At 34.2% G+C, this 50708-nt stretch overlaps 2 protein-coding genes and 2 non-coding genes across 7 annotated transcripts; 3 read left to right on the forward strand and 1 right to left on the reverse strand.

Annotated features, from left to right (window-relative positions):
• Positions 1-1813: 1813 nt before the first annotated feature.
• Positions 1814-1886, forward strand: TRNAK-CUU. The gene has a single exon. It is a non-coding gene; the product is annotated as a tRNA-Lys (tRNA).
• Positions 1887-7086: 5200 nt separating this feature from the next.
• Positions 7087-12694, reverse strand: LOC120074450 (LIMR family protein At3g08930). Its single transcript, XM_039027577.1, has 14 exons — positions 12165-12694; positions 11992-12077; positions 11423-11538; positions 11178-11288; positions 10605-10703; positions 10376-10498; positions 10049-10111; positions 9879-9943; positions 9159-9268; positions 8958-9072; positions 8764-8829; positions 7803-7913; positions 7638-7704; positions 7087-7547 (listed from the first exon to the last, which is right to left on the reverse strand). Exons 1-14 carry the CDS (start codon positions 12512-12514, stop codon positions 7500-7502), a joined length of 1530 nt encoding a protein of 509 aa, XP_038883505.1. The 5' UTR covers positions 12515-12694; the 3' UTR covers positions 7087-7499.
• A 16887-nt stretch (positions 12695-29581) lies between these two features.
• Positions 29582-29664, forward strand: TRNAL-UAA. Its single transcript has one exon. It is a non-coding gene; the product is annotated as a tRNA-Leu (tRNA).
• A 4564-nt stretch (positions 29665-34228) lies between these two features.
• Positions 34229-50203, forward strand: LOC120073030. 4 transcript variants are annotated; one of them, XM_039025599.1, is made up of 27 exons: positions 34229-34571; positions 35517-35676; positions 35889-35981; positions 36054-36156; positions 36288-36456; positions 36721-36895; positions 37420-37548; positions 37946-38503; positions 38692-39285; positions 40022-40090; positions 40858-40974; positions 41048-41293; positions 41716-41763; positions 41833-41970; positions 42272-42430; positions 42546-42608; positions 42692-42799; positions 42904-42987; positions 43189-43236; positions 44714-44788; positions 45349-45453; positions 45529-45609; positions 45697-45768; positions 46240-46284; positions 46361-46444; positions 49384-49487; positions 49565-50203. In XM_039025599.1, exons 1-27 carry the CDS (start codon positions 34354-34356, stop codon positions 49707-49709), a joined length of 3990 nt encoding a protein of 1329 aa, XP_038881527.1. In that variant the 5' UTR covers positions 34229-34353; the 3' UTR covers positions 49710-50203. The 4 variants fall into 4 exon arrangements, 3 of the variants coding, with proteins under 3 accessions (XP_038881527.1, XP_038881528.1, XP_038881529.1); XM_039025600.1 differs by having other exon boundaries at positions 42275-42430; XM_039025601.1 differs by having other exon boundaries at positions 38701-39285.
• Positions 50204-50708: the final 505 nt, after the last annotated feature.

Below are 50708 nucleotides of genomic sequence, written 5' to 3' on the forward strand. Positions count from 1 at the left end.
ATTTTCAATATAATTTTTATTTAAAGAAAAAAGTTTTTGGATGTCCCAATAAATATAGTAATTTTTTTCACAGAAAATTCTTATAAATAAAAAATTTCTAAAAATATTTATACTTTATAGCAAAAAATTTCAAAACTGTTCTGTATCTNTATATATTAAATAGAATAAAGAGAGTTGAATTTTTAACTTTCCTCTTTGTTCTTAATATTTATGATAATTTCCATTTTTTCCTTAGACCTTTTCAAGTCAAAACCTCTCTAAGAAGACACCTACCTCATTAATGAAACAACATCAACTTGAACGAAGATTTTCATCCAAGAGATACAAATAGACACATATTTATTATTTCTTCCATTTTGAGTCCAAGGTTTGGTCATGGACATTCTAAAACTATTTTCTACCCACTTCACAACAAAACTTGAAAATCCTAATCTTGAGAGATGAATGAGATCAATATATCACTTATAAAAAAGGAAGAAATTTGGATTGTCAATCCAAACACCTAAATGATGAACAATACAAGAAATATTCTTAACCTGAGCATTTTGTATGTAGATAATAAATCTTTGGTCAGAGCGATTTAAAAAAATAGGAAAAAGAAATACGTAATTCTTTGACCAATAAAATTATATTAAGGATGTCACTGCTTCATCATTTTTAATATGAGTTATTTTTAAAAATTTATCATTTAATTTAGTTGTTAATGATTGATCTAAAAGATAATAAAATTATATATAAATCTATACAGGTAAAAAAGCAAGCTTAAATATGTGAAATAATAAGAATTAAAATTATATGGCAAATAATTGTGCACGTAATTCAAATGTTTTTTAAAAAAACAAAACACAAGAGTTTAAATTTGATTTGCACATTCATTTTATAGATGTATTTTACATTGTAATGATATCTAATTCATATTTTATATATAAAAAAATTAATTAATTAATTAATTATACATAGTTGAATGGATAAAAATATCAATAAATTTGTTTATAAACTAATTTGCGAGTTTGTTTATATGTTCTATTATTTTAAACATTATTAACCGCATACAATACACGTGTTACGGAACTAGTATAATTAAAATGTTTAACAATAACCTCTAAAAAGATTTTAATTTCAATATTACAGCACATATTCTTCAATTTAATATTACAAAATATATTTCTCAAATACACGTGATATTAATAAAAATAATAACAAAAAGGGGCAGAGACAAGGGTTGGGGAATATTTTGCTTAGCCAACTAAGACAAAAATCCTCCTTGTTCCTTATTCCATTTTTGTATCATTTGGTATGGGTCTCCCATCAATAAATGAACATCTCAAATTGGCTCGAGTATCATTTTCATTTAAAATTCATTAAACACGTATCCTACCCCCCCAAATCTCGACAATTGAAAAGTTTAGAATGAACATAGATACAAATTTGACAAGTTCAATTGTAAAAGAAAATTTTCATCTTTATTTTTTTTTTCAATATAACAATTACAAAGATGTAGGTTCAAATCTCTAATCTCAATAGATAGAATATATCGATTACAGTTGAACTAAACTTAATTTAACTTAGAATATATCGATCACGGTTGGACTAAATTTAGTTTAACTTCTCATTTTAACATAGGCATTAAGGTTGAGGAAAAAAAACATTAGAGATGAAAATTATTGCATCTCCGTATATTGTTTCGTGAATATAAATATATATACCTAAAAAAATTTGGACCAAATGACATATATTGCCACGAAGTACATTTTTGCAATTAAAATTTTAATAAATAACTAAATTAAAAATATTTGCTTTCAATCCCATGTGCGCCCGTCTAGCTCAGTTGGTAGAGCGCAAGGCTCTTAACCTTGTGGTCGTGGGTTCGAGCCCCACGGTGGGCGATTGTTTTCGACATTTTTGCTTTATTTATTATTCTCTTTTAATTATTTATTCTTTTTTCTTTTTTTATTTTTTTTTTATTTTGTCTTTGGCCCTTTTATGGCGGATATTGGGGCACATTAGTTGGTGCAGTGGAAGACATTTTATTTTATTGTCGTGGGTTCGAACTCCACCGTTTGTTTTTTACATCTTTTATTGAGTTTTTTTAATTTTAATAGAAAAATTTCATTCACTTGCCATTATTGTGATTATTAAGCATGTTGACAAAGTCGAAGATTTTTATAAACGATCTTATAACTTTGTCGTCCACTCTGTGATGTTAATTTCTTTTTATCCTCAAGTTCTTTTCTTAGAGGATAACGTGATGTCGGTTGAAAGACTGATTATCCTAGTTGGATGTCCTCTATTATTAATGAGAACTTTACTTGTAATTGTATTTTGCTTTGGTTAAGTTTTATTTTTTAAAATAAAAAATTAATTCATTTAAATATAATTACTTTTTTAAAAACAATATTTAATAGTAAATTCTTAATTTTTTTTTAAAGGTATAAACATGTGGAAGCAAAAGTGAGAGAGAATATTTCTTTAAAGTACATAACAATAACATAAAAGGTCTTTAATTACATGAATTTTAATTTGTATTTTAAAACTAAATACTTAGATTAAAACACGTGGAAGCAAAACTGAGAGAAAATCTTCTTTTAAACTGCGTAACATAAGGTTTTTTGTTTCATGAATTTATATTTTGTACTATTATGTATAACATATCAATCATTGAGTTACTCCAATCATTTCATTTTATTTCAAAACATGAAATTTCAAGTTGTAATTTATAAATCTCAATCATTGAGTTACTTCCCATTATTTCATTCAACTTCAAAATATGAATGCCTCAACTAAGTAAATTTGATCAATTTTAATTCAGTCATGGGATCATTAATATTCCTTTTTAACAAGAATTGACCCAATTCAAGATATTATGGGCAGTCAATTTATTTATTTATTTATTATTATTATTATTTTTAATGGGAAACATGACATTGGTACTTAAATTGAGGCAAAAGGATATAGTAAGTAGTCTATGATTTTTTTTTCTTTATCTCTAGATATGGAGTAAGAATTTAAATCTAGGTTAAAAATCACTCTAGCCTCTAAACTTTCACTTTCATAAAAGTAACAATTTAGTCCCTAAACTTTGGTCGATAACGATTTAGTCCCTCAGCTTCCATGAACTTTACTATGTAACAATTAGTCATTGTACTTTAAAATTTATAATAATTTAGTCCCAACTATAAAAGTTAATATTAAGATTTAGTAAAATTTGTTGCGTAAATAAATCAATAAATTAATTAGAGACTCAATATTTTTATAAAATATAAAGTTTACATCATAAGATATAAAAAAAAATAACATCTGGTTTTGATAAACTTTTGTATGTTAGGGACTAAATTATTATAAGTTTGAAAGTAAAATGACCAAAATTATTACATACTAAAGTTTGACAGAAAATTAAAAGTATAGAAAATCATTACAAACCAAAGTTCAATAACTAAAGTGTTACTTATGTAAAAGTTTAAGCCCTGTTTGGTAACCATTTTATTTTTTAAAATTAAGTTTATAGACACTCCCCTGTGAAACCCGGATTTTCATTTTCCCTACTTAAGCAGGTATTAAAATGAATTAACTAAGTGAAAGTTAAATATATGTTGAAGTGAAGGAAATTTATAAGTATTGAATAGATTTTCCTTGAGTAGTTTTGAGTTAAGGTTTAATTGATAAAATTTGGTTAAGTGTAAGGTCAAAAGGACCCATGCGTTAAAAGTTAGGAAACATTAACGCATAAGTTGAAAAGGCAACCATGCGTTTGTAAGGTTGGACGCATGATTGGTCGAAGTATTGGCAAGAGGCATTGCCAAGAGTAATCATGCATTGGAAGCCAAGGAGAAAAATGACTAAGTGTTTTACAATACGTTGGTGTGGTGCCATGCGTTAACCATGAAGTTTTGAGAGGTTACTTGAGCATTGAGAGAGGCTGAAGTATGGCCAAGAACAACGCATGCGACAGCCTTAAGTTATGCGGACATGGGCGCAAGACGCTGGAGAAATGCGCACGCATTGATCGGGTAAGTGGCAACTTCAAGTTGCGCATCCAAGGGCACTGGACGTTGGATGCGATGGATAGAGGCATGCGACGATGGATGGCATGCGGCGATGGGGGTATGCGTCGATGGTATACGGCAGCACTACGCGTTGGCATCATGTGATAGTGCTATGCGTTGTGCGGTCGATGGTATATGGCAGCACTATGTGTTGGTGTCACACGGTGATGTTATGCGTTGATGACATGAGGCAGTGCTATGCGTTGATGACATGCAGCGGTGCTATGTGTTGATGTCATGCGGCAGTGCTATGCATTGGTGACATGCGACGGCCTTGCTACGCGAGAGTGTGCGGCCGAGGGCATGCGGTGATGCGGCCTATAGTATGCATGTATGCGCCGAAGGAATGTGTTGGTAGTATGCGATGGCATGTAGCGATGGATGTGATGGCATGTAGCAATGGATGCGATGGCATGCAGTGATGTTGCACGATGGATGTGATGGCTTGCGACGATGGATGCAATGGATACGATGGATGCGGTAGCCTTGCTAAAGTATGAGCTAGGTGATGGAGTGAACTAAGGTGGACGCATAGTGATTTTGTCCTTGCGTTGTTAAGACTTGCGGTAACAAGGTTTATGAGGTTGGTTACGTTGGTCATAAGGGATGCATTAGCAAGAACCTAGGTGATGGTGAGCTATGCCTTAAGGTGTTGAGTTAAGAACCAAGTTGACCCAAAGGTTGCTATGCGTTGGTGATGTGCTATGCGTTGGACATCCGAGGGCATGTGGGCACATTTGTGGTTGGATGAACGCATATGAATGATGGGCACATTCAAGGACGTCATCTGGACATGTGGCTTGTTGGGAAGAAATCTTAAGCCTTAAGTAAATGAGGTGGATGCATAAGAAGACATGCAAAGTTGAGGGCTATGCATTGGTAAAAGGGGAGCAAGACACCTTGGGTTGCGCTGATGCAAGATTGTGGTAATAGTAAGGAAGAGATACTTGGACATGCGGCCAAGTAGGAAGTGTCGGCCTTAAAGCAATCTTGGACGCCTATAAATAGGGCCAAGGACTTCTGATGGGAACTCGAATTCTCTTCAAAGGACATAAGGAATAGTGTATTGGGAGGAAACTATGCATTGATAGTAAGACCATGCGTTGGTCAAGAGGTTCCAAGAGAAGAAGCTGCTGTCAGACAAGAAGGTCTGGAAGTAGCATCAACTTGGGATAAAGAGTTCTCCCAGAATACTCGTGCGTTTTGAGTGATTCCAAAGCCACCTGAAAGCTCTGAGAGTCTAGTTTTCAGGGTAGGGCTGCCGGAGAAAAAGCCCCAAGGAATCGGGCTGGAAAATGAGGACAAGACAAAGGAGTCGAGCTGTCGAATAAGCTGGGCCAGTCTTGATGATTTGATGTTTTCGGCCAAACCACGAGAAGTTATGAGCTAAGATTTTGAGGTAATCTTCCTAAGACATTTAGAACATATTTGTAGAAGGAAGTATCTCTAGATAAAGCCTAGAACTATGAGTAATCTGAGCTTTAAATTGAATCTGAAATTTAGGGTTCAAAAGAGGAGTCCGGGAAAATCAAGGAACTTCTAGAGAGAAAGGTTCCTAAATGACCAAGGTGAGTGGTACTTTCCTTTAAGTCTTAAAGTATATCTCTTAGAGTAAATTGTATATGCTTATGTTATGAATGAATATCTAGCATGAGAATGAGATTATGTGATCGGGATGGTCAGGTGGTCAATAGATCTAGTTCCTGAGCCCGTAAGCAAAACCTCACGGGATGGTCAGGGGACCGAGAGGCCTAGTTTTTGAGCCTGTGGGAGGATCCTCGTATGGGATGGTCAAAGGACCAACGGGTCTAGCTTCTAAACCCATGAGTGGGGAGCTATGTGCACATAGGAGACAAAGGAAACGTAAAGAGTAAGCATTGTATTTAGTAACAGTTATCTATCTACCGTGTGTGTAGGTAGACAACATACTCATTCTAAGTAGTTATCAATTTAGCTATCTACCGTGCGCGTAGATAGAGTTGAGACCAGAATCACTCAAGGCGAAGGTTTGAATGTAACCTCGTATTTATGATATGCTTGTCATTTATGAGTTAAAATAGACTTTAGAAGTTGCTTACCACTCACTGAGCTTTGTGAAGCTCATTCTGTTATTTCATGTTTTTCTTTCCAGGTAGCGAAAGGTGAAAAATTCAAGGGTGCTGCTAAGGTCAAGGTCTGCCACAAGCCATAGTTACACTTCCAGAAGGTTTTAAAGAGTTGTTGATTGTAAACTTTGTTTGATAACTGCTGCAATCATGTCCTTTCCTAGGCTCAGAGAGTAGTCTAAGACAGGGTGTGACACCCCCACCTCCAAATTTCTTACTTCATTATCTTCTTTATACCGATGGTTTAAAAAATTAAAACAAATTTTGAAAACTAAGGCCACATTTAATAACCATTTTGTTTTTTCTATTTTTTGTTTTAAACTTATTTCATTCACATTTCTTGTAATAATTTGCATCTTTATGTACAATGATTGAATTCTTAGCTAAATTACAAAAACAAAAATAAGTTTTTAAAAGCTATTTTTTTTAGTTCTCAAAATTTGACTTGATTTTTTAAACCATTGGTGAAAAGTAGATGACAATGGAAGAAATTTAGAGATGAAAGTATTGTTCATAAACTTAATTTTCAAAAACAATAACAAAAAAATAAAATGGTTACCAAATGAGTCCTAAAGTAGCTTTTCAAAAGTTTTTTGTTTTAGAATTTGACTAAAAATTCAAACATTATACTTAAGAAAGATACAAATCAATGTAAGAAATAGAAATAAAATAAGCTTAATTTCCAAAAATCAAAAACCAAAACTTTTCTGTTAAATTTAACTACCTACCACTGACTGTTAAAGTTAAGGTTGACTATAAAACTTTTCTGTTTAAATATGTAAATAAGAGGGGAAATTTTCAAATAAAAAAATTATGGAAAGGATGTGCATAGAAAAGGGATGTTATAAACAACTAAAACCAACCCTTGAGTACTTTTTAGGTTCCAAATTCTCTAGGTTTTTCTGTTTGATAGTCCAATGACACAAATAGAAGAGGGGAAAGAAAAAATAAAGGCATAAATATGAAGTGAAGAAGCGATACAACTATGCATCCTCAATTGGCTATATTACAAAGAAAGGCATTTCCTAAAAACCATATTCCAGTGTGCAAAGAACCAACCAAACCATCCTTCAATTTTACATGCCTAAGCCAATGTATAACACAAATCAAAGAAATAATACATACAAAAGCCTTTTGAAGTACAAACAGTCAAGAAGCAGCGGCACTCACTATGTCATTTGTATATTGAAGTCACTCAACTCTGGATGTTTTCTGCCAGCTTCACAAGATTCAACAACGAAAAACTCTGCCAAACACGACCTTCAAATCAAATTAATCTAAAATGGATGATGAACAAGAGAGAATTTGTTGGCCTCGTCAGTCTTTTGATTTTTCGAGTCATGACATACAATTACGAGGAAAGCTGGAACCTGCCAGAAGGCTTCTTTCTTCTCCATCCCTTGAATTTTACCAAAAGGAGATACCATGCCATTAGAACCAAAAACTGGGAGTTAAAGCACAATCAAGTAGATTAGTTTTGGAAGCTTACAAAGGCAGCATAATACACGAAAGTCAGACCCGCTAACGCAATGAATGCAATTTGAAACACATTATACCTGCAATGCAACAGACAAGTTTATTCAACAAAATAAAAACTGCAGATGGCAAAGGTGCAGGACCAGGAAAATGTATAGAGAAATTATTCATCACTCACTTGTACAAATACTTGATACCGCGAAGAGACTGCAATGTGTGTCCAAAGATTTCTTGTGCCGCAGTTGCTCGTGCATAGTATGCAAATGCCGTGGAACAAAACTGAATCACACTATAAAAAAAACATATATGATAAAATCAATCAATCCACTTGATTAAGATACAGAGGGAAACCTTCAAATTTCAGCCATATGTGACAAACAAATAACTGCTCAACCTTTAACAAAGATATATATCTTTGGGTTGGACAACTTTTTTTTTTCCCCCCTTTTAATGAAAAGAATGAGTTTCATTAAGAAGGAATGAATATTGAGTTTAAACTTTAGAAACATCTTATTAAATTAATCCACCAGCATCCCAAAAGAGACCCAGAATCAGTCTCGTGCTTGTCATGTGGAGAGCTCCATATCTTTGAAAAAAATTCAAGGCAAGAACGCCCTTCACACATAAACTAAAACTACGGCTATGAACCTACGACTTACACATAACACAATGTAAAAATGCACACTCAGCAATTACACTCCTAGAGAAGGATAAAGGCACTTGGAATAAAAGTCAATTACTTGGCACTCGTTTAAATTGTACTAATTAATCAGAACCTCAATATTTGTAGGGAGGAGCAAAAGGATTTGTAATGATAATAGACCAAGGGTGCTGTTTCTCAAACAGAGTTTTGTGAAATCATTCTCCCTTCTTTATTCAAGGCAATCGGCAACGTTTTCATAACTCCTTGACAAAGGAGAGAGATTAGAGACATCATGCCCCCATCCCTGTTTGTACGTTCTTTTGCATTATTAGTGATAGGTTCTTTTCTTATCCATAAGCACACAAATGTATCCCAGGTTTTCAGGTTTTTTCACCCCACATTGTGTCTTCATTCATGATAACTGTTGGCTAGTTTCCACCATAGAAGTTCTAATGCAAGTAGTATACCATAAGCAATAGTAACTGAAGATCCTAACCTGATAGAGCAGAGGAGGATAAGCCCCACATTAAACAGGAAAGAGTTCATCAGCGTGGCTCCCCACCTGTATACAAGGATAGATGAAAGAGCAAAAGAGGCCAACATCAATTTCGAGCAATCAACAGCTGGACAGACAAAAAAGGGAGAAGAAAATAAAAGGAACAAACTCAACACTAAGAAAAATGTAACTACTTCATCGGATGAATTGTGATAAAAACTAGTCTCAGGCCAAGCATCATGGCTCCAGCAATCACTGCTAGAAGAAGGTAGAAGCAGAAGAATGCAAATGCTGCAGTTCCAAGAAGTCCTGGTGACATAGGAAAATAATCTTCATATTGACAAATACCACATAAAAATAGACATGAAAGGAAAATGTGAGGAAAAGAAATGTACCCCAAACATCATCAAGCTTGATAAAAACTTCATTCAGAAAAGGAGACAATGGGGGATCAATTAGCAGATATATAACAATATGCACAACCCACGCCACTGAAACAATCAACCTGTCAAACAGAGAAAAAAAAGGGAAAAAAATCAGTAAACTAAACAATGTAACTGAATATGCCTCAAATATGTAGAGAGAGAGAGACTCGAGTCTAATCTACTTGCTCAAGAAACTTATTTCCCAAACCTGGAACATCACTACTTTAAGAAAAATGTGGCAACTGGGTCAACTACCTCTTGAGAAAAACGGAAAGGAAAAAAAAAAAGAGAGAGAGAAGTGGAGTGGACATTATCTATCTTTAGTAAAAGCACAAGAACCTGACTATGGAAGAGCATCAACACTTATAATTTTTTTTCCACCAAATATTTTTCATTTCACTCAATGAAACCTCAGCTTCTCACCAAAGAACAAAAAAAAAAAACAACAACAACAAAAGAAGGTATCCCTCTCCTCCAGATGATCTACCCTCTTAATCTAGCAACATGTATTAAAAATAGCAAGATGCCGTCTCCTTCACTCTTCAACAAATCATTGTGTACCAGTACCATGGTTACACACCTATTTTTCGAATAAAGTGTGGATGTGAAATAAATGCTAACAAGAAATGAACAAACAAGAATAGGTAATGCTTTAATATAAATATCTTGGGGGATCATAACTCCACTTACCCCAAAACTCCCAACACAAGTTTTGCCAAGTAGCCAAGAACAGTCAATGCCCATGCAGTCTCCGCCTGTATCCAGTTTGGCATATTAATACTTTCATAAAGAAGATAATAGAGGTTATTGCAATTGTACAATGGAAAAGATAAATAATAATAATAAATCCAGCAGTCCACCTTTTCTCCTTGCGGGTACATCTCTTCTAAAAGCTTTACATCTTCTTCCAATTGAAGCAACTCCTAAAAAATTAAACAAGTAGATGTCTCAATAACTGGCATTAAGAATTGCAAATGGACATCTAAAATCAAACTTCAGTTACGTATTGAAGTTCTCATCTGACAAAAAAGACACTCACAAGACTTCTAGCAAAAGCTGAGGTTCTTCAGAAATTATGTGATAATAGTGAAAAATGCATGTACACCAAACCAAAACCAGATTCTAAAAGAACCGGAAGAAGAAACCTGAAAGACATCAGCACCACCACTATCAAAGGTGAAACATACCTTCTCTACAGCCTTCACATTCTTTCGCCATTTTCTACCCTTGGAACCACTTCTTTCTTCCTGGTGGAGTCCATCAGCGGCTTTCTTCAGTTCTCTGGCCTTTTTTCCTAGTTCTGTTGCTTCCTGCAGGATATAAAACATAACTTATAAGTGATAGAAATTAGCAAGTCAATCCCATCTTTAAAATAATAACTAACGTACAATTACATAATGAAAGGCTAAAAGGCACCTTGATGTATTGTGAGCGAGTGATGACAGCCTTTGGACGCCTAACAAATGAGAAAATAAGGCCCAATGGCAGACAGGCAATACCAACACCTCCAAATATCTAGTGGAGACCAAAAAAAAAAAAAAAAAAAAAAAAACAGATCAGCATAATGTCTTTTGATTATTGTAAATTAAAAAGTAGGAAATTTTTTTCCATAGATTAGGAAGTAATAAATTTATTGACACAAAAAATCTTCCTTCGTGAAAATAACTTGCTGAGGTTCTTAATATGGCAAGACGGGCAGTACTAATTTCTCCATTCAATATTTGTCCGTAAATTCAATATCATACTTCATGGTGATTTCCAACTAATAGACAAACCAGTTGGCCATAAGACGTACACCTCCTATCCTATTATGTCCCTCTTTAGCGTATAAAGTAATTATATATCATAATATGTAAATAGACCATCTTCTGTTCTTGTTCTCTTTCTTATTTCCCAGAGAAGGGGCAGAGTACTTGCATTTAAATCATTCACTATTTCATAAAAGATGGAGATCCAGTGGTTTCCTCCAATCTCCATCAATTAACTTACAGAGAAGAGTACGGATCCAACAATAGTGGCAAGAGCAACGACATATTCCGGAAAAGTAGTGCGCATCGTCCATGTTTTCTCTGATGAAGCATTTGTTGTGAATGCTGAACACTACAACATGATGAATAAAAATAGTCATGTCGATGTTCATTTGATAAAATTATGCAAATCCATAATTAAGACTGTCAACTGAAGACCAAATAGAACCATATATGAGATATAAAGTTTCCACACAAAAGTAGAACCTGGCGGGCACCATTTCCAATGCACGGTTGGCTGCTAGAGAACTCCCACGAAGTCGGAAAAGAAGCCGTGTTTGAAGAGAGATGCATAACTGTGAAGTCAACTTCTCCAACGAGCCCTGATAAATGTACCAATAACGTTTATTGGTTAAAACGCATGGCAATTTTCCAACCGAAAACTAAGGCTTGATGGGAAAAGAGAAATTATTGCGATTTAAATACACATGGCCATCAATTAAAATGACATTTATATGCTACAATAGAAAAGCCATGCAATAATTAATTCATCACCTGGCGATTTTTGAGTTAAAACGAGAATGTAATTCTAAAAGAAACAAAAAATGCAAAGCACTGTGATCATATCTCAAGCTTCCGTTAGCTGGAATGTATAGAAGAAGTCAAAATTCCAATTAACTTGAGACAAGAAATAAGCGTAAAGCGAAGCAAGTCTAATGTTGCCTTCAACTTGAGAATCGACACAACTTATAAATAATTCTTATAGCCAAAATTAAAAACCAAATGGGAGACCAACAAAATCCAAAAAAACCACAAAAACGAGCATAAGAGCTGACCGTATAAAATTCCCAACAGAAGACCACAGACAATGGCCATTACCACGACCCATATCAAAGCGCTCTTGATCCGTTTGCCCATGCTCCTTCACAAAGATAACACAAAAAATAAATCCTCCACATAATGAAAATAATTCTTTTTAACAGAAAAAACGCAAATTATAAGCAATTACTTGTCCTGGTCTCCTTCATAATAGAACATGGCAAAAGGAATAACGAAGAAGACAAGCACCGCATCGGCAATATAGATAGCGAGCCATAGATCCTTCATCGGCAATGTGAGATTACAAGCGCCATTATACAAAGCATGCTTACAAGCCTGCCGGTTAGCGACGTCGGCTGGTAACATCAGAATGGAGATCAACGCAACAGACAAACCGAAAACAACGACAAATTTAGGAAAATACGCCTGATTTTTGTCATCAGGATGTTGGTAATTAACCAAAAGGTAAACATTGAAGATGAATACGATCACACAGACGACAATAGCTACAATTACAAGAGCGAGATTGAAATCGCCCATCGTTCGTTCACGAGCTCCCGATTCGAATTCGAAACCAGTACGAAATCGAATCGAAGAGATCGAAGAAGAAGAAAAAGTACAAACAATCTAGCGTCGTTCCTCTTCGCTTTTCGAAATTCGAAAATGGAGCTTCGTGGATCTGGCTCGGGGAAAAGAGGGGAAAGGGAAAATAGGGTTAGATTCCGAAATTCCGATGACATTGTTTGTTGAAAAAACGAGTCAAGGGATGGGAGGATGAAATTACGAGCTTGTCCTTTAGAGAAAAGATGAATTTAGAATCGGACAGAGTTGACAACGAGGAGGATAAGGGTATTACGGTAAAATGAAATATTTGCTCGGACAAAAATAAACGTTCCGTCAAAGTTTTTCTTTTTTTTTTTTTTATAAGGCAATGGTAATATGGGAAGGGAAGGGACATTGGGACGGTTTCTTTCTACTGCGGAAGCGGCTTTGTGTAATAAACTAATAATATGGCTTGTGAAGACGTGGCAATCCACGCGGCTGTTGGGAATATATTTAGTTTAATTATGTCATTAATTATATGGCTAACGAATCGCTCTATGTGTAAGGACTTATTACATGTTAAATTTCAAGGTTAGAGGGTTTTAGAGATTAATGGTAGGGAAATTTATCCCTTTAGTCTATGAGTTTTTAAGAATTTGGATATTTAGACTTGGTTGTTTTCAATTTATCAGTTTAATTTTCGAATTTTCAATAGTAGATTTAAAATGTCTCTCTCATCTTTCATCTTTCGCTTTTGGGAGGGGGTCGAGAATTATATTTGGTTGAGAGGTGAGATAGAAAGAGATGATGGAGGGGGGAGGGAGGAGAGAAAGAAATATTAAAAAATATAAATTTTTCCAAGTCATCAAGTCACGTCACTTATTCTAGTCAGCTCTCTTGTTTAAATTTTGGCCAAATGATTCATAATGAAAATTGATGTAATAGTAAGCTAATTTCATTGACAGATTAATCGCAAGTGTAATTAGATCACTTTTGATCGCATTTGCCTAAAATGAAGAATCTTGTCAAATTTACTATTATCGTTATAGTTACCTTTACTTCTGAGAGCCAAACCATAACGGTAACTGTAACAGTATGTCAAAATTCATAATTTTTCTCTAAAATAATAACAATAATGGTAATCATAACCATAACCATAACGGTAACAGTAACGGTACGTCGTATTTTTCATACGTAATTCAATTGATCACCTCACGCTCATCATTCATATTACATTACTTGATTACAAATTTTCAACTGGCACCCATCTGTCAGTACAAATGTGGAACATCGGTAAACACTAACAAATGTTATATATATATTTAAACCCACTTTTTAAATTACCTTTTATTTATTGTGATACATATTCTATAAATGTTAACTTAATTGAGTTTTTAGTAAAGAAACCTTTTAAACTCATCCTTGAAATTTCAGGAACTAAAATGGCCAATTTGAAATATCATGAACTAAATACACACATTCTTGAAAACTAAATACCAAGTTGACAAGCCGCTAACAATAACAAGTACACTCAGCTTTTCAGTGACAAATATTTGGCGCATCAGTCAGAGAATTAAAGTCATCCCATTTGTGCAATCATAAGAGAGAAACTGCCTTTCACCCCGAGGCTCTATAAATACCGAAGGCATCCTTCAGAAAAAGGGTTCAGCTGGTTCAGAAAGTTCGAAGAGTTAGAGAATTTTCCTTAGAATAGCCTTGTTCATAGTTTTCTTTTATTTTTAGAAGGCGGAGCGAGAGAAGGGAAGAGACGCTGGAAGATCGCTCAGGGCAACTCGAGAGAAAACCCGGAGGCGTGGACAGTAGAGAGCGGGTCGACTCTCGCGAGAGCGAGATTATCTTTTGAACAGGGTAGAAAAGACAGTGAAAGCCTGAGAAACAAGAGATTGCTATTAGGCTGTTTATTATCTTCTTGCATTGTTATTTTGTATTTCAACTTTATATTTATACAATGGAAGTTCTTATTCTACATTTGTTCACTCTCTTGAAAGCACGCATGAGTAGCTAAACTTATCAAATGGGTTGAGAATAACTAAGCTAACATGACCTAGGACCTTCATTGCATGCGATTATCTTTTTTTATGCTGTGCCCAATACCCCTTTGAAGCTACTCGAGAGAAAGTATAAAGAAATAACCTAAGACTTTAGAGAGCTAGGTTAGAATCTAGACTCGAGAGAGCAAGATTATATCTGCATAAGCAAGAGATAGGGACTTAGAGATAAGCTCTGTTTGTCAACATGCATCGCATGCACCCTAGAGATAGGTTATGATATTATGTGGTCACTTTATTTGTGTGTGTTATTTTGTCGTCGCATGGATAAGAATAAAGGCTTATGTGTAGGTCCTATAGACTCATTGCATATATCGCATGCATTCTAGTATTAGAAGCTGTAGCATTCGCGTCGAAAGATGGTTTACTATTGTATGTGTGTTGCATGGTCGCATAGCATGAACATATCTTAGGGTGTGTTAGCCGAACCCTTCTCAACCCGTTCACCGCATACTCATCGCATCTTCCGTTTTATCAACTCTTTTCGAAACTACGCCGCATTTGTTTATTTTTATTACCGCAAACAACAATCCAAACAACTATTTGATTATTTGGTTACCGCAAAGTTTTCTTGAAAATTACCACCGCAAAACTGTTTTCCAAGTCCCTGAGTTCGACCCTGGACTTACAAGGAAACTCAGTGGGGTTTATACTTGGATTCCACTGAGAAAGCTTGTTGCTCAACGTATTTCCATCACCGCATTTCATCCATAATTTCACCTCATAAAATAACGCATCACTTGCAAACCTTTTGCTCTTGACCTTGAGCTATGAATCTATCGGGTTGCACCATGTAAATGATCTCCTCAAGGTTGCCATTCAGAAAGGCCATCTTGACGCCCATTTGTCAGATCTCATAATTATAATAAGCTTCAATGGATAAGAGGATACAGATCGACTTTAACATGGCAATAGGCGAGAAAATCTCCTCTATGTTGACTCCCTCTACTTGGGTATAACCCTTTGCCACAAGTCGAGCCTTGAAGGTCTGTACCTTCCCATAAGCATCTCGTTTGCACTTGTAGATCCATTTATAACCTATAGGTCGTACCCATCATACTGATCTACAATATCTCATACTGAGTTGAAGTACATCGACTCCATCTCGAGAACCATGGCCTTGACCCATTCATCCTGGTCAACATCCTCGATTGCCTTCTGATAAGACAACGGATCCTCAATGTCGTCATCTGCTACCATAGCAAGGATTTCTGTGAAACCTAGATAGCGAATGGGCGGGCTCGAAACCCTCCCACTGCGTCGAGGTTCCCTCAACCCTTGAGGTGGAACCGACCTACTAGATGAACTACTATCAATAACTCTTCCTGGTGAAGCAGGCTCTTCAACAACTCTTGTTGAAGTTTCAGTAGTTTCATTAGAAAACTTACGCAACACGACTTTGCTACGTGGACTGTGCTCCCTAATATGATCCTCCTCCAGGAAAGTAGTGTTTGTGGAAACAAACACCTTATTTTTCGACGGATCATAAAAATAACCCCCTTGTGTACCTTTGGGGTAGCCTACAAAGAGGCATAACATCGACCGTGGTTCTAACTTCTTGGGATTTGTCTTAAGCACATGTGCAGGGCAACCTCAAATGCGGAAGTAACGTAAACTAGTTTTACGCCCGTTCAACAACTTCAGAGATGTTCTCGCAACACTCTTGAAAGGAACACAATTGAGTATGTAAACTACAATCTCCACTGCAAAACCCCAAATCGAGTCCGGTAAGGAAGCGTAACTCATTATTGAACGAACCATGTCCAACAAAGTTCTATTTCTCCTCTCCACTACACCATTTTGCTGAGATGTACCCGACGCTGAGAGTTAGGAAATGATTCCATGTTCTATCAAATGGTCTTGGAATGGGGGAAAATAATAAGTTGATTATTTTTTATATTTTATTTGATAATTTTGGTATGAGGGAAACCAAATTTGAGAAGAAAATGAAAATGTGGGAGGGAGGGAAACAAAAAGTAATGATTAAAAAAATATATTATAAAAAATATTATTTTTTATATTTTACTTGACATGAAGAATATGTCAAGTAAAAGCTTCTTATACTTGACACGAAAAACGTGCCAAGCAAGACCTTATATTAGTTTACACGAAAAACGTGTCAAATAATTGTTTGCGTGAAGATATCCAAAAAATTCCGTCAATCTTCGCTTTTTTAACCATTTTACTTGACATTTTCTTTTCTAAAAGGTCATTACTTGATTTTTTCCCCAAAGAAACGTCAAGTAATTAAACACAAGTAATGTAGATTTTGTAGTAGTGGGGTCGTTGACAATTCTCTAAAATAGCTATTTTCGTCGACTTCATCAGTGCTCGTTCCTTGGTTTTATCGTTTAAATTGTTGGTTTTGTAGACTATGAGCAATTAGAAGGTAGATCAGGCCATTAGAGTCGAAAAGAGACTTAAATGCAACCCAATTAAGCTCTGAAAGCATCAAACAAACATAGAGACAAATGATGGAATTTAGAGCCTGTCGAGTGTTGCTGTGCTAGCCAAGCGTTGGCCTCGGTGCTCTAAGACAGAATAGACCATGAGGCGAACACCACTGCGCCCCTTGGCGCTCTTGCACTACACTCAAAGGCAGTAGCACACTTCGAGGTGAGGTCGTGGCGCTTCGAACTTTGATGAAAGATCAGCCCTCGTGCACATCGCTGCGCTCTTACCTTATACTCCTATAAAATTTTATAAATATGGCAAGATTTATAGGTTTTCATTCATTTAAGTTTCATCCAATTTGACGATCGTCTTAAGTTCTTGCTATTACTCCATGGATTTTCTTCCCCTATCTTAGTTCTCTTTGTTTCTCATTGATTATTTCCAAATCGGGATTTTCGCATGCCAATGAAAGGCTAAGGTATGCTTTCAACTTGGGGGTAGGATTCGTTTAACTTCTTTGAGGTCTTGTTGTAATGATGAACAATTTATTTGTGAATTCCTTTGAGTTTTGTATTAATTTATATGGATTTATCTTTGAATGAATTGACACTTCTATAATTTTCAATCTTATTTGCTAAAGTTCGGCATTTCTTGGGCTTAGTAGCATATTTGGCTATGCTTTCCACTTGAGCCTGGATTTGTAGTTTGATTGTCTTGAACCATTGAAATTCACAGGTTAATCGAATGTGTAAATTAAGCTATCTTATTTATCACTCGTCTCAATAATTTATTCATGTTCTTAATGCAAATCTTTTTAGTTTCTAAGGGGTCTAATCTCTAAAGTAACTAGTACGGTTTAGTTGATTGATGAACTCCATTATTCATTGCAAGAGATATCTAGGGGTTTGTGAGTATGTTATTGAGTGTTCAGAAATAGAGGTTCAAACTTTTAGTGCCAATGATAAGAAGTAACTAATCCTTACCTATCCCCGAGTTGAGTTTTTTTTTTTTAATTATTATTATTATTATTATTATTAATTTTACAAAGCAATTTGTTATCATTTAAATTCCTTTCCATCTTTACATTCCATGTAAATTGATTTTTCACAAAGAAAGCCCCTTGTATCATAATTCATTAATCAACTAGGTTTGTCCTTGATTCCCTGTGGACTTGACCCACTTCCACTAGCTGCAAGAGTGGTTAATTTTATTTCTTTTGGGTCTCGACAACCTGAGGAACAACCATATCCCAGTGTCACAAGGATAAAACACCCAACTTCATCCATATATTGCAGATCTTTTAGGTTATTACTTAAACATGATCCACTTGTACATCTACCATATACTGTTCAGCTAAATTAAATAACATTGGAACTTAGTTTATTGGATCAAGTTAATGCAATCAAAATGTCGAATAAAATGCTTCTTACTTTATTAAGTAAATCATTTGTATTTACAAAATATATACTACGAGATACACGAAATTTAGGACGTCTCTTTCAATTTCCTTGTCCATTTCCTTTATATATATATATATATTAGTGGCGTTGATGAAGATAAGGAAGAATTCAGGTCAATAGGGGGAGATGGGAGAGAGTTGTGAAAGGGTGAATGGGATTGGTGACGGTGGAGTCGAGGAAGTGGACATGGTTTGGTTGGAAGGTGGAAAAGGAAACATGGGTGTCTTTGGTGTGGGGCGGAAGAGAGGTATGAGCTTTGGAGGTGGCAAGGGCACTTGGTTAGATTGAGTGGGTAGATGGGGAAATTTTTGGGCTCGGAGGGGACAATGAGTCTCTTGGAATAAGGGTGTGAGGGAGTATTAGAGTTGGTGTTTGTGAGGGTTCAATGGTGGGGAGAATGAAGTTTCTTTTCCCCTAAACAAATGGAGGTTGGTATCACATCCTGATCATAGTGGATATTTTTATATGAGGAAGAATTTTCTCAGAATCTTTTGTTGCAACCTTTGAAAGTATGTTCGATGAGGCCACAGTGAAAGCATAAATCAAGAAGGCGCTCATATTCCAAGAAGATCCAAGATTCTTCCGGATTCTCATCAAGTTGAGTTTTCAAGCCTCTTCTTAGCGGTTTTGACTCTGAGGGTGGGCTGCCAACGATTTCCATATCACTGTCCACCTTAATGAATTTTCTGATGGCATCACCAAGCTGAGAGATAATAGTTTTGTATTTGTAGGCCAAATGGGAGATCTAAAATGGATCCGACAAGAGATAATATGGAAATCAATTTCAATCAATTTGTCGGTGGAGTTAGATCTTTTAAGGCTAAGGAGACTTTTGTCGAAAGACCGTGGTCCTATTTGATAAATTTTATTTCTATCGGCCTAGTTTTCAGAAGTAATAAGGTATATATTCTTCCCAAGATTATGAACATTGCTACCAATATTCAATGTTTAAATTCAAAAGAACAACAGAAGGTTATCAAATACCGTTTATTTATTTCTAAAATAATGCAAAAACACTCCTATACTATGGAGTCATCACAATCAATTTTCAATTTGATCAATCAATTGTCTAACACTATGAATTATTACAATTAAACCCTAAAAAATTGTATATTGTACAAACTACCCCAAAATTATAAGTACCTTTTCAAATAAACCTTCCAACTATAAAACAGTAAACACAACCGTCGTATTTAGTTGCCATTGTCGAGGTTAGAATCCAAAGCATATTACCGATGACAAGTCATAGGAAGGTGAGGACGACGTCAAGTCATCACTCCATTTATGGTCTGTTAGGCAATGATGCACGTGCTACGATAGCCGAGACAAAGGGTCATGATCTCATAAGGGTGAGCCAACTCCAAAACCCTGTCATTTTTTAATAAAAGCAAATATATGATATGAAAATTTGAACTTTAACTTCGAGAAAATAAGTACATGTGAATCGTTGAGTTATATAGTCATATGAAAACTAATTAATTTATGAATACTATTATTTATATCATGAATTGAGTTTTTTTTTTTCCCTTAAAACATTCCGGCATGATTTTTGTCTTGCTTTGTAAATAATTGAAATTAACATCGTGACATAATTGGTTTTGTTCTTTCATTTCACTTACATTATTTAATAAATCTAAGCTTTCATTGTCGTGTTTTGGAGGGGGAATATTTTTTCATCAACGAAAGTGAATGGCCAGTTGTTAACCTGTCAAGATAAATTAAAAAAATTAGATTCATATCCACACAATATAAAATTTGCAAAAATAGCAAACTCCGTGAGTCCAACCCAATTTAAATGAGACATTGAAATTTAAAAGTAAAAAAATGCCCTCAGTGATTTACCAACCATAGAATTTTGATTGTTATGTGATTGTTATCTGAATTTTATTTGATATTGATTGCTATACGATCGCTAATGATACATATTACTATCCAATTGTTGTTAGATTACCATTTGATACTTATTATCGATTATACTGATTATTATTTCATTTTTATTTCACTTTCGATTTCTTTAGCATCAGTTCTTCTCTTTTACTTTTATACATTTCGCTCTTTGTATCACATTCTATTTTTTGTCAATTAGTTAATAGTTTTTAATATTGCCATCTAAATTCCTTTTAATTGTCATTTGATTATATATATATATATATATATATATATATATATACTATTTATTTATTTATATTTAATTTCACATTTAACAGTTTATGAAATTGTCATTTGATTTACATATGATTACCTCTATTTTTTATTACATAATTTAATTATAGTCTCTAGTATTATCATCTGATTGTCTTTTGATTGTTACCTGATTTCTATATGAACTTCATGCTTATAAATGAACATATGATTGCTAATATATCGTTTGATTGTTATATTTTGATTTCAACTATATCATTTGATTGTTATCTAATTAACATATGATTGTTATCCAATTATTATCTGATTATTATTTGATAATGATTACTCTTTGATATTGATTGTTATTTAATTACTATCGTATTGTTATCTTATACTACGTGCTAATGATATATTTATTTGCTATCTAATTGTTGTCTAATTGTTATTTGATATTGATTACAATATGATTACTAATGATGCCGCTTGCTATCCAATGCTAATTGTCAATGACACCAATCACTATCCGATTTATGTTTGATTCCTATCTGATACTAGTACATTGTTGATATACTTTTTTTTTATATTCTTTAAAATTATCATGCTTATAAATGAAATAAACATGTTTTACTTCAAAATAAGTTGTTGATTGAATGTTGTTTGATGTTAGATATATTGTTGATACACTTAGAATGTTGATTATTGTTAGATATACTGTCGATGTATTCATGTGTTACTTCAAATATTTATTGATTGACGCCTGATATACTCATGACTTAGCTTTGATATACTAGTTAATATGTTTTAATTTTGTTGAAGTAAAATAGCCAACACATCAGAGAAATGCTTTTAGATGTCAAGTTTCATTTTTTCTGCCAATCTCTCACCTGTCCTTGTCCAATAATATCCTTTTGCAACCAAAAAGAAAAAGAAATAAAGACGAAATTTGAATATGGATATTAATCAATTGAAGGGGGAAAAAATATCAGTAACTATAAAAAAACAATTGAAAAAGAAGTTCATCAACCATTGCCACCAATGATTTTGTAATCTACATGACATTGTCTATCATCCCATTGCCACTATGGAAGCTTAACCAAACTTACAAAATACTATAAAAATATAAAAAGTAAAATAAGATATAACTCACTTATATAATACTCATGGTAATCAAATAGAAATCAAATATCATTAAGATAGTAACCATATGACAACCAAATAGAAATCATAAAGTACCTAATACATAATGAAAATCACATGACAATCAATCAGATAACAATCACATGATAATCTAGTAGAAATCACGAAATACATAATATCTAATAAAAATCAGAATTAGTTTAATTATAGAAATAAAACCTATAGTTATATTCGTTTTATTGCAAGTGAGAAATATGGTGGAAAAAAATATATAAAAAATTTCATTGATTACACAAAGTAATTTTATAAGGTCATTCGGGTAGTTCATTTCAAAATCTTTTGTAACGGGCTAAAATTAAAGAGCCGAAGGGGAAGAACAAAAAGCTTTGCACTTAAAAATAGTAAAATATGTGTTAATGGTAATAAAATACATGAGAACTGTATCTCTTATCTTAATCTTGTTCTTCGTTCAAGTCCAACAAAATTAACTCTATTTCTTCTTCCACGATCTATAATTTATGAAAACTTCATGATTTCAGATTATGATCTATGAAATTATCGAGGAAAAAACGATACATACAGAAGAAGAAGAAGGAAAAAGAAAAAAAATCAAGGATTGCTAATATATACGTAATGTGTAAGCCCTCTCTTCTTCTATTTTTTCTTGGAATATTAGGAAGCACGTAGTTGAGATTGAACTCGGGGACTTGAGATAAAATTTGATGTGGATCTCCTGTTAAGATTTATAATTAAAAATAAAAATATTTGGATTGACGTTTGTTTCATTTAGGAAGAGGAAATAAGGATTGGAGGAATAATTTGAGATAACGAACCTAGTTAAGCATGTAAAGTAAATTCGATGATGAATTTGACATGTCCGAGATAGATCAAAGTCCATTGTAAAAGTCAATGTCAAATGGTCAAAGTCAAAGTAAAAAAAAAGTCAACATCTTGAAATGTGGTGACATTTTGGTAACTTATGAGTTTTAAAAGTAAATTTGGCTTGTTTAAGACTTATTGGGAAAAGCTAGCTGAAAATCAAAGGAAATTTAAGGGAAAAGTCGAGTCAATACTGAATTTCAGACAGTCTGAGTAGGGTTCAGTGTTTTGAAGTTTTCGAACTGTAGAAATCGAATTTGAAGTTGAAATTTTGAGGTTGTTAAGTTAAGAGGTTTATTAACATTTTTCTTAAAGGACGTTACAGCTAATTTTGACTGAAAATTGGTGAATTAATAGGAAAATCGAGAGGAAGAGGAAAAAAAGAGAATTTGAAATATTTTGGAAAAATTGAGGTGCTTTCTATTGAAATTTCTCATTGGATGGCTTTGAGGTTAAGTATTAATCATCTGGGCACGTGTTAAACCGGAAATTAAAGTTGGAAAACGAAGAGAGAAAGGGAATTGCAAATTTTTTTAGTTTGGCCGACCGAAGAAGAGGAAAAAAGTTATTTTCGAATTAGGGCCGTTCTTGTGAAGGAAAATTGGGCAAAATCAAAGAGGAAGTAAAGAAGAGGCTCTTGGGAGGCTTTATTTGAAGAAATTTGGCCGAAGAAGTAAGGAAAACGAAGAAAAACAATGGCGCTAGAGTTATCGGGAAAACAGAGGATGCTCGAGTTTTTAGCAAATTCGTGGAGTTAGAGGCTAATTCGAAGCTCCAAATTTAAAGATAAGTTACTTATAAGGTCCTTTTAGACATATATTGTCTTTTATTTGATCGTTATTGGCTAGAGTTTCTGATTTTAAGTTCTGAAAATTCTGCTTTTTCTCGCCAGAAAGACAGGGGTACCGTGGAGAGTTTGGTCGATTCCGGGAGTTCTAGGGCAATTCGAACATCCAAACTTTGAGGTAAGTTAATTAATAGGATGGATAAAAGGTTTTTATAGGCTTATTAAGCTTTAAATGACCAAAAATGATGAATTTAAGTCTGAAACGTTCACGGGAAAAACAGAGGCCAAATTTGGAAATTTATGAGCTGGAGGTTGAAGAAAGAGTTGACTTTCCTGTTTGACTTCTGTCTGTCATCTATTGTTCGTCATTAAAAGCTGGAAAATCAATTTTAGGTCAATTAAGGTGTTCTCAAGCCTAATTAGGGATCTAATTGGTATTTTTATGATGCCTTAAACCTTGAATTTGAAGAAATTGGGATCTTAAGTCAACTATGAAGTTGATTAAGGAGTTAATTTGAAGTAAACCCTAATTAGGATTAATGAGAAAAATTGAGGAAAATTGGAATAGAATTAGTTCTTATTGAAGATTAATTTTAAGGTCTAGAGCTAATTTTAGAGCAATTTAATGACCAAATTACAAAGCAAACTATACCTTAGATCAAATTAGGGATTTGGTAAAAATTTAAGTGAAATTGGTTATACTTGAAGATTAATTTTCAAATAATTGGATTATTGTTATGTGAAGGATAACTAGAGGATTATCAATATAATTTCAGGATAAACGGGAGATGGAGAAACCGAAATTATGAGGAGGAGCCTATTAACAATGAGTGGTCTATTTTCAAATATTTTGATATAGAAAGTAATTATATATGATAGTATACTATGATTTATGAAATGTGATGGCTTGATCTGTTTTACTTGAAAAATATTTCAAAAATGTTTAAATCAGGATTTCTGAACTCTCATTAGTTTATATGAACCTGTTTTATGACAATGTAGTTTGGAACCAAAGTTTACTTTCGAATGTTTTGATATAGAAACTAATTATATATTATAGTATGTTATGATTTATGAAATGTGATGGCATAATCTGTTTTACTCGATTGATATTTCAAAATTTTTAAATCATGATTTCTAAACTCTCGATGGTTTTATACGATCTTGATTTCTCAAAATGTAGTTTGGAACCAGAGTTTACACAATTGTGACTTGTATTGTTTTATATGAAAACCTCGTGATGTTGAATTTAAAAATGCTGAATGTTTGTGAAAGTGGTTTCAAACTACTAATTCTTGTACCCAAGAGATGGTTATTTTCCCATACTACTTGAATGTGTTTCAGTAGCATCGCTCAAGCGATCAGGGGGCTACCGGGATCAGATGTGGCCAGAGTATACCGGGAAGTCCAGAGGAATCTACGCCTGTAGCGCCACCAAGGCTATCAAGGAGCTACCACCGGGGTTAGATGTGGTCAGAATATACCGAGGAGTCCAGAGTAACTTGGGCCTGTGGTGTGTATTTATGCTTAGCATTGAGGCAGCTCTGCGTGCATGTATGACCTTGTGATTTGGTTTACACCGCGGGGGGCATTTTTTGTCCAGAGTAACCCGCCGTTGTAAACGAGTATTTGGGTACAAAGTTGGTGTGGTTTTCTAATAACGACTGAATGCTTTATAATGTGCTTATGAGAGTTGATCATGCCACTTTTTTTACCAGCACGTGTTTGAGATGTTGTTGAATCTTTTATACTTTGTTCAATGGTTTACTGAATGATTTGATAAACTTTATTGATGATTTAGAAANTATCCGATCTTGATTTATCAAAATGTAGTTTGGAACCAGAGTTTACACAATCGTGACTTGTATTGTTTTATATGAAAACCTCTTGATGTTGAATTTAAAAATGCTGAATGTTTGTGAAAGTGGTTTCAAACTACTAATTCTTGTACCCGAGAGATGCTTATTTTCCCGTGCTACTTGAATGTGTTTCAGTAGCATTGCTCAGGCGATCAGGGGGCTATCGGGGTCAGATGTGGCCAAAGTATACCGAAAAGTCCAGAGGAACCTATGCCTGTAGCGCCACCCAGGCTACCAGAGGGCTACCACTGGGGTCAGATGTGGCCAGAGTATATCGGGGAATTCAGAGTAACCTGGGCCTATGGTGTATTTATGTTTAGCCTTAAGGTAGCTCTGTGTGCACGTATGACCTTGTGATTTGGTTTACACCATAGGGGGGATTCTTTGTCCAGAGTAACCCGCCGTTGTAAACGAGTATTTGGATACAGAGTTGGTGTGATTTTCTAATAACGACTGAATGCTTTATAATGTGTTTCTGAGAGTTGATCATGCCACTTTTTTTACCAGCACGTGTTTGAGATGTTGTTGAATCTTTTATACTTTGTTCAATGGTTTACTGAATGATTTGATAAACTTTATTGATGATTTAGAAAGTGATAGCTCATGTTTATATTAAACTACCACTCACTGGGCTTTCCATGTTTTATGTTTTTTCCCACCCCCAAGTAGCGACAAGTTCCTGGTGCCTGCTAAGTTGTCAAACGCCACTAGTGTTGTTAAACATCTGTTGTATTATTTGTGCATGTATTTGAGAGTATTCCATAACAACTAGAACTTGCGAGTTACATGTCATGGGAGGTTTTATTCAAAATAATCCTTACTGTTGGTATGTAAATCTCTTTAAACAGTATTGTAATTTAAACTGAATCAAATTCCTAAACTCTATCAATGAACATAGATTATTTTTGGAAATGGGTTTTGGAAGTTTGGGTTTGATCTTGAGTACAAGATATGTTAAGAGTTGGACGTTAGATGTCATAGAGAGAAGATAGAGAGAAGTGATGTTTAACGTCTTCACGCTTCGTTCTAGATTAGAAGGGAAATCTGGAACGGGGTGTGACATAATGAATGAAACCTAGAAAAATCGAGTTCCAAAATTAGAACCACGCCAAAAAATACCTCTAAAACAAAACTCAATCGTAGGACAAAATCTCTCCACACCGAAGACCTATGTGGCTGAAGACGTCTGCAAATCGGAGATCACCCATGCCGAAAACGCCTCTCAACCGAGACCACCAGCACCTAATTTTCACTGTCGTTCGAAGCCCCTACGTTGAGACCCAATCAGAGACATCAACTTTGATGTCTCTCTTTATTTCACCTCTCTCTTTTGTATTTCATAATGGGTGCCCTAAAGCTGGGGAAGATTCATATATTTACAAAATTGCCATCAAATTTAATTACTTAAATGCTCTTAAGTTTAAATCCACCAAAATATCTTCTTATTTTCTACATCAATATTTTTTCATATTTGCAAATTTTAAAAAATCAATGATATGGTTGCTAAATTCTATATTTAATTTTCTATCCAATGTAATTTTTATTTGATAAAATTGAATGTTTGAGTGAAAATTGATAAGATGAATTATTTTCTTTTATTTTATTATTTTCTTTTTTTAGTTCAGTCCTAATTTTATTCATTGGCTTAGAGAAAAGCCACGAAATTTGTCCATTGATAGTGAGAGAGAAGGAACGTAAAGAAAAACGATAGGCATTGGTGGTTTTCTTCATCAAATTCTAAATACTAAAAATAAAATTCAATGTTATTTTTTTCTGTTTTAAATTTATATTTATTTTCTCTCCAATTTTTGCATGGTTTTGTAAAATATTAGTCAAAAAATAAATTAAAAATAAAATCATAGGTGGAATCAATATTCAGAAGAATTTAACTTTTTTTAGGTATATTGAAATAGGTTGCATGAGATTGTATCTAATCATTGCATTTAAAGTCAATTTGTACAACTAGCTCTTCAATACAATTTGCATTTCACAATATTATAGGCATAAGCCGACAATCATATATTACATACAAACATATCCATATAAGAAGAAACAAATAAATTGAGAAAAAAAATGTAAAGTAAGTGGATGTGGCTAATCTTCTAAAATTTTTATATGGATGACCCAAATTTCGTTTCTAAAATAACATTTAACCCAGATTTTAAAAATAGAAATGTATAACCATTCACTTGTGTCACTCATTTGCACTCGCGTCCTTTCTTTCCTCCCTTGCGCTAGCTCGTCCAATAATACAACAGTGCGCTCACGCACGCGAGGACTTTTTCTCGCCCTCATGCCCTCATGCTTGTGCTCCTCTTCGTCTCTTTCAAAATCTATGTCAAATGGCATTTTGGACATGAAATTTGGGTCATCTGTACAAAATCTCATAATCTTCTTAATCATAGAATTCATAACCAAACCACAAAAATTTCATTTTTCTCGTACATCTCATAACATCAAATCACACACTATTCTAACACTTTAAATAAATGCACACGTCTCTTTCACTCAACTCTAGAACATTAGGTGTCTTTTTTTTAATACGACGATGGTTGGATACGAGAATTTAAAATTTCAATCTTAAAGAAGGTAGTACATATCAATTACCGTTGAGCTACCCTCACTTTAGCCTTAGAACATCAGCTAATTGAAACGGATGTACAAATTTCGAACATCGATCTCAGCTAAAGTTATATGTATATATAATGACGATGATTGAATAATCTTCAAAGCTATATTTTTAGATTAGCTCGAAGCTTATACCAACCTTTCTTGCAGGCTCCAACTATCTTCCATCCTTGTTCTGAAAATGATTTAAATGCCATGAAACTATGACTCTTTTGGCCTATCTGCTTTTCCACATTCCCCATTCACAGAAGTGCTTCCAATTGGATTTTGTTCCTTTTTTTTTTTTCTTTTTTTTTTTCTTTTTTTTTTATAATAAATATCCTTCAACCTATTTTTTTCTCATTCTTCTTGGAATGGTCTGTTTTTTTTTTTCCTATGCAACTCGTTTATAAGGACCTAATTTTTATAACGGATTTAGTTTCTTGCAAAAATAGGCAGCTCGTTGGCTTTGCCTAGCTATAGTAACTGGTTAAGATTTTGTAGTTATCTCCTAATTCTGTTTTGGGGTATTTTCTTTCTTCTAATTATTTTTAAGTGCTTTTATACGATTTTTAGGGTGTCTTTTGGCTTTTAGTTTAAACACTTTTTTAGAAAAATATATTCTTTCCCTATGTTTTTTTCTTTTCTTTTTCTGGTTGAAAGGCATGTCTCAGTTTTTTCCGTAGAAAGATCCTAAACATTGAGATTGTATCCGTTTAAACTCTAAATTAATAATTATATCAATTTAAACTCGAATGATAGTGGTTGTATCAATTTAAACCTAAACTAATGATTGTATCGATTTAAACCTTGAACTTCTATAAGTATATTAATTTAAACCATTCATTACATTTTATCTGGATAAACACCATGTGAGACTTGTAATTTTATGAATTAAACATCTAAACTTACATAAACGAATCAATTTAGTTTCTTAATTGAGATTTATTTGAAAATTGTTGGTTCAAATTATAATCATCAATTTTGTTAAGTTGACATTGGTAAAAGTCTACAAACGTTTAAATTTTTATGCATTGACGATTTTCAAATATAATCCTAACAAATATTCTAAATCGATTAACTTATAATAATTTATAAGTTTAATTGATGATTTTATTGGGAGATCAATAACTTATTTCGTGGAGTTAAACTTGATGCAGATGTGGTTTGATATCCAGTACTCTCCTCTGATTCTCTTTCGATTGAATGCTTACGCACGATGTATGGAAGCAAACCGTGTGGATGGAGAACTCCCCTATTTATAGAGTTTTCAGGTGGGCTTGAGCTTGAGCTTGCTTGGTCCATGGACCTGACTCCCTAGGTCCAATTAATCAAATTTGGGCTTTATTCGACTCTTGGGTCAAACTAAACCTATTTTTGGACTCAATTGAACTTTAGCCTAAATAATAATATCAAATTGGACTAAATTAATTTTATTAAATTCAATAATCGTGATGAAAACGTGTGACAACATCGAGATTTGCCAATTTATATATTCAATTTAAATATGAGATACATATCAGCTTTTAATTAGCCCCAAATTTAATTATTAATTTAAGAAATGACGTGACAGTTTGTGATTTGTCCAAAATTTGTAATCCAATACTAATAAAGATAAATTTGTTAAGTTTAAAAATTAAGGGACTCGAATGAAATTCAACACAGGGATAAAAAAATTTGTAATATTTCCATTTTAATATATTAATTATATTGTGATATATATTTTATTGTTACCAATGCAGCCAGCAGCAGGTTTGCCCGAGAGGTTAAGGGGGAAGACTTAAGATCTTCTGCACATAAGTGCGCGTGGGTTCGAACCCCACAGCCTGCAGTTTTTCTATTTCCATTTTTAGGAAGAAACCAAATCTATCCATACCATGCCAAAGTTTCTAACACCATTATTATGCAAAATAAAGTGGCTAAATTTCATTTCATTTCATTCTTTTCTTTTTCTTTTTAATTGTTAGAGGTGTATATTGATTCTTAAGCTCGTTTGATAATCAATTGGTTTTTTGTTTCTCTTTTTAAAAATTAAATATATAGACAATATTTCATCTCTAAATTTATTCATTTGTTATCTACTTTTTACCAGTGGTTTAAAAAATCAAGCTAAATTTTGAAAACTAAAAAATTGCTTTTAAATTTTTTTTTTTTGTTTTTGAAGTTTAGCTAAAAATTCAATCATTGTACTTAAGAAATATGCAAATCATGGTAGAAAAATAGGAGAAAATAGGTTTAATTTTCAAAAATTAAAAAAAATTACAATTAAACTTTCAGAAGTTGCATTAGTTAACTTATCTTTTATAGAAAAATAAAAAATTGTCTTTACTGTTTTTCTACACCCGGTCACTTCTTCTTCCATTCCCTTTCTCTCCGTTCGTCAACTCGTGATCTAACACACTTCTCGTTTTCCCTCTTGTCTTCTTCCATCTTTTATTCAATATCCTTTTAATCCCCCTCTTATTGATTGCTTGACATTTGTTTATCTTAAAAAAAAAAAGAATATGGAATCAATGTTTAAGGATGTACGTTAGTAATTATGTGTTAATAACTAAATATGTTCCTTTTGTATTTGCCTGTTATCATTTCCACGAGTTTTAAGAGGAGATTTTGATTTTGAATTTTTGTGAGATTTATGCTTTAACAAAATAGTTGCTGATAAAATCGGTGTTAGAATTGGACAAATGAGAATGATACTATCAACTACAACCATTCTTTTAGACTTAGTTTGAAAAATATAATGTGAATCATATAATCGGTTCAATTAAACTTTTAAATTGTTACATGCAAATCAATTTAGATCACTTGTCTTACATTTGAAAAGTGCCAATGCACTTAATTCTTACAAGTGTGTAGACTTCTTTAAATATCATAATAATAAATTAGATAAGTAAAATTGATGTATGAACATCTTTCAAAAGAAGTATTAATTGAGAGTATACACTTTTTTGTTTATGAAAGTTGAAGGGTGTATATTGATAGAGTTATGAACATATATGGTCTAAATCGATACAATTATTAGTTTAGAGTTTAAAACAATATAACCCACAAGTCCACAGTGTAAATTGATATTTTCCCAAATATTTAATGACCAAAGTAGATATTTTGTTAATAAAGTCCAATAACAATTGAGAACTAGAAAACAACTATTCCTTTGAAGTTGAATGTTTAATTCTCATGTCCCTATAGTTGTACTAAAAAAAGAAGTAATATATGTTTTTTAAAGGTTCCAAAACCACCATTTGAGTATTTTTATTTATTTTTCTATTTCATAATCTTGAACATAAATTGAGACTCATAATGACTTAGAAGAAAATTTTAGATCGCCATGCAATTTTAAATAACTTCACACTATTTCACTTCTCAATTTGTTCAAATAACATATATATATATATAAAAACTTCAAGAATATTATTGTTGTTGTAATTTAACCAATTCAATTTTCTTTATCAAATAAATTTTAAAATACCTGAATGTGTAAAGGACTTATTGAGCACATATATTTAAAGTTGGACAACATTTTATATGAATTTACAATTTAACAAACTGAAAAGAAAAGAAAAAGAAAGTAAAAGGGGAAAAAAAGGCATCTTGAATAGGTGATTTGTATGGATGACCCAAAATTGGGCCTAAGATGTCAAGTGACCCATATTAAAATATATCCAAATGATTTTTTGCTGACACAAAGTTTGAGTGAAATTATATATAAAAAAAACTCGCGTATGTGGAAAACCCCATCTCGCTCTCGCTCTCATTCTCGATGATGAATCATTTGTGAACATTCATCGAACAAATGTGTCGTCTTCTTCCCCTCTCTCGCTCTCTCTATTTCATTCTCGTTCTCTTCCTTTACTCATTCGCTCTCTCTCTATTGTAGGATCATTATGACAATTCTATAGGCGTGAATATGATTTATTTAAATTAATAGAAACTTTTCTCTAAATGGGTCCAATCAAGCAAATTAATATACTTTTTATTAGCAAGTAATTTAAATAAAAAATTTATGCAAATACATTCACTTCAAAAAAGATCAATAAATTGACATGCATAAACAAATTTAAGAATAAAATGTAGCAATTAGTTTGATGCAATGAAATATATTAACAAAATAATTGCGAAATTAAATGTAAAAGAGATAGAGAAATTGACCCCGGTAAATTTAGAGATTTAGAGTGGTTCGACTCAACTTGACATACATCCACTTCCCAAGCTCCTTTTGAACATGTCACTACGAACTTTACTCTTTCCATAGCTCAATGTCATCGCTACAATATTATTTTTTCAGGAGCAAGAACGAACTCAATCATTTCCACGGTTGAGGAACAAACCATTACAACTTTTTTTTTTTGAGATAAAGAGCAACCATTACAAATGAAAAAATTAACGGACGCTCTTACAACTCTCTAAAAGAGAAGATTTACAATTTTTAGCTCACTAAAAATCAATCCTCACAATACATAAGTCTCTCCTAAGAATTAGACGAAAAGAATAAAATTTGAGAGCTTTGAGAGAGAATAACAATGGAGGCTTTTGCCAAACTGGAGGAATGTAAAACATTGTGAAATTATTGTTTTAATTTTTTAGAATATGAAGAGTTTAAAAGAGAAGAAAGAGGTGAAACCGAAATTCAATTTGGTCTTTGGACCTTTGAAAATAAAATCAATGGTAGAGATTTTACTTTTTTTTTTTTTTTTTAAAAAAACAACTAGCCGTTCGATACATAAAATAATATAATAATATATATATTTTTTCAAAGTCATTTCTTTTAAAACTTAACAAAAAGTAAAAGTTCACCATGCGTTCAAAATTAGTTGTTAGACACAAGCATAAAATATATTAAATTTATTTTCTTTTTAAAACCAATCAAATAATCAAAAGTTCACCATGTGTTACTTATCAATTGCACAAAGTAGCACATTTCAATTGATTCACTTTGATTAATTTAGCCGCCACGTCATTGACATAAGATTTTCCCATTAAGCTTGTTTCGGTCATATATTATTCATTTGACTTTCGATTTGAGTGATTCGGATTGGGTTGGAATTGTTGTCCCGAACTCTACACGATAGACACTTCAAAACACTAATATAGTTAATGAATGAGAGCAAGTTTGTTATGATCAAAATATTAATTGATTAATTAAATTTAATTAAATTCGAGATCAAGGGTAAAAAAGTCAGCATCTGTTAGGTTGCTTCATCTCTCGCCCGTCTTGCTCTAGCTTTGGTCGCGCAACGTTGGTTGGAGCTGTAGGGTCGCAGAGAAGCTCTCACTCTCTTTTGTTCTCTCACACATCGTTGTCGAAGCTGATCATGCATCATTTGTCAGAGATGTAAGGTAGAGCATCGTAGGTAGGAGCTGCATTCGCGAAGAAGAAGAAGGAACCGTGTAGGAGTTTTTTCAAAATTTGGGTGAGGAAGAAGGAAATCACCATGGGATTGAGGCAAAAATAAAGGACAAACGTGTAACTTCACGTGTCTATGAAATCAACCAAAGTTCATTTGACATTTTTTTTAAAAGGTGGGCCATTTGCCATTTTAGATCTTTATAATAGGTTTAAATTATCTAATGGGATAACAAGTTTGTAAAACACACACAGTTATACATGGGAACTTCGTAAGGATGGGTCACATTTTGAGGTTCACTCGAAATTTGGCCAATCTTTCATAAATACTAAAAAATTGCCCTTCTGATGACATCAGCCGCGTGTGAAATGTCCGTTTAGTCTTCAAAACGCTTGAAGTTGCACAAGCATCGCATATTCTCGCTTGTTCATCTTGTTTCTGACTCATTCCTCTTGTTGGAATGCCCATTGGAAGAAACCGTCGGATGCTCGCGCATTCCTCTTGTTTTTTCCTTATTCTTCTCGTGTCTTCCTCTCGTTCATCTTTGGATAGAAACCGAATGTTTTAAATCTCAATCTTCAGTCCTTTCTCATTCATCTTGTTTTATACTTCTTCTCGTACATTTCTCTCGTCACATAAATTTGTACATAAATTGAATCACATGCAAGAAATGGAAAAATGTAAACCATAATTTGTACCAGTATTGGCATTCGACGGTACCAAAATCGAATCGCATGCAAGTTTTGACGTTCAATTTTGACGGAGAAGATGAAAGAAGTTTTAGCGAGAGGAATGAGAGTCTAAAATTTAAAACGTTCAATTTCAGTTCGATGAAGAACGAGAGGAATATATCCAAGACGAGATGAACGAACGAGAATATGTGATGCATGTACAATTTTAAATATTTTAGGAACTAAACAGATATTTTACACACGTCTAATATCATCAAATAATCAAAATTCGAATATTTATGAAGGATGAGCCAAATTTCGAATATGCCTCAAAATTTGACCCATCCGTGCGAAATCTCCATTATACATAAAAGTGGGCCGCAAAAACATAAACAAAAGGCAAATCAAGGCTTTCGCCTTCTCTATCGCGCTCGAGGAGCAGCGAGCTAATTCTCTGTACTAACACCTGAAATTCGAAGTTCTCATCTTCTTCATTCGAAAGCTATGGTCGGAATGATGATGGCTGTTAATTCAAGGGAGAGGCTCGCTAGTTTGATTAACTCAACCAAGATTGCTGCAGATATACCTTCCAAACTTGCTCGTTTGCGTCAATTAAAGAATGTTCTGCTTCCGGAAGACCCTGTTTTAGTATCCGAGCTTCTCCCTCGCATCCTTGAGCTACAGTCCGACCGCTTCAGCCCCATCCGCAAGTTTGTCGCAGAGTACGCCCCTTTTCTTTCTCTAGGTTAAGCTCATTTATGCGTTCATATCCGATTTTTGCATTCAATTCATGAAGCGATGGAGATGCGAATTATATTTGTATCGTTTTTCTGTTTTCTTTTGCTGTGATTTTGGGAGTTGAATGGGGTTTTCAAATTCCAAGTGTCTGAATTTCTTGCATTTCCAAAGTCGTATTTTCTAAATTTGAATTTGGTGATCGTTCTCAGGCGTTCTGCTTCTTATTCTTAACGATTAGCCTTGCACTTTGGTTGCTTGTTTTCTGTTGCTCGAAACAAAAAAACTCCCCACACGCTTCATTGGATACAAGTAATTTATTACTCCACAAGTTGATGGGTGGTGTACTGGTAGTTAGCTGTATCACGCGCATGAACTATCGAACTCTAACAATCTTGGTTGTAGTTGCTTCTTGCAATTTAGAAAGATTCCAGAGATACCCATCTAGTGTTACTGGTGTGGTCACGTCCCTCTGCAATCGTCGTTATCAGTGTCAGAAGGTTCATTAAATCAAGACTAATGATACTTGTGTAGATCAGGTGGTACTGTTGTGCATTTCTTCTGTCCATTTTGCGTATTTGAGAGAAAGATTTTTCGACTGATACAACTTAAGTTCCATTGATGATGTACTGCGCTGTCTGAAACTTATTTTCATTGATATCTTGGGGTATGTCAATGAGTGCTGGTGGTTCTTCTTAAACCCTACCAAGCTACCAGAATGCCATGGTATTCATTTAAGTATTTATGGGATATATGATTGCTTATCTCTCAATGACATTTAAACTTGTGATAAAGATGTCATCTTAATGCTCTCATGAATCAATTTTGGTAGGTGAACTGTTAAAAAGCTGGGCTAAAGTGATATGGTCTTGATTGATTGAGGTAGCTTTGGGACTGTTTCTTACTTATTTAATTGTTTTATTACTGTGTAGGATGATTGGTGAAATTGGATTCAAGCATATTGACTTGTTGCCTCAAATTGTACCATTATTGATAACAGTTTTGACTGACGACACTCCAGCTGTCGTTCGACAATCCATTACTTGTGCCATTGATTTGTTTCGCGTTAGTCTTGTAAAAATTGCAATGAAGGTAACCATATTCTGCATGTTTTGTCAGGTGCTTAAATTTATAGCTTTTCTGTACAATGCCAGTTCTCATCACAAACCATTCCGTTATATCTACGCTGCAACTTATTTAGATTATAGTGTCCATTTTTTTTGGGTGATGTAGTAATAAAATAATCTCTTTAAGGAAAAATGTTGAAATCTCATAGTTTTAGGTTCAATTCTATTATATTACAGGGTCTATATTCTAGCGAGATAGACAATTCACTTCAATCATTGTGGACATGGATGTTAAAGTTCAAGGAAGAGATATATTCAATAGCCGTTCATGTAAGCAAAAATTATTGTATAATTAGTTGTATTTTTTTGTTACCATGTTTTTAAATACACATTTCTGTGTAGGGAAATGGTGGAATGAGTTTGCTAGCTCTCAAGTTTGTTGTAGAAGTAATTTTACTTTACACACCTGATCCTAATGGCTCTTCAGAGCCTCCTGCTTCTGAAGGTAGTTCTCGTGTACTTGGCTTTATATGGTTCATCATTGCTTGAGAGGCTTGACCTTTCTTATCTTTCAAATAAATTAAATAAAACGACTTAAGTTGTATCTGACCTTTGAAAACATTTCTTGTTGTATAGAAACATCTGTCGATTTTAATATATCATGGCTTCGTGGGGGTCATCCTATACTCAAGATTAGAGACTTATCAACTGAGGCCAGTCAAAGTTTGGGTTTGTTGCTCGATCAACTCAGATTTCCAAAAGTGAAATCTCTCAATAACGCAAAGATTATTGTGCTTATTAATAGGTTATTTTAATTTCCCTGCATATAGGACTTCATGTTGAACTATTTTATTTCCAGTCATTTATTTCTCAACACTTACAGACAAACTTCTGAATCATATTAATAAGACAACAATGTCCTTAAGCTTTCTCTAGATTAGTTAACTAGTAACTTGTTTCTCATTAGAAAAAGATTAGTTAACTAGTAAAAGAAAAATAGACTTATGATTATTGGTTCCTTCTGAAATGCAGTTATGACTCATCTTTTCTCTTTTATATTTCTTATTAGTCTTTCAACAATTGCGAAAAAGAGACCTGCATTTTACGGCCGAATTCTGCCTGTATTACTTGGCCTGGATCGCTCAGGCACTATCTTTAATGGGTTGCATGCTCCTGGTGTACATTATGCCTTAAAGAATGCATTTCTCAACTGCTTGAAGTGTACCCATCCAGGTGCTTTACCGGTAAATTTCCAAAGCTAAAATTTAACTTCTTGAACCCCCCACCCGAAAGAAAATTGGCATGCTCCGACTCTAGTTGGGTGAATTTTCTGTCTTATCCACATCTTAAACCTTTCTTTAATAGCTTGTTATATGTTTTTGTATGTGTGCATGTATATACACACATACACACGTACACACATACATATTATTTACCAACTGGGTTGGCTGCCTGATGATCATAGGACTGAGCTATAAATCTTGTGGTAGCTTTGAAGTTATGGGTTCGTAGTCAAACAAAGGTAGTCACTTAGGATAGGAAATATTATACAATTTGCTCTTTGCCATATGTAGAGTTAGGAAGTAATCTGGTGAAATTAGTCGAGATGTTTATAAGCTAGCTTGGACACCCACAGCTATTATAAATGAAGTCCTGCAATTTTTATTTGATTTCTTCTCCTTGTTGAATAGTATAGTAAAGCTACTATAAAAAATTGTTCACCTTGTATGGATTGAAGTGATAATGGAGATAATTGTGGTCACTGTAGTGGCGAGATCCTCTAATTGGTGCCCTGAGAGAAATGAAAGTTAGGGGAGTGGCTGACCCATCCCTTCATCAAGTTTCAACAATTAATGGATCTGCAGAGGAGGAGCAGGGTGACGGCCATTTAACCAAGGTAAGTGTCAACTTCTTTGTCCATTTTTGGTTAAATATTTATGAATGCAGTCTTGATTAAAGCCTTCTTGCTGAAATCTGGTTCGAGAGAAATCAGAGAGTTATTCCTGACAAATCTCTTCAATGGAATGATAGATTTGAAGTTGCAAGGACTAATGCCTCGGCTTGGTGTTCTCTTTCTAAACTATTTGCTAAATTTTCCATAGAAGATATTTGTCTGAATTGGAATGCATTTATCTTTTCAGTTTAGACGTTTATTTCTCTTATTCCTCTGTATTTTGAGCTTTTGTTCTTTTCATAAAGTGTTGTCCGAAAGGAAATAAAGAAGATTAAAGGTTTGCTGCCTGAGATGTGGCATACGGGCAAACAAATCTGCTTACAACTTTGATCTTTTATAGGATGAGAAGGCTGCTGTTCAAAGAACTAATATTATGCATAATAATTTGGGAAGGAAGAGATCTGGAGAACCAGACAGCTGTGATTTGAAAGAGGATGGAAATGGATCTGGAAAACGTGCCAGACCAACAACTAATGTCTCAGAGTCTGAGGAACCATCTAAAGAAATGGAGAGGAGTACTGTCGTGTCTAAACAAAACGAATCATCAAGTGGAACATCTTCCACGGAAGATGTGGATACTGGACCAGCGCAGCAACTTGTAACTATGTTTGGTGCCTTAGTTGCTCAAGGAGAAAAAGCTATTGGGTCCTTACAGATCCTTATCTCTAGTATTTCCGCTGACTTGCTTGCTGAGGTTGTCATTGCTAATATGCGTTTCCTTCCTCCTCATCAGCCTGATACAGGAGATGGAGAACTTCTGCAGAATATGTGTATAATTGGTAGTGATGCTCAAGCCAAATATCCATCATCATTTGTCGCTGATGTTCTTTCATTATCTAGCACCTTCCCACTGATTGCATCGATGTTGGATTCTTCTAGGTCATTATCTGATCACATGGTAGTACAATTTTTTTCTGTCATGCCTTGAATTCTGGGCCATATTTTCCTTGGTGTTTCACTATTTTCTTTATTGGTGATGAGAATGTTAACTTAGGTTGTCATTTATGTAATTTCTTTCTTTCTTTCTTTCTGGAACTTGTTGTTCTGCATTATCCTCTTAATTTTTGTTTTTAATCTCATCCCTAGAAACCTCAGGAGGAAGGAGACCGTCATGCAGTTCCTATTGTTGACAGTGCTGGGACAAATCATGATTCTGAAAATGCTATTACGCCAACTAGTTTACCTGGTTCCAAAACTCCTATATCTGAAGCGGAAGAAGTTTGCTCAATCATTCCATCTAGTATACCTGATGTGGGCAATTCGGACAGTGGGATACCGGGACTTGATCCTTCTGTTCAAAGTGATGGGATGTCAGAGACTGTTGTTACTCCCACGCTTGCATCATCTGGTTTTGATGAATCTAATCAAGAGAACATTTCAGCTATGGATCTGAGCTCCTCCTTGAAATTATCAGTTTCTAGAGAAAAATCAGAGGAGCTTAGTCCAATGGCAGTTGTTTCAGATGTCAACAGCTTGGCCTCTTCAACTGCAACTTCTGCGGGAGTGTCTTTTCAGTTGGTCTTGCCCAAGATGTCAGCACCTGTTGTTGACCTTGTAGATGAAGAGAAGGATGAATTACTCAAACTGGCATTTGTGCGCATTGTTGAGGCATATAAGCAAATAGCAGTTGCTGGAGGTTCGCAAGCCCGCTTTTCTCTATTGGCATATTTAGGAGTGGAGGTATTAGTTTTTTCCTGTGTGTGGTTATGAGAAATATTCTTAAGTTGAATTTGATTAAGAGGCTGGTTAAATGATCAATATTTTGTTCAGCAACCAATATGCTGTATATCATACAATTAACAGTTACTACATGCATTATGCTCAAGTTCTCAAATTTGATGACTCTTGAGTTGATTTATCACGCCGTTCACCTACTGTATACTATGAGAGTGGGGCTGCATGAGGAGTTCTTTTACCATTCCATTACCTTGTCCCTTGTAACCAAAATAAGTTTCTCTTGTCACATATTGATCATAAGAGGCAGATTTATACATTTGGAATGCAACAACCTTTATTTATTTATTTTTAGTTTTTGATAAGGACGACCTTTATTTTTTACAATTTAGACAATTCTCCAAAGTTTCAGAAAGTGTGTTCCTTTACAAGGGTATTTCTTCTGATGGGCACTGAACAATTTGTGAACTGATACTACTATTATTCAAGCTATGATTTTGTGAACTTTACAGTTGTACTTCTTTTGTGTGCTTCCTAGTTTCTTAAACATTGAGATGTTCTCCAATTTTATGATTTTCATATTTCATGATTTGGCACGTTCAATTTGGTTGGAAGCTCATCGTATTTCAGATTGTGCTCGTTCTATACTTATCCTTTAATTTCTCTTTGCAATAGTTATCTATCTAAAGACGTAAAATTTGAACCTTTTTATTTGCTTAAACTTTCTTTCGTTATTGAGCAGTATCCCTTGGAATTAGAGGCATGGAAAGTGTTGCAAAACCATATATTGGCTGATTATGTAAATAATGAGGTGAGCATTTGTCTTAGAATAAGGCTTCTACAAAATTTTACTGTTTCACTCTTAACCTTCTTCTTCCCTTTGTTATTCTCTTGTTGCTCTGTTCATGTATAAAACAACTTTTTGTGCTTACAGCAATGTCTTAAATCCATATGGGTCCATGCCTTCAATTGTTATTTTTTTTCCTCATCTGCAAGGCACTCTAGTCATTTGAGAAATATACTTACTTGCTGCTATCAACATTTACAGAGATATATAAGACATTATACTGTAGTAAAGATTCTTTCCTTTTGGAACTCTCTAAGTAACTTGAATACTCTCTAAGCTCTTGTTAACATCAATTCTTTAACTTCATTATCTCTAAAGTTCTACTCCCTGCATCTATGTTGTAGTAAAGTCAGCCTAGAGTCTGGTATTTTAAAGACGTTAAAAGTAAAAACTATTTGGTCAATGTTGCTCCAACTTGCATTGAAGTATACTCCTGCTTATTTTTATTGAATAAAAGTGTCCTACTTTAAGTCTGCTATTGAAGTATACTCCTGCTTACTTTAAGTCTGCTATTATTTTTCTTTTGCATTGGAAAATAAATTATATTGGTTTCTTTTTGTGTGCTTGGTTTGTCAGAAATTTGAATTCATGTTTCATTTTAGTCAATTAAGTTAACATGCATGAGCTTGTATAGATGTCCATCAGTTCCTCTCTCTTCTCCTTATCTTTTCTTTTCTTCTCTCTCTGTGTTCGACTAAATTTATACATGCTGACCATAACAATTGATTCAGGGGCACGAGTTGACTTTGCGGGTTCTGTATAGGTTATTTGGAGAAGCAGAAGAGGAACATGATTTCTTTACATCTACAACTGCTGCTTCAGTATATGAGACATTTCTGCTCACTGTGGTGTGTGCTTTATGACCTATTTCTTGTAGGTATTAATTTGTATATATGAGAATAATTTGATTTTCGATGCCAGGCAGAAACACTTAAAGATTCTTTTCCTCCATCAGACAAGTCATTAAGTAGATTACTTGGTGAAGCTCCTTATCTACCAAAGTCAGTCATGAACCTGTTGGAATGCATGTGCTCTCCTGGAAACACTGAAAATGCAGATAAGGATATTCAAAGTGGTGATCGTGTAACTCAAGGTCTTAGTGCAGTGTGGAGTTTGATTCTGTTGAGACCCCCTATTCGTGATGTCTGCTTGAAAATTGCCTTAAAGGTTTAAATTTTCCTCAAACTTATTTCAGTTTCTGTTCTACTTCAATTATTTTCTCTGTAATGTAGACTTTTAGTTCACAGGTTGTACATCCATTTAATGTTTGCTTGCTGAGCATAATTATGTTTAAACAATAGTAAACAGCTAAGAGTTTATGACTACAGTATCATTCATTGTCTGAATGCAGAAGATAAGCCCTAAGATTTGATATTTCTTATTTGTTTATGATTAGTTTGGATAATTTCTAATACCTTTTTTGTTTGTCTTTAAGTGTTTTTTTTGTCGTGTAATTACCTTGCATGTGTCTGTCAAAGCATGTAATGTTTGGAGGGGTCTTCCCCTCCACTCCCACTCACTTTGCTCTAAGAGCCTTTTGCCTTTTATTGACCGCACTTTGACTCTCTCTTTTTTTTTTACCATGAAAGAGCACTGTACATCTCTCCGAGGAAGTGAGGATGAAGGCAATTCGTCTGGTAATTTGTTGACAACTCAATGTTCAACAAAATTCGTCTTCGATGTACTTAGGTTTTTTATTTTTGTAGGTTGCTAACAAGCTTTATCCAATACTATCCATCTCTCAACGAATAGAAGACTTTTCTAAGGAAATGCTGCTTTCTGCCATTAATGACCTTGCTACAGATACGGCAGATGCTGATGGATTAGTATCAGAATCGCATAAGGTTTGTTTTCATATGGAGATGTAAGAAAAACATCAAAGGCCAAATTAAATACGATGAAAAATTGTGTCAAGTATCACACAATTGTAATTTCAGATGTCTTATTTGAGCTCATAAGTGGAATTTTAGTTGAATGAAAAGTTCCAGATTTTAGTTAGAATTCCTGATTCTGGAGCTCAAGTATTACACCTTACCTAATTCTAGTTGTTCAATGATTTTTGATGTTTCAACTATTTAATTAACTTTGTTGTCACTTAACAGTTTGGAAATTTAGAATTGACATTGGCAATTGTTACTTATTTAGCAGGATGCTCATCCAGAGAAGTCTTTAATTGAATCTGGTGCCATCAGTAAAGATATTTCCTCTGATATCCATCCTTCACCCATTTCACAAGCTGACTCATCTCTTCCAATCTCTGAGGCCCAGCGTCGGATGTCTTTGTATTTTGCACTTTGCACAAAGGTTTGAGGTGGTCTTATGTAGTAATTTAAGTTCGTCTTAAGATTTTTGTTTGTTTGTTTGTCTGTTTTGTTTTGTTCTTGAAGCTTATAGTCTGTTTGTGTAATCTGAATGACAGAAGCACTCACTTTTTCGCCAAATTTTTGTCATGTATAAAAATGCTTCTAAAGCAATTAAGCAGGTTTGCCCCACTTCATAATGCTGCTTTTCTTTCTTATCATCAGTTCAGATTTCTGAAATTTTTATCACTTGCATTTTGTATAGGCTGTTCATGACCATATCCCTATACTTGTCCGCACAATGGGCTCATCCTCAGATCTTCTTGAAATTCTTACTGATCCTCCAAGCGGAAGTGAAAATCTCGTAATGCAGGTTTTTCCTCTATCAACTAAACTATTTGTCTACTGTACACTGAGACCCAGAAAATGAAGGACATAACAGTTGGTTTTTGTTTCCCTGATATTTTGCCATGTTAGGTTTTGCATATATTGACAGATGGGATTATTCCTTCTGCTGAGTTAGTTTTTACCATTAGCAAGCTATACAATTCAAAACTAAAGGTAAGCATTATTCTCTTTTGACAATGAAGCTATTAGCTTAAAACTTGTTGATTTATTTTTACATTATATTTCCCTCAGTAGAAACATCTGGCCACAGTTTTCAGGATATTGAAGTTCTGCCTAAAGTCCTAATTGAAAAGTCTCTACTAATAGATAAGGTGCTTACTTTGCTAATGGCTGTTATGTGTTGATTGCTTTTAGGATGTGGAGATTATGATTCCTGTATTACCATATCTACCAAAAGATGAGGTAGATAACCTCTCTCTCTTCTGCCTGCTCTTCATCTGTGTCTATCTGGGTACCTTTATGTTTTGAGCTTGTATAGTGGATATATATATATATATATATTTTAATTTGAGTTTGTCGTCTTACCAATTACCATAGATGTTTTCAGTAATCTTCTATATCACTTTTCCTTAAAACATATTTATTTTAAATTTAGCTATCCAAGTTTCATTTCTTTGTAGTAGGAATCTGGCTAATATCTTCTGCCTTTGTTCAGCTCTTCCAAAATATTGGTTCATAAAAACCTGAATCTATAGTTGTTCTCTAATCGTTATAAGGTTAAATTATAGTTTTTGTCTCCAAAATTAAGTGTGACCTATCAATTTGGTTCTTAACTTTTAAACCGTGTTACTAAATTTTTCACTTGTTTCAGTTACTCCTTGAGTGTCCCTTAAAAAATTGATGAAACAATTACATAGCACTCACAGTTCACTGGCGTATATTACAAGGGAAAAATTGTTCAATTTGGTCCTCGAACACTAAATACTTTGTCACTTTGATACTTGAAAATTTCAAGGGATGATTTGGTCCAGAACGGTTGAAGTTGGGAAGCTTAAGTTTGTGCAGCATGTGCTTGATACAAAGATTATTAGAAATCTTAGTTGAAGTAACTTATGTTTGGTGTTTGAGTTTGTGATTTGTAAAAATCCACATACGATTAAGAATCTGGATTAATAAGCCAGAATTTAGATAACTCATGGGATTAACGTACCTTCAGCATGGATAATACATATATACCCGATATAAGTATTAACCCTGAGCTACATAAAGCTCCTATAAGAACTTCTAAATATATTCCTTATTATCTCAACTGTTTCAAAATTATCCTTCAAGATAACTAACTTCGCAACAAAAGAGATGATATAGCTATCATATGTACTTCCAACTTTGTTTAAAAAATGACCGCTTCTCCCAAGTTCTACACTGTTTTTATAGAGTTTGAAGGTCGAATTTGTTTCTTGGCCGATCATCTAACAATGAAACATGGGCACCCACATGGTGCTTATGATAGGAAACAGAAGACATTTCTCAAATAAGATAAACATACCCAGGACGAATGGCTATAAAAGAAAACTGGAGATTATAAAAAGCTTCCCAATTAATCAATAGGTCATTAAGACTGCAATTTGTGAAAAATATATTAGCACCAGTTAAATGCTTGAATAAAAACTTTTCACAAAAGTTGCAAAAGTGTGTTTGTCATCAAATTTCCAATTGTTGCCTTTTGACCATAAGCTCTGGAGGAAGGCTCCGACCGATTTCTCAATTTTTGCAGTTTCCTTTTGATATCCTCCATGTTACTTCTTGATGATTGTCTTTCATTTTCAGCAATTCAAAATTTCATTCTAATATTGCTTTCAATTTATTTTTGTTCTCATGTTGCTTAAAAAATGTTATCTATCGATTGAAATCACCTGAAGTTATTTTCTTGTTTTGTTAGGTTATGATGATCTTCCCACAGATTGTAAATCTCCCAGGGGATAAATTCCAAGCAGCACTTCTACGGATATTGCAGGTATTTTATTCCCCATTTTTCCTTGGCAGCCTATGGGTGTTAATTCTTCCATGTTTTTCTGGAGAAAATTTAGCTGTCATCACGAACGTATTAAAGTAGACCTTCGTTTTAGCTGGGAATATGTTTTATGCCTAAGCATTGCAGCATTCAACAGGCAAATGTTATTTTCTCCAACTAAAAAGCTATTTTTGATGATGCTTTTAAAGCAAATCATTAATGTACGAGGAAGGGTTTTGGTTTTAGGTAAATTAGCAATATAAGCTGCAAGAAGTAGAACTACTTGTTTGTTATTTTTATCAGCTTGGCTATATAATCATCTTCACATTTGAATCCCTTGTTTTAGATACCTTTGGTTTTTCGTGGCAAGTTATAAACTGCCAATCATTTCTTTTGCCCGGAACCACACTGAAGCTCTTTTCAATAGGAGAGTGACGAGTTTTGTTAATTCTTTACTAAAAAGCAAGAGACAGAATGATTAATGTACGTGAGTGTTTCCACCATATGATTGGTTGTATTCTAATTTCCACGTTGATTTTATTTTCTTTCAATCTCCTACCCAGGGATCAATTGGGTCATCTCATTCTGGGCCAGTTCTAAATCCAGCTGAAGTTCTAATTGCTATTCATGGAATTGATCCTGACAGAGATAGAATTCCTCTCAAGAAGGTTGCCCCTCTTCATTTACTCTATCTAAAACCTTTCTGTGTTTCCTTATTAAACAATTGGTTGCTTCACCTGCAGGTCACAGATGCATGCAATGCTTGCTTTGAGCAGCGTCAAACTTTCACCCAGCAAATCATTGCAAAAGTTTTGAATCAATTGGTTTGTATGATTGTGACGACTCCTTTGATAGCATATGGAGACAAATTTTCCTTTTTGAAATGACACCAAGTGGCTTGTTCCGTGCAGGTTGAGCAGATTCCTCTTCCACTATTGTTCATGCGCACGGTATTGCAAGCCATTGGTACTTTTCCATCACTGGTAAGATTATGATTCTTGCTCTTGTTGGTCGTTAATTTTTGATAAATGAGAATGTGTTGCAGATAATTCTTACTTTTTGGTGGGTAGCAGATGACATCTGTCATGATACTAGGTCAATTATAGTTTATAGAAGTATGATGCGTTATTTATGACACAAAAATTCCTTTGTTTAGTCTATTCTGTGCAAAATCCCAATTTGATAATGGTTTGGAAAACCCTTTTGATCATTTTTTTGGTTTTTATTTTTCCTCGTCAATAACATGGACTCTGCCCCTACCTTAAAACATAAGGTTCTCGTACATTCGTATTGAGCTTATATCTTTACATTTTTATAATCCACATATTTTCCCTTGTACTATCTCAATCTTGATCAAAGGACTAAAAACTACAAAAGCAATGCGCTCAATCATTTTCTTTCTTCTCTTCTACAATCTTCCATTTATTAGTTCCAGTTTGTTTTCTTCTTTACAGGTAGATTTTATAATGGAGATTCTATCACGTCTTGTTGGCAAACAGGTCAATATTTTTCCACTTTTAGATTACTTGTGAATCAAGGTTTCACCATTCTCAATCTGGCAATGGACTGTTGCAGATATGGAAATATCCTAAGTTGTGGGTAGGCTTTTTGAAGTGTGCACTTTTGACAAAGCCTCAATCATTTAATGTGCTGCTTCAGGTGTGTCTCTTGTAGAATTCCTTAAGTAATTTTTTCCTGTATCCTCTATGGTTATATGGTTATTTATTGTTTAACATTTTATGAGTGCCTGGGTGTCTTGGAAAGGGTTGAAGATGCATCTGGTTGTCATGGCTTGACTTATGGCGTCCCTGATGGTTGGCCAGTCACCCTCAGGAAGAAATAATTGGACTATGAAAGCTTCCTTTCAATCAATGACATCAGTGAGAGATGTTGATTATGGCTGATGTTATTGTTTAAGGCAAGGGTTGGTGTTTGGTTGCCTCCTTATGGAACTGACTGGTAGGGTATATGAGGTGTTCGGTGCGTTTGTTGGATTCCCTTGTTGTTAAAAGGGACCTGGGTAGTCTGAGACTCTGAAATTAGAGAGAAAAAGGAGAACCAATCACTCTTTTCTTTATTTGAGGGGATTAGGATGCGGCTCATACTTTCATTGTTTGATTTCTTCAAAGTATCCATGTTTGCATTGTTTTTTAACTTTTCGATCCATATGACACAAGCCTCACTCCGTTATGCTGCAAAAAACTTGTAGAAGCAAGGTTCCTTGTAGAGGGATTCGAAGGATGTAGCCGTTCAAGTGAGGGACCTTCATGCGATGGACAAGCTATTGGTTCTCTCTACCCTTTGCCCTTGAGTTGTTTCTTTTGATCAATATGAATATATCTCTCTGCTTCATATTAAAAACAAAGAAAAATCACGGAACTCTAACCCTTTAAAAGCCTGTCATCTGAACGATTGGAATAACTCCTTAAAAATCCTGCATAACGCACAGTCCAAAATAACTCAGCAGGTTGGCCCAGCATTTATAGAAATAGGTATGAAGGAAAAGAATGTGGTGCTGATCTTCAGCAGACTTGTTAAAAGTTTGATATCGCCATCAAGTTATATTTTTTTCAGGAATATAAGCTCACTTGACAGGGTTACAGAGAAATCTCTTTAGAGCTCAAGAGACGAAGGGTTATCCTTTATCGAATCTTTCTGATCCTGGCAGGAATCTTTTTTTACTGTTGTTGATATCCTCTTAAACTAGCTCTTTCCATTAAACTTCAACCAGCCAACAATCTTCGCTACTGGGTATGGCAACGATGGTCCTCCTTCCTAGGATGAAGAAGAATTTATGGTCCCACTCCCATGGCCTGAGTTCAAAGCTCTTTTTGGCATTTCTTAAGGTTTCTGCTCTTTTGGGGGTTGATTTCAATGTCAGTAGTTGGAGTGATGAGAGATCCTTTGAAGGTAGAATTGATAGGAGGATAAAGAGAGTCAACGAATTGACGGAGGATTTATCTTTGATTGAAATTCCCCTTTCTTATGGCTCCTTTGCTTAGACAAGTGCAGTCTGCCTATCAGATTCTTAGTTAATGCTGAGTGGTTAACTAAGTTAAGTCCTTTTATATTAGGTAGCAGCCCCAGACATACTTCTGACCATTCTCTATCTTGCTGGAAACTGGTACTCCGAAGCAGTGTACCATGCCTTCAAATTTGAGAATGTGAAACTTGTCTATTCTTGAGCAGAGTAAAAGAGAAGTTCTGTGGTTGATCGGTCTGGATTTTTTCTCCAAGAAGATGAAGGTTGTATTGTTGGTCAAAGCCTAGAAGGCCTTGATGGGGTTGTCTCTCTAATCGGATTTTGGAACTGAAACCTTGATTATTAAATACATCGAAATGTTGGCTCGATGATGTAGGATGAAGTGTTAGATAATTAGTACAGTTTAATTACTGTTTTTTTGGTCGTTACTGTTGCTTTTTTGATTAAGTAGTGCTTAATTAGTATTTTGGATTTAATTATTTGTTTTATTTTATTGAAAAGCTATAATTAGCATTTAGCCACTTTTAGAATTGTAAGGAGAGCTTTCGAATATTATTTTGAAATAGAACATAGGGATGGGTGTTTTCTCAACATAGGGATGAGTATTCCTTGTTTAGCCAAGGATTTATCCTATCTCAAATCGATGCATCATGGCCTTTCATTAAAAGCCAGCTTTTACAAGGTAGGAGCCTTAAGGTAGTTTTTTCTCCAGTCTCCCTTATGAAGTTGGCTGACACAATGGTAAAAGGAGATCCTTCAAGGGAAAAATACGCAAGGCCGATTGGTTGGGCGAGGGAACAATAACCTAGACCCCAGGACTCGATGCCCAAATAACTTAGATGAATGAAAATACTTGTACTAAAAGCATCGATAGCATTGCTGTGAGGCTACAAGTAGTGGTTGTGATGCTACTATGCAGAATTGCCTGCTTCACATTTTTTCGTTGTTTTGAGGCTAGTTTACACTTCGGAGCATCACGACACTATACTCCTGAATGCTCTCGGGTTTAGAGCGTCGAATAACACTCTTTTAAACGGGAAGGTCCCATTTGGCTCCTTTTTGTCTTTTTTCATGCCTTAGGTCCATTTTAACCTTCCTAAGGCTATTTTCTTCGATTATTCTTCAAAGTTCTTTCTATTCTGTCCAATTGCTTGGTTCCTACAAAACAACATGAAATAGGCATCAAAGCATATACTTAACGTATGAAAACTAACCTCAAAAAAACCTAAGCTCTAGAAAGCACTTTTTGAGTGCTTTTTCAGAGGCTAGGGAACGGAAATTTTAGTTTCTTCATTCTAAATGCTTCTTTCTTTCAACTTCTTTAATAGAAAGTCAGTGGCTTAGAGCCTCGAGGGAACTTAACAGAACACATCTCTAGTTTGGTGGCCGAAGCTTTATGAACGGGAGTTCTTGAGGTCTTTCAAATTGGGCTCTAATGTTGTAGTTTTCTCTAGGATATTTAAGGATGTTTTGGCAGGACTAGGAGCACAATTTCATACTTGAGATATATTTTGTCGATCATCGGCAATATATTTGTATGACATGTACAACATTCCATTCCACGAATTAATTGCTCGAAAGCAATGTCCTTATTATTGTTTCATGTGTTCTTCAGCTACCGCCAGCACAACTCGAAAATGCTTTAAACAAAACTGCAGCACTCAAGGCGCCTTTGGTTGCTCATGCTAGCCAACCAAATATCCGATCGACTCTCCCGAGGTTCTAGCATAACTATGGCATTTTCATACTACTTTTTTGCTTGTTATGTTAATCAGACAGATTTGCTTCTTTTTCAGGGCTGTGTTGACCGTCCTAGGGATTACCTTAGATGCTCAAAATACAAGCCAGGTGCAATCAAGTCAGGCTAACATGGTCGATTCAAGTAACTCAGAGGAGGTTGCGGTCCCAGAAAAATCTAAAGAATCCTCTGTTGCCGGTTGACTGATTGGGATCGATTATTTTCAGTCGTATCTTTCACCAAGTTCCATGTGCGTCAAACCTGCAGGGTTTTCCTTGATAAAGAAACCGAGCAACTTTCGCACACTAGATTTTCTTGCAACAAGCTTTTCTTCTAAGGTCAGAAGGGTATCATTTTCACTTTTCAGCTGAGAAAGGTAAAAATCATCCCAATGATTTTGCTTCCTTTAAAGCTACAAAAATCATATCAAGAATCTATAAAAGCTGTGCTGTAGGTAGAGAGTTCTCCTGATATTGTGAGGAAGAGCATTGCTCTAAGAATGTAATAGCAATAATAGAGAGTTGTATACTAATTTTTGTTGCTAGGAATTTATGACGGACAATTTGATAGAACTTACAATCTAGAAAAGAAGAGTATTTGAAATCCTAACTTCGAAAAAGAATATTTAAAACGAAGACTGTATTTTACAAGACTTTTGCAATTAAGAAACAATAATAATATTCGTTATGTTTAGTTAGCTATTAAAGTTATTTTAAAAAGCAGCCACTTGATTAGTGTACGCAAGGAGAATTCCAATTTTTTACTTCTACCATGGTTGAACTATTAAAAAAAAAAAAGAAAAAAAAAAAAGTTAGAAGTCACTTTTGGTCAAGTAACAATTTAGTTCTTGAACTTTTGTGGTAATAATTTAGTCCATGTATTTTTAAATTTGTAATGAATTAACCCTTAAACTTTAATAAGCAATATTTTGGTATCTATATTTTACGATTTGTAACGAATTAGTTCTTATTGAGAAAAATATATATTTAGTAAAATTTCATACATGTGTAGATTGTTGATTATTCAATTTGTAATTTTATTTTTTATAAACTATAAAGATTCTGTCGTTACCTATGAAATTTTAACACTTGATTTTAAAGTGGTATTTTTTATCATAGGCTAAATTATTATAATTTTCAATATGCAGGTATTAAGTTATTACTTATTAAAGTTTAGAGATTAAATTGTTTTATAACTAATTT

This window comes from Benincasa hispida, chromosome 3 (genome assembly GCF_009727055.1).
Source record: "Benincasa hispida cultivar B227 chromosome 3, ASM972705v1, whole genome shotgun sequence".
In the NCBI taxonomy this organism is placed as follows: Eukaryota; Viridiplantae; Streptophyta; class Magnoliopsida; order Cucurbitales; family Cucurbitaceae; genus Benincasa; species Benincasa hispida.

What these genes read in the sequence shown, in the direction of transcription:
- LOC120074450 (XM_039027577.1), bottom strand. Translation starts at nt 12,514, where the DNA reads ATGGGCGATTTCAATCTCGCTCTTGTAATTGTAGCTATTGTCGTCTGT. An exon ending in TATGAAGGAGACCAGGACAA is followed by an intron (nt 12,078 to 12,164) that starts GTAATTGCTTAT and finishes ATCTTTGTGAAG; the next exon opens with GAGCATGGGCAAACGGATCA. An exon ending in TTGGAAATGGTGCCCGCCAG is followed by an intron (nt 11,289 to 11,422) that starts GTTCTACTTTTG and finishes ATCATGTTGTAG; the next exon opens with TGTTCAGCATTCACAACAAA.
- LOC120073030 (XM_039025599.1), top strand. Translation starts at nt 34,354, where the DNA reads ATGGTCGGAATGATGATGGCTGTTAATTCAAGGGAGAGGCTCGCTAGT. An exon ending in ATTTTGCACTTTGCACAAAG is followed by an intron (nt 42,431 to 42,545) that starts GTTTGAGGTGGT and finishes TCTGAATGACAG; the next exon opens with AAGCACTCACTTTTTCGCCA. An exon ending in ATCCGATCGACTCTCCCGAG is followed by an intron (nt 49,488 to 49,564) that starts GTTCTAGCATAA and finishes CTTCTTTTTCAG; the next exon opens with GGCTGTGTTGACCGTCCTAG.